The sequence below is a fragment of the Dama dama genome, chromosome 17 (assembly GCF_033118175.1).
Source record: "Dama dama isolate Ldn47 chromosome 17, ASM3311817v1, whole genome shotgun sequence".
Taxonomy (NCBI): domain Eukaryota; kingdom Metazoa; phylum Chordata; class Mammalia; order Artiodactyla; family Cervidae; genus Dama; species Dama dama.
Window position 1 is genome coordinate 11306581 of NC_083697.1, and position 72089 is coordinate 11378669.

A 72089-nucleotide genomic window follows, 5' to 3' on the forward strand; every position below is an offset into this window, starting at 1 on the left:
ATTTACACGTCTTCCCCATCCATGGCTGATTCATATCAATGTATGACAAAACCCACTGAAATGTTGTGAAGTAATTAGCCTCCAACTAATAAAAAAATTAAAAATAAATAAATAAATAAATAAATAAAATTAAAAAAAAAAAAAGAAGGGTTTTCATAGCCATTGCGAAGGCCTCTGCCTGTTCCTTTGTCCTTCTCTGCCTTTCTTTCTTTTCCTCATATTCCCTTCCATAATAGACTGTCTGAGCCAGTTGTAACAGATTATCTAAAGACTGATTTGGTCCATACGCCCGTTTTGATAATTTACGGTGAATATCTGGAACCTACTGAGTGAGAAATCTATCTTTTAAGATCACTTTTCCCTCTTCACTTTCGGGATCAATCTCAGTGTATCTGCAAAGGGCTTCTCTCAGTCTATCTAGGAATTTACCAGGAGCTTCCATCTCCTCCTGTTCCATGTTTGCCAATTTGCCATAGTTTAAAGGCTTAGAACGCGCCTGCCTGAGTCCTTTAAGAATACATCTGACAAAATGACTCTGATCCCATCTTCCTTGTTCTCTACAGAACCGGTCTAATTGTAAAACAGTATTATACTTAAGAGACCCTCCAAGTGGCCACCATTCGCCGTCCTCCAGTGGGTACCGCGGCCATGCAGTATCACATAGGAAGACCAGGTGTGTCTTCTTTAAGCCCTGGGGATCAAATCTATCCCACTTTTAAGGATATAGTTCAAAGGAGTGAGGCTGGAATTGTTAGCTCCCATCTGTAAGAGAGAAAAAAAGCCACCAGTGCCACTTTTTCTACCGAAGGCATCCCTCCCTGCTCTAGATGGGGGTGTAGACAGACCTTACACCAAAAGCTTTTCCTTCCTGGTCGGACTTAGTCTGTCCCTTACTGACGCAGGCGTCACACTCGTCCCTCCCGGTTCTACCACTGAGATGGGGTGGGGATGCACCAGGGGTAGACCTGACGGCATCCCTGACTGACGTCCAGCTCTTCACCTCGCTTGCCTCTGATGCCACCCGGGGTGCAACTAGAGTAAACTTCTGGAATGCCTCCCAAGCCAAGACCGCTGGGGGAAACATTAGTCACCTGAGTGCCTGTGCAGGACTCGGAGTATATTCCTGACCACAATAAGACCAATACAAACATGAAACTGAGATGTTCCTTCCAAGCGTCACCACACCGGTATGAGCCTCCTCTTATCCACTAAGAGCCAGCGTTACCAAAGGAAAAAAAAAAAAACCATTGTAGTTCCAATCTGAGTAACCTTTAACCTCAGAGATGCTCTTGGAGTTAGAGCTCCATCTAGCTTCCTAGCTTTCCACGCCTAGCGAGGCTAGGCGCTTCCTGACTACCAATCCAAGTTTGGGACCTAGGCCACGGTACACATTAGCAACATAGATTACAAGTCCCTTGAAAGTCTATGATCTGATAGATTAGGTTGTACTTCTAATTCCCAAAGAGTTATGAAATGGTCAAATAGCCCAAAACGTTTGACCGAGAAAGGAGAGTTCGGTCCACACGCTTTGCCCGTTTCTGGTCGGTTGCTGAAGGAGATGTTGGGTGCCTCTTGGCATTGTCAGGTCGGTATAAACCCCCAACTGGTTTCTGCCATAAGCTGTATGAGGTCACTGCAGAACCGCAGAGCAGGGCTCCTCACTTGCTTCACGCAGGGCATTTCATTCATTCACACAACCACACCATAGAGTTAGTAAAGTACAGCGGAAAATGTGTTCACGAGGAGAACAAAGAACTAGAGCTCCAAGCATCCTTATTTTGTCCTGTAGAATCCCGGACAAGCCCCCAGGATGAAAGGTTGTTGCTGAATCACGCAAAGACACCAGGGTTCTTGGCCTCCAGAGGAGAATTCAATCCAGGTCCAGAGACGAGGCTGGATCGCTCAGAGCTTTTGTGTAATAAAGTTTTATTAAAGTATAAAGGAGATAGAGAAATCTTCTGACCTAGACATCAGAAGTGGGTAGAAAGAGTACCCCCTTGCTAGTCTTAGCACTGGAATTATATACTCTCAAATTAGTTATTACAGTGAATCAAAAGAATGTCTAGAGGTTTTAAAGACCTCACCAGACCTACTCCCATAATTTACATTTTGAGATAACAGAATTAGCCAGAAGGTTTTGTTTAGAGACTATCCTCAAGCAGGATACATTATTGTTATATAATCCTAAGGAATGTAGAGGGGGGAGAAAAAGTTTGTCCTTTCTTCCTCCTTGAGAATTCCAACCCCTCTCTCTATGGGGACCCCTAAACTTCTTATCAACCTGCCTAGGAATTGACTGTTTCAATAGTCAACAAAAAGAGTCTGAAATGCATACTTGGGTGCAGTCTCAAAAACGACAGAATGATCTCTGTTTTCAAGGCAAACCATTCAATATCACAGTAATCCAAGTCTATGCCCCAACCAGTAATGCTGAAGAAGCTGAAGTTGAATGGTTCTATGAGGACCTACAAGACCTTCTAGAACTAACACCAAAAAAATCCTTTTTTTGGTGATGAAAATCCTTTTCATCACAGGGGACTGGAATGCAAAAGTAGGAAGTCAAGAGATACCCAGAGTAACAGGCAAATTTAGTCTTGGAGTGCAAAATGAAGCAGGTCAAAGGCTATTAGAGTTTTGCCAAGAGAATGCACTGGTCATAGCAAACACCCTCTTCCAACAACACAAGAGAAGACTCTACACATGGACATCACCAGATGGTCAATACAGAAATCATATTCTTTGCAGCCAAACATGGCTGAAACTCTATACAGTCAGCAAAAACAAGACTGGAAGCTGACTGTGGCTCAGAAAATGAACTCCTTATTGCAAAATTCAGACTTAAATTGAATACGGGAAAACCACTAGACCATTCAGGTAGGACCTAAATCAAATTCCTTATGATTATACAGTGGAAGTGACAGACAGATTCAAGGGATTAGATCTGATAGACAGAGTGCCTGAAGAACTATGGATGAGGGTTTGTGACATTGTACAGGAGGCAGTGATCAAGACCATCCACAAGAAAAAGAAATGCAAAAAAGGCAAAATGATTGCCTGAGGAAGCCTTACAAATAGCTGAGAAAAGAAGATAAGCAAAAGGCAAAGGAGAAAAGGAAAGATATACCCATGTGAATGTAGAATTCCAAAGAATAGCAAGAAGAGATAAGAAAGCCTTCCTCAGTGATTGAAGTGAAGTGAAGTTGCTCAGTAGTGTCCAACTCTTTGTGGCCCCATGGACTGTAGCCTATCAGGCTCCTCCATCCATGGGATTTTCCAGGCAAGAATACTGGAGTGGGCTGCCATTTCCTTCTCCCAGGGATCTTTCTGACCCAGAGATTGAACAGCAGTCTCCTGTATTGCAGACAGATGCTTTACTGTCTGAGCCAAAGGAAAACAATAGAGTGAGAAAGACTAGAGATCACTTCAAGAAAACTAGAGACACCAAGGGAATATTTCATGCACATATGGGCACAATAAAGGGCATAAATGGTATGGACCTAACAGAAGCAGAAGATATTAAGAAGAGATGGCAAGAATACACAGAAGAACTATACAAGAAAGATCTTCATGACCTAGATAACCCTGATGGTGTGATCACTCATCTAGAGCCAGACATCCTGGAATGAGAAGTCAAGTGGACTTTAGGAAGCATCACTATGAACAAAACTAGTGGAGGTGATGGAATTCCAGCTGAGCTATTTCAAATCTTAAAAGATGATGCTGTGAAAGTGCTGCACTCAATATGGCAGCAAATTTGGGAAACTCAGCAGTGGCCACAGAACTGGAAAATGTCAGTTTTCATTCCAATTCCAAAGAAAGGTGATGCCAAAGGATGTTCAAACTATTATACGGCTGCTCTCATCTCACAGGCCAGCAAAGTAATGCTCAAAATTCTCCAAGACAGGCTTCAACAGTACATGAACTGTGAACTTCCAAATGTTCAAGTTGGATTTAGAAAAGGCAGAGGAATCAGAGCTCAAATTGCCAACATCTGTTGGATCCTCAAAAAAGCAAGAGAGTTCCAGAAAAATATCTACTTCTACTTTATTGACTATGCCAAAGCCTTTGACTGTGTAGATAACAATAAACTGTGGAAAATTCTTAAAGAGATGGGAATACCAGACTACCTTACCTGCCTCTTGAGAAATCTGTATGAAGGTCAAGAAGCAACAGTTAGAACTGGATATGGAACAACAGACTGGTTCCGAATAGGGAAAGGAGTATGTCAAGGCTCTATATTGTCAGCCTGCTTACTTAACTTACATGTGGAGTACATCATGTGAAATGCCAGGCTGGATGAATCACAAGCTGGAATCAAGCTTGCCGGGAGAAATATCAATAACCTCATATATGCAGATGACACTACCATTATGGCAGAAAATGAAGAAGAAATAAAGAATCTCTTGATAAAAGTGAAACAGGAGAGTGAAAAGTTGGCTTAAAACTCAACTTTCAAAAAACTAAGATCATGGCATCTGGTCCCATCACTTCATGGCAAATAGACGGGGAAACAATGAAAACAGTGACAGACTTTTTGGGGGGGGCGGCTCCAAAATCACTGCAGATGGTGACTGCAGCCTTGAAATCAAAAGACACTTGCTCCTTGGAAGAAAAGCTATGACCAACCTAGACAGCATATTAAAAAGCAGAGACATTACTTTGCCAACAAAGGTCAGTCTAATCAAAGCTATGGTTTTTCCAGTACTCATGTATGGATGTGAGAGTTGATTAAAGAAAGAAAGCTGAGCACTGAAGAATTGATGCTTTTAAACTGTGGTGTTGGAGAAGACTCTTGTAAGTCCTTTGGATGGCAAGGAGATCCAAGAAGCCCATCCTAAAGGAAATCAGTCCTTAATATTCATTGGAAGGACTGATGCTGAAGCTGAAGCTGAAGCTCCAATACTTTGGCCACCTGATGTGAAGAACTGACTCATTGGAAAAGACCCTGTGGATGGGAAAGATTAAAGGCAGGAGGAGAAGAGTATGACAGAGGATGAGATGGTTGGATGGCATCACCGACTCAAAGGACTTGAGTTTGAGCAAGTTCTGGGCATTGGTGATGGACAGGGAAGCCCGGCATGCTACAGTCCATGGGGTCACAAAGAGTCAGACACAACTGAGTGACTGAACTGAACTGACTGAGAATCTAACAATAAAATTTTTGATTTGTATTTTGTATGTCTTTATTTTTCCTTCTGTATTTTATTTTACAAAGATCAGTCAATGTAGGTCGGGGGGGGGGGAAGCTGATTCTTACCACGGAAAATCTGAGAAGCACTGATGTGTAGATAATGTTATCATCTGAAAATAGTGAGGGTTTTGTTCTTTCCTTTCTTACTTAGTAGGTTTGGGTTGTTACAAAAAAATAGACTGGTGTCTAATAAACAATAGACCTTTATTCCTCACAGTTCTGGAGGCTGGAAGTCTGAGATCAGGGTGCTAGCAAGTCAGCTTGCTTCTTTGGCCTGATTGAGTTTGAAAGCTGTGATGACCCTAAAGCCTTGGAAATAGGATATCCTGGTGACTCAGATGGTAAAGAATCTGCCTGCAATGCAGGAGACCCAGATTCAGTCCCTTCATTGGGAAGATCTCCTGGAGAAGGGAATGGCTATCCACTCCAGTATTCTTAACTGGAGAATTCCATGGACAAAGGAGCCTGTGTCCATGGGGTCACAAAGAACTGGACATGACTGAGGGGCTTTCAGTTTCAATAATGACATATAGTGCCAGATATTTACTTTACTTGGTATATGTAAATGCAAGACTTTGGAAAATCAGCTGGCTATTCTGTGTGTGTCTTTAATTTTATTGGAGTATAGGCTTCCCTGGTTGCTCAGATGGGAAAGCATCTGCCTACAATGCAGGGAGACCCAGGTTCGATCCCTGGGTCGGGAAGATCCCCTGGAGAAGGAAATGGCAACCCACTCCAGTATTCTTGCCTGGAAAATCCCATGGACTGAGGATCCTTGTAGGCTACAGCCCATGGGGTTGCAAAGAGTTGGACATGACTGAGCGACTTCACTTTCACTTTCATAGTTGGTTTATTTTGTATTTGTTTCAGTTATACAGCAAAGTGATACAGTTATACATATATTCATTCTTTTTTAGACTCTTTTTTCATCTAGGTTATCATGAGTTCCTGCACTATACAGTAGCTGTTGTGTTTTAAAAGGAATAAAGAATGCAAAACTGTGAGGTGGACTGGATATTTCTGACAGCACTTAAAATGGGCTAAGAGTTTTAAATTCTTTGCTAATGAGATAGTCAGAGGACCAGGGTACAATTATTGACATAAAAAAAAATCTTTATCTTTTGTAGTTCTAGGACTGGTATAGCCAGAAAAGAGACATGAGTCTGACTTTGAGTGTTGATAAATTACAGGCTTGTCAGGACTCTAATGTAAGAGTTCGAACACTGCTATGGGAAGGGAGGGGACATAGCAACTGGAATGGGGACATTTAGTTGGAATCAGGCAGCTTAAGTGTCTGGAGATTTTAAATTCCACGAGCTTTTGTTGCCAAGTGGTTCTCTCAACAGAGCATTTCACGTTGTGGCAGCTTGCTGTATCAGAGCAAGCGAGCAAGAAGGCAACAGGAACTGTCAGCGTGTGAGAGCATTAGCCAGTTGTGTAAGTCACAGTCTTTTGTATCCTTATCATGAAAGTGGCATCCCCTCACTACTGCTATATTCTCCTCTTTATAAGTAAGTCACTAGGTTCAGCCAACTTTTATGGGGGAGGGGCAGTCACAGGATGTGACTGTCAACAGGTAGGGATCCCTGAGAGTCATGTCAGAAGTTGCCTACTGCACAAGTGTCTATACAAAATGTATACAGAATTTCATACAAAATTATATGCAAAATCCAAAGGGAAACTATATATTATTAAGGTTTGTTAATTTACTTGATGAGATTATGAAAGTAAGCACAAAATTAAGGATAGTCATTACTTTTGAGGAGGAAGGAAGGGTGATGATGCCTTTCCAAAAGATGAAAAGGGACTCCAACTTTATCTGTGACTGTATTTGTCACGTTTTATTTCTTTCTCTGTGAAGTAAGTAATGAGTAATTTAGTATGTTATTTTTAAACTTTTTGTATATATATTTCTTAATAAAAATTTAAGGAGAGAGAAAATTCTCTTTCTTTGCCCCACATGATCATATTGTGGGGAGACATTCACTTAGGATAGAGGCCAGCATTCTATTGAAATCTAAGGTGCTCGGTCTCTCCTGATAATTTTCCCTCTCACATCCCTATCTCTTGGGCCTTTCTGCCATTAGTTTAGGAGAATGTAGTTGCAATAAAACTAGCAAAATTCAGTTTATAAAATTGTTGAGACTTTTCTCCCTTCTGAATTGGGCTTGATAAATTTGTCCAGAAACTTTCTTAGTGTATGGGTACCATATCATCAAGGGAGCCTCCTAAGATCTTTGTTGTTCATTGTCGTTCAGGTGCTAAATCATGTCTGACTCTTTGAGACCCCATGGACTACAGCAATCCAGGCTTCCTTGCCCTTCGCTATCTTTTGAAGTTTGCTCAAACTCATGTCCACCGAGTTGGTGATGCCATTCAACCATCTCATCCTCTTGTTTCCCCCTTTTCCTCCTGCTCTCAATCTTTCCCAACATCAGTCTTTTCCAATGTGTCAGCTCTTCATATCAGGTGGCCAAAGTATTGGAGCTTCAGTGTCAGTCCTTCCAATGAATATTCAGGACTGATCTCCTTTAGGATGGACTGGTTTGATCTCCTTGCAGTCCAAGGGACTCTCAAGAGTCTTCTCCAGTACCACAGTTTGAAAACATCAATTTAAAAAAAAGAACAAAAAAAGAAAACATCAATTCTTCCATGCTCAGCTTTCTTCACAGTCCAACTCTCACATCCATACATGACTACTGGAAGAACCATAGCTTTGACTATATGGACCTTTGTCAGCAAAGTGATGTCCCTGCTTTTTAATATGCAGTCTAGGTTTGTCATACCTTTTCTTCCAAGGAGCAATCATCTTTTAATTTCATGGCCGCAGTCACCATCCTCAGTGATTTTGGAGCCCAAGAAAATAAAATCTGCCACTGTTTCCATTTTTTCCATCTATTTGTCAGGAAGTGATAGAACCTGATGCCATGATCTTAGTTTTTTGAATATTGAGTTTTAAGCGAGCCTTTTTTGCTTTCTACTTTCACCTTCAACAAGAGACTCTTAAGTTCCTCTTCACTTTTTGCCATTAGGGTGGTATGATCTGCATATCTGAGGTTGTTGATATTTCTCCTTGCAATCTTGATTGCAGCTTGTGATTCAACCAGCCTGGTGTTTCACATGATGTACTCTGCATATAAGTTAAATACGCAGGGTAACAATATGCAGCCTTGATTAATCCTTTCCCAATTTTGAACCAGTTCATTGTTCCAAGGAAATGGCAACCCACTCCAGTATTCTTGCCTGGAGAATCCCATGGATGGAGGAGCCTGGTGGGTTACAGTCCACCGGGTCGCAAAGAGTCGGACACAACTGAGCAACTTCGCTATCACTATCACTATTGTTCCATGTCAGGTTCTAACTGTTACTTCTTGACCTACATGTAGGTTTCTCACATTGGCCTGCTAATAAGTTTATGCCCTAATGTGTATTTCTTTAGAAAATTAAGACAAGGTACAGGTGCCTTCTGGAAGTCATAAAACTATTATTATATCAGCTATCCACATGCTGAAAAACAAAGAACGTAGTTTTTGGGTCAAACAGGTATAAGCTTGAAATTTTGTTAAATCACTATTTGCTATGTGATCTTGCATGTTATGCCTAATCTCTCAAAACTTGTTTTCTTTTATGTGAAGTGAGGAGAAAAGTAACAGTTTTATAGGTGTGATGTGAAGGTTAAATCATGCGTAGAGTGCATGTGTTCTCAGTTCCTCAGTCGTGTCCGACTCTGCAACCCCATGGACTGTAGCCCACCAGGCTCCCCCGTCCCTGGAATTGTTTAGCAAGAGAACTGGTGTGGGTTGCCGTTTTCTATGCCAGGGGATCTTTCTGACCCAGGCATCAAAGCTGCACCTCTTGTGTCTCCTGCATTGTCAGGAGGATTCTTTCCCACTGTACAGAAGTGGGAAGCCCCTGTGTAAAATGGCAAAGCCCCTTCTTTACCACTGTGAAGAAGGGTACCTAGTACATCATAGATATCTGATAATTGTTGATCATATTTTATACTATTTGATTCTCCAGTTTTTTTAAGATCAACATGAAATGTAAAAATTATTCTAAAGTTTAACTTATGACTCTATAAAGAAATAATTTCCACAGATTTTAGAGGTGCTTGCTAGGAAAGTTGTTTACATCCAGGGAATCAGTGTTTTATGGATTTTTTTTCTTGTAGGAAACATTTTAAGCAATTTAAACTGCTTTTAATTCTCTAATTCAGAAGAAAATTTGTTAATTCTCCTACAGCATCTATCTTAAAGGAAAGAATTTTCTAATTGAATCTTGGTACTCTTTCAAAATGTATGAGGTTGTAGTGGTAGGGGTAGGCCAACAGATAGAAAGTGACAGGATAAAAATTAAAAGAGAACATCTGTCCCTTTTTCATAGTGGCTTATATATTTATTCCATTCATATCTGATGTTCTGACCTGGAGGCTTCTTTGTAAAATTTACAGCTCATTATGAGTATCATACATTCTCAGTATGTGTATCTTTGTTTATACTGCATGGTGTAATAAAATAAGATTTAAGAAGGCTTCTCAAAGATACATTGTGCTACAGGAAAAAAAAAAAAAAAGAGGGAAATTGGGGTGCAAGCTTAAAGGAAGAGGAGGCCATAAGTAAGGTTAGTTTCAAAGGCACATTCTAAGTTACTGAGATGGGTTCAACAGGCAGGGTACATGAACAGTTCTTGGTTCTTGCCTTTTATTGTCTTACAGTTATTCTTTTTAAAGAGATAAATGTGATCTATCTAATTTATGACATCCATAAAATAGTAGTAATAATCACTGTAGCCCAAGAAAAGTACAACTCTTCTAAATACGGACAGCCATCGAGTAATTCCCTAATAGATCAGGAAGTCGTCTTTGTAGTGACCCACCTAGTAAAAATACCTTCTTAGTCTGGCATTTGTCCCAGCCTTTTGAAAGATCTATATTGTTTTCTGGAGTTTTAAATACCAACTTTTTTGTCAGCTTTAATGTAGAATTTTTTTTTTTTAATGTGTATTTTAACATCCTTGAAGTTGGAAAGTACTGCTCAATCTGTGGGATTTTAGGTTCAAAGTAGTATGCTATTTCATTTGGACTGTTTTGACTCAGATATCCAGGAGGTATTTTGTTATGTACAAACCTGATCTTTCACTATGTGCAAAGACTCAGTGTTTAAAAATGTTTAATTAAGACAAATCATCTGATGTACATTCTTCACAGGCATGTCATGTTAAATTTAAGTGTCAAAAAGTTCCCTAGACTATAATTTCTATTTTGTCTCTGAGTTTCTGAATGCATATTATATATTTACCTGTGCTCCTTGCTTGCTTAGGGTAATATTAAATTTAGTTGACATTTCTAAGGCCACAGAGAAGAGAATTGTCTGGGACCATACTGCATAGGAGCCCTGTTTGGAATTTATAAGAAACATGCAGGTAGTCAAGAGCAGTTATAAAAGAGAAACAAAATTTCAGTTATTGTACCAGTGTGTTTTATGTCCTCCTCTAGAGATAAATTGACAGTAATTTTTCTATGAATGGTACTGCCCTAATATATTATTTATTTGAAGAAATTTATTAGTAAGTTTTCTAAAAGATTTATCTGAAACAGTGGAGCCAACAAGCTAAATTTATTAATAGGAGGAGGGTCAGAACATTCTGATCTTATTAAATTTCTACTGCTACTTTCAAAGATCCCTTTTGATTGAAAAAGAGTGCAGGCTAGGAGAAGAGTACTCTGAACATGGTTTGAAATTTTATTGGACAGAGATGACTTTTTCTCTGTGTTACCAATGTCATTTATTAAAAGCAAAATAAATACACTTTACATTCTTGCAGCACTGAACAACTACAAAAGAAAATGAATTAATATAATGCATGAATATAATGCAAAATGAATTGCATTATATGTTAAACTATTGCTTGAGGGATTGCAAAAAGGAGGGTTTTTGTTGTTGTTGTTACTGATGTTTTCTTTGGTTAGTTCTTTTTGCAATTAGATTTAGCAGCCATGTAATATATTAACACATGTGTATAGCCACAAATGGGCTTCCCTGGTGATTCAGACAGTAAAGAATCCACCTGCAAGGTGGGAGACCTGGGTTCGATCCCTGGGTTGAGAAGATCCCTTGGAGAAGGGAACAGCTACCCACTCCAGTATTCTGGCCTGGAAAATTCCATGGACAGAGGGGCCTGGTGGGCTACAGTCCATGGGGTCTCAAAGAGTCGGACATGACTTAGTGACTTTCACTTATAACCACATATATATCCATATATATATTCACACATACAGAATGAGTTTTCATTTAAAAGTACATTTTTTAGATTATTCAACTATTTAAAGGTTGAAAATATACAAAATAATAAACTTCATGATCGTTTAATAGTAATGGACAATAACCAGGTTGACATTTTTCTAGAAAAGAGCTGGAAACAACAAATGAAAAGGCTTAACAGGAAGAAATTCTAAAGCAAGAGTCTATATTGTTGTAGAGTATAGCTAAGTACCAGTCTCTATTTCTATAGTTTGTTGTAACCAAAATCTGGCTCTGAATTAAGACAATCTAGCTTGAATCCTTGTTTCACTAGCTATTACCTGTGTGTTTTCTGAGAAAGTTTTTTTAATGTTTCTACACCTCCATTTCTTCATAAATAAGGTAGGAATGTTAAAAATAGTTCCTTTTTGAAATTTTTATGATAATCAAATGAGTTTATACATATAAAGTATTTAATTAGAATAGTGAATATAAGTACTAAATAATGTGTAAGCTATTGCTGCTGCTTTGAGATATCAATTGTTGACATATGTTTATGTTAAGATATAAGAAATCAGCCTTTATAAACATGTAGGAATACAGAAAGATAATCACGTTATGTTGGGTTTTACAAGAAACAAAATGTGCAGTATTTAAGTTAAAGGAAGGTAAAGGTCATCTAGTTTACCCCCTTATTTTTTTTACAGATAAAGAAACAGTTAGAATTGGACATGGAACAACAGACTGGTTCCAAATAGGAAAAGGAGTATGTCAAGTCTGTATATTGTCACTTTGCTTATTTAACTTATATGCAGAGTACATCATGAGAAACACTGGGCTAGAGGAAGCACAAGCCAGAATCAAGATTGCCGGGAGAAATATCAATAACCTCAGATATGCAGATGACACCACCCTTATGGCAGAAAGTGAAGAACTAAAGAGCCTCTTGATGAAAGTGAAAGAGGAGAGTGAAAAAGTTGGCGTAAAGCTCAACATTCAGAAAACTAAGATCATGGCATGCGGTCCCATCACTTCATGGCAAATAGATGGGGAAACAGTGGAAATAGTGGCTGATGTTATTTTTCTGGGCTCCAAAATCACGGCAGATGGTGATTGCAGCCATGAAATTAAAAGATGCTTACTCCTTGGAAGGAAAGTTATGACCAACCTAGACAGCATATTAAAAAGCAGAGACATTACTTTGCCAACAAAGGTCCGTCTAGTCAAGGCTATGGTTTTTCCAGTGGTCATGTATGGATGTGAGAGTTGGACTATAAGGAAAGCTGAGCGCTGAAGAATTGATGTTTTTGAACTGTGGTGTTGGAGAAGTTTCTTGAGAGTCCCTTGGACTGCAAGGAGATCCAACCAGTCCATCCTGAAGGAGATCAGACCTGGGTGTTCATTGGAAGGACTTGTGCTGAAGCTGAAACTCCAGTACTTAGGCCACCTGATGCAAAGAGCTGACTCATTTGAAAAGACCCTAATGCTGGGAAAGATTGAGGGCGGGAGAAGAAGGGAATGACAGAGGATGAGATGACTGGATGGCATCACTGACTCTATGGACATGGGTTTGGGTGGGCTCCCGGAGTTGGTGATGGACAAGAAGGCCTGGTGTGCTGCGGTTCATGGGGTCACAAAGAGTCGGACATGACTGAGCGACTGAACTGAACTGAACTGAAAGAAACAGATGCTTGTGGAATAAAGAGTTTCATCTAATATCATACACTAGACTAGTGGGTTGCCATTTCCTTCTCCAGGGGATCTTCCTAACCTAGGGGTTGAACCTGGGTCTATCTGCATTGCAGGCATATTCTTTTCCATCTGAGTCACCAGGAAGTCTCACAGGAAATTCTAGAACCAAATTTGATACTCTTTCCAAGGTGCTAGGTGGCATAACATAGGTGTCACTGTGGCATATTTCAAACGAAGACTGAATGGGTGAGGTCACCACTCAAAATCTGGAATGAAAACCAAAGTTGAACTTATTTCTAGCTTAAGTAAGGAAGAACTAGACTGAGTAGTCAAAGGCTTATTAAGCAAAGTGAAGTGCTGATTTTATATAGGGTTTAGGGGAAGAATTTGTTTAAATGTATATTGGTTTCCAGGGAAGAAGTGGGTTAAATCAGTCTGAGAGACATGGTTGGGTTGCTTCCACAAGACAATGTGTTGGTAGTGTACTGACCTTAGCCTTAGAAGCATGTTTTCTAGGGTAAGTCGTCTGCTAACTGGCTGACTTTTGGTGTCACTGGTCGGTTGACTTTCAGAGATGTGTTCACTGAAGCAAGTTGTCACTGATCTATTAGGTTAAACTAGCAGAGCTGGTTATTACCATGGCTGTAAAACAATCAATCTTTGCCTAGGAGTGTGAGACTGCTTTTTGTTTTTAAAGCAATTTTCTAGCAGAAAATTGTTCAGGATGATAAATAATTATGTAATTGATTTAAAGTTGTTTCATATCATAAAGCATCATGTATTTTTTAAAAAGCCGAGATAAATATACAAAAAAGAGGGACACTTAGAGTAAGGAAGATATGGTGTTTCCTCACAAGAGCCAGAGCTTAGCAAAGCCCACTTTTCTTCCCCTTCTGTGGGTCCATTAAACAGAAGGGAGCAAATGGAAACTCTTCTTCCCAGTTTGAAAGCTTAGAAACCTTAATTGCTCCATGTAAGAGCATTTTCAGCATTCTCATTGAGTGCACACTCCTCTCCTGGCCTCTCTTAGGTATCCTACCTCCACTTTGAGGGCTCCATCACTGTTGCTAAATCCTTTTCTTCATTATGCAATCCTGAGCCACAATATCTGTTTGATGAATCAAGCCATGTTCCATAATCATGGGAACACACAAATATATCTGTCTACTCCTGCGGTTTTCCTCCTGTCCTGACCCTCCTAACGTATTTAATAAGATGTCAAACCAAATGTCATCACCATTAAAAATACACATAAGCAAGGGAAAGGGACTTCTGGTCCTCTTTCTTCCACAACTATATCATCTGAAGGGTAAGGCCAACAAATGTGTGACTTCTTGTATCAAGAAATAGACTTAGTGATTCATGATCCTTCAGTTCCGTTCAGTTCAGCTGCTCAGTCATGTCCAACTCTTTGCGACCCCATGGACTGCAGCACACCAGGCCTCCCGGTCCATCACCAACTCCCAGAGTTTACTCAGACTCATGCCCATTGAGTCTGTGATACCCAATGATCTCATCCTCTATCATTCCCTTCTCCTCTTGCCTTCAGTCTTTCCCACCATCAGGGTCTTTTCAAATGAGTCAGCTCTTCACATCAGGTGGTCAAAGTATTGGAGTTTCATCTTCAATATCCTTCCAAGTCATTCAAAGTCCTTCAGTGTCCTCCCAGTGAATATTCAGGACTGATTTCCTTTAGAATGGACTGGTTGGATATGCTTGCAGTCCAAGGGACTCTCAAGAGTCTTCTTCAACACCACAGTTCAAAAGCATCAGTTCTTCAGAGATCAGCTTTCTTTTTAGTCCAACTCTTACGTCCATACATCACTACTGGAAACACTATTGCCTTGACTAGATGGACCTTTGTTGGCAAAGTACTGTCTCTGCTTTTTAATATGCTATCTAGGTTGGTCATAACTTTCCTTCCAAGGAGTAAGCATCTTTTAATTTCATGGCTGCAGTCACTATCTGCCATGATTTTGGAGCCCCACAAAATAAAGTCAGCCACTGTTTCCACTGTTTCCCCATCTATTTGCCATGAAGTGATGGGACCAGATGCCATGATCTTAGTTTTCTGAATGCTGAGCTTTATGTCAACTTTTCACTCTCCTCTTTCACTTTCATCAAGAGACTCTTTAGTTGTTCTTCACTTTCTGCCATAAGGGTGGTGTCATCTGCATATCTGAGGTTATTGATATTTCTCCCAGCAATCTTGATTCCAGCTTGTGCTTCATCCAGCTCAGCATTTCTCATGATGTACTCTACATATAAGTTAAATAAGCAGGGTGACAATATACAGCCTTGATGTACTCCTTTTCCTGTTTGGAACCAGTCTGTTGTTCTATGTCCAGTTCTAACTGTTGCTTCCTGATCTGCATATAGGTTTCTCAAGAGGCAGGTCTAGTGGTCTGGTATTCCCATCTCTTTCAGAATTTTCCACAGTTTATTGTGATCCACACAGTCAAAGTCTTTGGCATAGTCAATAAGGCAGAAAGAGGTGTTTTTCTGGAGCTCTCTTGCTCCTTGGTCAATGCATTTAATCTGTTGCATATTTTAACTACAACCACACTATGTCATCATTTTAACAAGGTCCTTAGGTTGGACTTATGATGGCTCTCACTGGAGGAAGGAAAGAAAAAGTGTTTCAGTGGCCTGCCTGTCTCATCTGGGATACTACAAATAAATGTTTATTGCTGGGGCTTTGATCTGGCTACTCTGTATGGGGATTTATAATGAAGTTCAGAAGATTTAGCCTATAGTTTAGAGGCTTTAAGTAGTTAAAGTATTTCGCTTTTCTGGGAGCCAGGGACTCTCTTCCCTTCTTTGAGGCACAAGCCGAGGGGCAAGACAGGGACAAAACATATCAGTGACTGCAGACACATATTAGATGACTAGGCATCACAGAGTCACCATCTCAACCTTTGTTTTTAAAAATAGACTGAGTGGAGACAAATATTTGGGTGACTGAGGATGAGCTTGAGAGAAACCATTTGTTGAAGGTCAGGGTTGGAAGTGAGAACACATAGGTTTCTGGGTACAAGCACTGGAGGAATGTAACCCAGGGATGGAGAACACAGAAGGTGTGAAGGCTTATTCTGATGCTTTCCTACTTTACTTTTGTATCCCTCAGCATCTGTCATAGAGTAGATTCTTAGGAAATGCAGTTGGGATTAAGGAGTTAATTGTGACAAGATTAAAGATTGGCTCCTTTGTTAGAGCATTGCACCCCAGGCTTTTAAGGAAGACTAGGAAGATTTTGACTTGTCTACTCTTTATCAGGCCTATCTGGACATCCTGATCTTTCAGCTCCGAAAGATGCTGGCTGTGTCTGACCCCGCTGTTGTGGAGATGTGATGGAATGAAAGCAGAGCACCCTGGAGTACAGAAACCCCAGAATCATATCCTGGCGGCTTCTGGAGTGCTGTATTAATAGAAAGGCTGCCCCAAATGTTAACAAAGATGGACCCATTTCTGAAGACACCGTCAGCACAGGGTACATAGAGTATTACCTCATCTGTCTAGATATTTAGGTTATATATGTTGTATAGTGATAGGTAGCTCATTTGTTTGTCAAGGATAAAGGAGAAAATGAAACATCAATCTATTGTAACAAATATTTTATTAGTATTTAAAATGCTTAGGGTTTCTTTGCAGACAGAAGTTTAAAATCCTTATATTTTGCTTCCACTAGGGATTAACAATCATCAGAGATTTGGAAGGAAAGTAGACGTATGTAGCTGTCATTTTGAATTCCAAGCACCTAAAAAGTGTCTACCTTGAGAGAGCCAGCACTTTCTTCTAACAGTGTTTTCTGCGGTAGTACAGTTGACCCATTAACAACACGGATTTGAACTGTGTGGATCCACTTACATGCAGGTTAGAAAAGTATATATGGGTTTCCCGCGTGGCTGAGTGGTGAAAGAATGCTCCTGCCAAGGCAGGGGTTGCAGGAGACACCAGTTCCATCCCTGGGTCGGGAAGGTCCCCTGGAGAAGGAAACGGCAACCCACTCCAGTGTTCTTGCCTGGAGAGGTCCATGGGCAGAGGAGCCTGGTGGGCTACAGTCCTTGGGGTTGCAGAGTCAGAAGGACCAAGCACACCTGTGTGCCATAGTATGACAAAGCTGGCAGTTGGGTGAACTGTGGCTGTGGAACCGCTGACCCAGAGGGCAACTGTACAGATGTGCAGTTATCTGGGATACTTTGTTTTACTGTTTTGCTTATATTGCACTTCAAAATATTGTGTTTTGTTGTTGCTGTTGTTTTACAATTTGAAGCTTTATGGCAACCCTGTATTGTCAGATGAGGGTTGGCGTATTAAGCAATAAAACATTTTAAAATTAGGGTATTGACATTGAATTTTAAATATTGATTTATCTGTTTTTGGCTGCACAGTGCCTTTGTTGCTGTCCTCAGGCTTGCACTAGCTGCAGCGAGTGGGGGCTACTCTCTAGTTGCAGTGTGCGGGCTTCTCTTGTTGCACAGAACAGGCTCTAGGGTGCTCAGGCTCAGTAGTTGTAACATGTGAGCTTAGTTGCCCTGTGGCATATGGGATCTTCCTGTATCAGGGAACCCATTTCTCCTGCATTGGCAGGTGGATGCTTAACCACTGGACCCCCAGGGAAGCCCTTACATTGTTTTTTAAGACATAGTGCTACTGGATACTTAATAGACTGAAGTGTAAACATAACTTTTACATGTACTGGGAAACCAAAAAAGTGTGTGCAACTCTCATTATGAATGATTGATAGAATATAAATTAGTGTGGCTACTACATAAACAGTATGGAGTTTCTTCGACAAAAAAATAGAGCTGCCATATGAACCAGAAGTTCTACTTTGAGGTATTAACCTGAAGAAATGAAAACAGTAACTCAAAAAGATATATTCACCCATATGTTCATTACAGCATTATTTATAATAGCCAAGATATGGGAACAATGTATGTATTCATCAATGCATAAATGGATAAAGAAATCATGTGTATATATATATGTACACAATGGAATATTATTCAGCCATAAAAATGAATGAAATCTTATAATTTCCAGCAACATGGATCGACCTTGAAGGCGCTATGCTAAGCAAACTAAGTTAAAGACAAATACTGTATTATCTTTTTTATATATGAAATAAAAAGCAGACAAAAAAAGGACAAGTCATAGATGCAGTTAACAGATTGGTGTTTTCCAGACATAGAAGAGGAAGGGTAGAAGAAATGGGTGGAGTATAAATTTATTTATTTATTTATTTATTTTGGAGTATAAATTTATTTAAAAAAATGTTTTTTAAAAGAATAAGACATTCTCCTAGACAACTACAATAAAATTACTGCCCTTAAATTGCTAACGGTAGTTAGTAATTAGTAATTTCATCATATCATCTAGTATTCAGTTCATATTCCAAAAAAAAAAAAAAAAGAAGAAAATCTTGTGTGGTCAGCTTTCTATGCAATTATAGACAGAGTAGGCAGAGTAATTGCCTTGTCTGTGTCTCTTTAATTTCCTAATATGTAAGTTGAGAGGGTTAGCTGGAATGTGTGGTACTTTCTGGCTTTATGATTCCATGATGTTACTTGAGGTTGCTGCTGCTGCTGCTGCTAAGTCGCTTCAGTCGTTCGTGTCCGACTCTGTGCGACCCCAGAGAGGGCAGCCCACCAAGGCTCCCCCGTCCCTGGGATTCTCCAGGCAAGAACACTGGAGTGGGCTGCCATTTCCTTCTCCAATGCATGAAAGTGAAAAGTGAAAGTGAAGTCACTCAGTCGGTCCGACTCTTAGTGACCCCATGGACTGCAGCCCACCAGGCTCCTCCGTCCATGGGATTTTCTAGTCAAGAGGACTGGAGTGCGGTGCCATTGCGTTCTCCGTTAGGAGTGTTTAAAAATAAAACAGTATAACAAAAGAAACAAATCAAACTGTCTTGACTTATGGTTCCTGAGCTCCTCCGGCTCCTGAGGCCTTTCTGTGCCCCGCCCCCGCCCCGAGTGGCGGCGCGTCTAACAGGAGTGGTCTGCAGGGCAGTTTTGGTTCCATTGAAGGTACTCGTGGTTCTCGGTGACTCCTGGGATGATGCTGCAGTAGTCCCCTGACTGCCTCCTAGCATGCTCTTCTCTTGCCTTCCGCAGAACCACTTTCTCCTTTCTGGATTTTCTCCTCCCTCACTAGATGATTCTTCTGTTTTTGTTGTTCTTCTGATTCTTCTTTTTCTACTCAACTTTGGAAACTTAGAGGATCCCAAAGTCCTGGTTCTCTTCTTCACTAACTACACTCTATTCTTAAATGTGTCTTTTATTTCTATGGCTTTAAATGCTATTTATATTTTGATGGCTTTCAAAACAATAACCGTTGCTGATTCATCCACTTAAATCCAAATACGTGGTTAACAGACATTTCCAAACTCAACACAGCCAAAACAGAACTTGTAGTTTTCCACCTCAAAACCCAGCCTCCCTTAGCATTCCTCAGTTTAGCAAGTGGCACTACAGTTGTTGCAGCTGAGCATTTAAGACCTATCCATAATTCCCCTGTGTTCCTCAACTTGAGATATCCTCTGTTTCAGCTACATACTGCTACATAAAAAACTACAGCAAACACAGGGGCTTAAAAAACAGTGGTTTATTATTTTTCGCAATTCTGTGGGTTGCGAGGTTATCTTGCTGGGTTCATCTGCACTCATGTGGCTGATTCAGCTGACAAGCTGGCTGGATTGCAAGGATCAAGAAGGTTTTATTCACTTGTCTGGCAGTTGATGCTGTTAGTTGGAGTGTTTGACTCTTTTCCACATGACTCTTCATCCAATAATAAGCTAAATACATTTTCCTGTAAAAAAGTGTCTCGTAGCAACATTTCAAGAGAGCAAAACCTTAAGCTGCAATATTTCTTAAGGCCTATCTTTAAGATTTTGATGAAGTCACTTCTTCCCCAATTTACAGGTCAATCAAGTTATAAAGCAACCAGATTCAAGAGGATGGATAGATTTAATCTCTGGGTGGGAAAAGAAATTCACCTTGCTTAGTGGAAATAAAAACAAAAATAACATTAAAAAAAAAGATGGGGGCCTAAAAAGTTTAAAGCCTTTTGCTCATCAAAGGAAACTGTAAACAAGATGAAAAGATAACCCTCAGAATGGGAGAAAATAATTGCAAATGAATTAACTGACAAAGGGTTAAACTCCAAAGTATATAAGCAGCTCATACAGCTCAATATCAGAAAAACAAACAACCCAATCAAGAAATGGGGAGAAGATCTAAGCAGACATTTCTCCAAAAAAGTCATGGAGATGGCCAACAAACACATAGAAAGATGCTCGATATCAGTAATTATTAGAGAAATGCGAATCAAAATTACAATGAGGTACCGCATACCTGTCAGAATGGCATCATCAAAAAATCTGCAAACAATGAATGCTGGACAGGATGTAAAGAAAAGGGAACCCTCCTGTGCTGTTGGTGGGGATGTAAGCTGACGCAGCCGTTATGGAGAACAGTAGGGAGAGCCCTTCAAGAATCCTAGGAATAAACCTACCATGGGCCCAGCAACCCACTATTGGGCATGCACTCTGGGAAAACTACAACTCTAAAAGACACATGTACCCCAGTGTTCACTGAAGCAATAGTTACAATAGGCAGGACATGGAAGCAACCGAGGTGTCCACAGACAGATGAATGGTTAAAGAAGTTGTGGTACATTTATTACATTTATTATGGAATATTGCTCAGCCACAAAAAGGAATGAATTTGAGTTAGTTGTAGTGAGGTAGATGAACCTAGAACCTCTTATACAGAGTGAAGTAAGGCAGAGAAAAACAAGTATTGTATATTAATGCATGTACATGGAATATAGAAAAATGGTACTGATGAAGCTAGCAGAAAACAGACTTGTGGATCAGGTCGGGGAAGATGAGGGTCGGATGAATTGAGAAAGTAGCATTGACCTATATACACTATAATGTGTAAAATAGTTAGTGGAAGGTTGCTAAATAACACAGGGAGCCCAGCCTGGTGCTCTGTGATGACCTACAGGGGTGGGATTGGGGGAGGAGAGGGAGGCCCAGGAAAGAAGGGATATATATATACACACACACACACATATATATAAAATCATGACTGATTCACATTGTTGTATGGCAGAAACCAACACAAAATTGTAAAGCAATTTTCTACCAATTAAAAAAAAATAAAAGGACTAGCAAAAATTAAAACAAAAGAAATTTACCTTGCAAGCGATCATATATATTGGGATGAAAGAAATTTGTGTCAGTTAATTTTTATCACCCATCTATATAATCCTATGAGTTCTAATTTCAAAATATATCCTAAATATAACTGTAGTTGATATTACTGTGTGGGTCCACTTATATAATACCTAAATTTGTTTTCAATAGTTAATGCTACAGGAATATATAAGCAGTTTGAATACTATGTAAATGCAATCCAGTGCTAAAAAACTGGATTGAATCAACAGATACAGAACCACAGATACAGAGGAACCATGTACAAGGAGGATAATTCTAAAAATTATATGTAAATTTTTGACTGTGCAGAGGGTTTCAGCACCTCTAACTTCCACTTTGTTCAAGGGTCAGCTGCCCTGCTCCTGACCCCCTGTGCGCAACCTGTCCATGATGGTAATATCTGGCCTGCCTCAATAGCTCTCGACAGCTCACCCTGCTTCACTCCTATAAGCTACCCTCTTGCTAGTACAAGGAGCATAAAATTCCAGTTAATCAAAAAGAATAAGCTCTAAAGATCTGCTGTATAGCTTTGTGTACACCCCTGCATCCCTTCACATATACACACACATAGCAGCCAGAATGATGTTTTAAAATGCAAAGAAAATTATTAGCTCCTTCTGTGAAACACTTTAATAGCTTTTCACTGTTACTAGAATAAGATCTAAAGTTTGAAGACAACTCAGGAGGTACTTCACAATTCAGCCCCCACTTAACACTCTGAATTATTTCCTATCACTGTCCTTGATCACAATGCTCCTGAAAAATTCAGTTGATATTCAGTGGAAAGGGCACATTGCCTTTTTCTTCTCCCTGTTTTTATAATTTTTAAATATGTTGAAAATTTTTTTTTAATCTTTGTTTTGCCTTGAATGTCTGCACCCAAACAATCGCTTGTCTGACTCATTCAGATCTCACCCAGCTCAAACAGCTCTGCAGACAGGCCCTTCTTTAACCTTCATAATCTAGCAATTATGTTCTCTAGCCGCCATGCTTTTTTAAAAATTGTATTTTATTGTGATTAGAACACTTAGCATGAGCTCTATCCTCTTAACAAAGTTTTAATGTGTGTTATTTTTGACTATAAGTACAATGCTATACAGCACATCTTTAGAACTTATTCATCTTGATAACTGAAATTTTCTGCTCCTTGATTAGTAACTCCCATTTCCCTCTCTGCCTTACCCTCTGGAAGTCACTAGTCTACTCTTTGATTATATAAACTTAACAATTTAGGTTCCTTATATAAGAAGAATTATGCAGTATTTGTTTATATATTATTGGTTTATTTCACTTAGTATAGTGTCCTCAGGTTCATCTGTGTTTGCACACATAAAGCAGTTTCCTTCTGATTTCCCTTCAGAATTAAGGCAAATCATATTCCATTGTAATGCATGTGTCATACTTTATATAGCCATCTGTTGATGGACATTTAGGTTGCTTCCACATCCTGGCTATTGTGCTGCAATGATCATGAAATGTTAATATAGCTATGAGAGTCTTCCTGATTTTAATTATTTTTTAAAATTTTTATTGAAGTACAGTTGATTTACAATGTTGTGTTAGTTTCAGGAGTACACCAAAGTGAGTTTGTTATTCAAATATAAATACAAATATCCACTTTTTTTTTTTAGATTATTTTCATTATGATGTATTGAGTATGGTTCCCAGTGCTATGGATACATTAGTTACCTATTTTATATACGATAGCGTATGTACGTAAACCTCAATCCCTTGATCTTCCTCTCTCCCTCCCTCCCTCCACCCACTTTCCCACTTGGTAACCATAAGTTTGTTTTCTACATCTGTGACTCTATTTCTGTTGCAAATAAGTTAATTTGTTGTTGTTGTTCAGTTACTAAGTTATGTCCAATTCTTTGTGACCCCATGGACTACAGAACCCCAGGCTTCCCTGTCCTTCACTATCTCCCAGAGTATGCTCAGACTCATGTCCTTTAAGTTGATAATGCCATCAACCATCTCGTCTTCTGTCACCCCCTTCTCCTCCTGCCCACAATGTTTTCCAGCATCAGGGTCTTTTCCAGTGGGTTGGCTCTTTGCATCAGGTGGCCAAAGTATTGGAGCTTCAGCTTCACCATCAGTCCTTCCAATGAATATTAGGGTTGATTTTCTTTAGGATTGATTGGTTTGATCTATTTTGCTGTCCCAAGGACTCTCAAGAATCTTCTCCAGTACCACAATTTGAAAGCATCAATTCTTTGGCACTCAGCCTTCTTTATGGTCCGACTCTCACATCCGTACACAACAACTGGAAAAACCATAGCTTTGACTTTATGGACCTTTGTCAGCAAAGTGATGTCTCTGCTTTTAATATGCTAAGTTCCTCATAGCTTTTTTTCCAAGGAGCAAGTGTATTTTAATTTCATGGTTGCAGTCACCATCCACAGTGATTCTGAAGCCCCCCAAAATAAAGTCTGTTACTGTTTCCATTTTCCCCCCATCTATTTGTCATGAAGTGATGGGACCAGATGCCATGATCTTGTTTTTTTTTAATATTGATTTTTAAGCCAGATTTTTCACTCTTCTCTTTCACTCTTATCAAGAGGCTTTTTAGTTCCTCTTTGCTTTCTGCCATTAGGGTGGTGTCATCTGCATGTATGAGGTTATTGATATTTCTCCTGGCAGTCTTGATTCCAGCTTGTGATTCATCCAGCCTGGCATTTTTCATGATGTGCTCTGCATATAAGTTAAATAAGCAGGGTGACAATATACAGCCTTGACATGCTCCTTTCCCAATTTGAAATCAGTCTATTGTTCCATGTCTGGTTCTGTTGCTTCTTCCTCTTCATACAGGTTTCTCAGGAGGCAGAAAAGGTGGTCTTGTATTCTTATCTCTTTAAGAATTTTCCACAGTTTGTTGTGAGCCACACAGTCAAATACTTTAGTGTAGTCAATGAAACAGAAGTAGATGTTTTCTGGAATTCCCTTAGTTTTTCTATAGTCCAGTGGATGTTGGCAATTTGATCTCTCATTCCTCTGCCTTTTCTAAACCCAGCTTGTACATCTGAGGTTCTTGGTTCATGTACTGTTGAAGCATAGCTTGATGGGAGAATTACCTTGTTAACATGTGAAATGAGTACAATTGTGCAGTAGTTTGAGCATTTGTTGGTCCTTTAATGGACCGGAACCAGGTGGTCCAGAGTTGACAATGAGAGAGTGAAAGAAGGAAAGAGGCTAACATTCCCTGGGTTACGCAGCCGGCTTCAGCGCTCCAGGGAATCAGCCAGAAATAGAGAGATAGAGGGAGAGATAAAAAAAAAAGAAAGAAAGAGAGAAAGAAAGACACGGAGACCAAAGCACTGATGGAGCAAAGGTGTTTTAATCAACATGGCGTGTGCATGTATACTGTCTTACAAGGTAATTATTCTCAGCAGATAAAGATTAGAATTCCAGATTTACAAAACACAACGTGATCCCTATCAAAGAGAGAGTTGCAAACAATCACCTTTTACCATATGGTTCATAAGAAGGAAGAGGGCACTTATCACCGTAATGAGAAATGCCTGGTTTCCTCAGCCCCGGGAAAGGCTTGCCTCTCCTCTTAATTCCTGAGTATTCAGGAATTAATAAGGGCCAGAGGGTTCCTGACCAGAGAAGGCAATGGCACTGCACTCCAGTACTCTTGCCTGGAAAATCCCATGGACGGAGGAGCCTGGTAGGCTGCAGTCCATGGGGTCGCAAAGAGTCGGACATGACTGAGCGACTTCACTTTCACTTTTCACTTTCATGCATTGGAGAAGGAAATGGCAACCCACTCCAGTGTTCTTGCCTGGAAAATCTCAGGGATGGGGTCGCACAGAGTCAGACACGACTGAAGAGATTAGCAGCAGCAGAGGGTTCCTGACAGATCCAAAAGAGCACACGGGAAGCCTCTTGTTAAATGCTTCCTGACAAGCATTCTTTGGCGTTGCCCTTCTTTGGGATTGGAATGAAAACTGACCTTTTCCAGTCCTGTGGCCACTGCCGAGTTTTACAAATTTGCTGGCATATTGAGTACAGCACTTTAACAGAATCATCTTTTAGGATTTGTAATAGCTCAACTGGAATTCCATCACCTCCAAGAGCTTTGTTCATAGTAATGCTTCCTATTGCCCATTTGACTTCACACTTCAGGATATCTAGCTCTAGATGAGTCATCACACCATCATGGTTATCCAGGTCATTCAGATTTTTTTTTTTTTTAAAAAAAAACAGTTCTGTGTGTTCTTGACACCTCTTTTTTATCTCTTCTGCTTGTTAGGTCCATATCATTTCTGTCCTTTATTGTGCCTATCTTTGCATGAAATTTGCACTTGGTATCTCTAATCCTCTTGAAGAGATCTCTAGTCTTTCCCATTCTATTGTTTTCCTCTCTTTCTTTACATTGTTCACTTAGGAAGCCTTTCTTATCCTCATTGCTATTCTTGGGAACTCTTCATTCAGATGGGTATGTCTTTACTTTTCTCCTTTACGTTTCACTTCCCTTCTTTTCTCAGCTGTTTGTAAGGCCTCCTTAGATGAGCACTTTGCCTTGTTGCATTTCTTTTTCTTGAGGATGTTTTTGATCACCAACTCCTGTACAGTGTTATGAACCTCCATTCATAGTCCTTCAGGCACTCTGTGTATAAGATCTAATCCCTTGAATCTATTTGTTCATTTGTATCATATCATTTAAAAAATTCTTTTGACTAAATACCCAGATATAGGACTGTTGGATCAAATGATAGTTCTGTTTTTAGTTCTTTTAGGCACCTCCATAGCATTTTCCATGGTGACTACACCATTTTGCATTCTCAATAGGAGTGTGCTAATGTCCTAATTTATCCACCTTCTTCCCAGACTTTTTTTTTTTTTTTTTTTTGGTAATAGCCATCTGAATAGGTGTGAAGTGACATTTCATTGTGTGTTTGACTTTTATTTCCCTGATTATTAGTGATGTTGTTGCTCAGTCATGGCAGACTCTTTGTGGCCCTGTGGCCTGCAGCACAGGTCTTCCTGTCCTTCACAACCTCCCAGAGCTTGCTCAAACTCATGTCCACTGAATCGGTGATGCCATCCAACCATCTCATCCTCTGTCATCCTCTTCTCCTGCCTTCTATCTTTCCCAGCATCAGGGTCTTTTCAAATGAGTCAGCTTTTCACATCAGATGGCCAAAATATTGGAACTTCAGCTTCAGCATTGGTCCTTCCAATGAATATGCAGGGTTGATCTCCTTTAGGATGGACTGGTTGGATCTTGCAGTTCAAGGGACTCTGAAGAGTCTTCTCCAACACCCTAGTCCAAAAGCATCAATTTTCACTGTTTGTGAAGCTTTCTTTGAAGAAATGCTTACTCAAGTCCTTAGCCCATTTTAAAACTGGTTATTGAATTTTTTCTTTTTTTAGTTTTATAGGAGTTAGTATAATTTTGACGACCTGGGAGGGATTAGGGGCAGGAGGAGATGGGGATGACAGAGGATGACGTGGCTTGATGGCATCACTGACTCGACGGACATGAGTTTGAGTAAACTCTGGGAGTTGGTGATGGACAGGGAGGCCTGGCGTGCTGCGGTTCATGGAGTCGCAAGAGTCAGACACAACTGAGTGACTGAACTGACTGATCTATTTTTGGATATATGGTTTGCAAATATTTTCTCCTATTCCATATGTTACCATTTAGTTGTTTGCTTTGCTGTAGAGAAGCCTTTTAGTTTAATGTAGTTCAACTTTCTTATTTTTGTTTTTGTTGCCTGATCTTTCAGTGCCATATCCCAGAAATTACTGTTTAGACTAGTGTCATGAAGCTTTTCCTCTGTTTTCTTCTAGAATTTTTTTTTGGCTTTGGATCTCGTATTTAAGGCTTTGTTACATTTTAAGTTGATTTTTGCATATGATACAAAGGCCCAGTTTCACTGTTTTGTACATGGCTATCCACTTTATGCAACAGAGTTTGTTGAAGAGACTATCCTTTCTCCACTGTATTGTATCAGAACCCTTGTCAAAGGTCTGTTGACTATATTTGTGTGTGTTTATTTCTGAGCTCTCTATTCTGTTCCATTGGCCTATATGTCTGTCTTATGCAAGTGCCATAATGTTCTGATTACTGAAGCTGTGTAATATATTTAAAATCAGGAGGTGTGATGTCTCCAGCTTTTCTCTTCTTTCTCAAGATTGCTTGAGCTATTAGTGTTCTTTTGTGGCTCCATATAAATTTTCAAATTTTAAAAAATTTCTGTAAAAGATGCCATTGGGATTTTGATATAGATCATTTTGGGTAGTGTGAACATTTAAAAAATATAGTCTTTCAACACATGACCACAGAATATTGTTCCATTTATTTGTGTTTTCCTTAACTTCTTTCATTAATATTTTCTACTTTTCAGCATACAATTCTTCCCCCTCCTCAGTCAAGTTTATTCCTAAGAGTTTTATTGTTTTTAGTATCATTGTAAGGGAGATTATTTTCCTAATTTATTTTCCAGATAGTTTGTTTTTAGTATAGAGCAAACCAACTGATTTTTGCATATTGATTATGTGTCCTACAATATTACTGAATTTATTTTTTAGTTCTAAGAGTTTTTGATGTAGTCTTCAGGGTTTCCTACATATAAGATTATTTCAACTGCAAACACAAAAGATTTTACTTTCCCTTTCTGATTTGAGTGCCTTTTATTGCTTTTCCTTGCCTACTTGAGCTGGTTTGGACTTCTAGTACTATGTTGAGTAGAAGTGCTGAGAGAAGGCATTCTAGCCTGGTTTCTAATCTTAGAGAAAAAGTTTCCAGTTTTCACTGCTGAATATGTTACCTATGAAGATTTTCACATATATACTCTATTTTGTTCAGGCACTTTCCATCTATTTCTAGCTTATTGAGAGTTTTTATTTTTAAAGGGTGTCGAATTTTGTCAAATGCTTTTTCTGCATCTATTGAGATAACTGTGTGATTTTAATCTTCTATTCTCTTAATGTAACATGTCACATTAATTAATTTTCATATGTTGAACCATCCTTTCATCCCAGAGATAAATTCCATTTGGTCATGATACATGATCCTTCTAACGTACTGTTGAACTCAGTTTGTTAGTATTTTGTTAAGGATTTTTGCATCTGTGTTCATCCATAAAATATACAAAATAAAAAGTACATCCCATTTTTGCATCCCAATCATGCACAAATGAGATTCCCCCCACCCCCCCGGTGGTGTCTTTGTCTAGCTCTGGTGTTGGCACAATGTGGGCCTCAAAATGATTTTGGAAGTACTCTGTTCTCTTCAGTCTTTAAGAAGAAGTTGAAAAATGATCGACATTAACTAATCTTTAAATATTTGATCAAAATTACAGCAAAACCCTCTGATTTTGTGTTTTTATTTGGTTGGAAGTTTGTGATGACTAATGCAATATCTAAATTAGTAATACATCTGTTCAGATTTTCTGTTTCTTCATAAATTAGTGTGATCAGATTACATGTTTCTAGTAATTTGTCTATTTATTCACAGTTATGTAGTTTGTTAACATGTAATTTGCTGCACTCTGTAAGTTTTAGAGTATTGTGTTGTTCCTTTAGTCTTGAGATATTTTCTATTTCTCTTGTTGATTTCTTCTCTGACTTTATGATTATTTAAGAGTATGTTGTTTAATTTTCACATATTTGTGGATTTTCCAGTTTTCCTTCTGGAAAGTTATTGATTTCTAGTTTCAGCTGTTGCAGTCAAAAAAGGTACTTGATGTGATTTCAGTCTTCTTAAGTTTGTTGAGATGGTTTTGGACCTAAACTGTGATCTATCCCACAGAAAGGTCTATACACACTTAAGAATGTGTATTCCGTTACTGTTTGGTGCAATGTTCTGTGTATATCTCTCGGTCCATTGGTAGATAGTATTGGCCAAGTCCTCTGTTTCCTTATGATCTTCTATCTATATAGTCTATCTACAGTTAACAGAAGGCTCCTATTATCTTTGTATTGATGTCTATTTCCCCCCTTAGTTCTGCCACTGCTTGCTTTATATATTTAGGTGCTCTGATGTTGGGTGCATATATAATTGTGTCAAAGCTTCCTGGGATTGACCCTTTTATCATTATGTAATGTTCTCCTTTATTTATTGTGGCACTTTTTGAGAGTTTGACCTTAAGTTAACATTTATTTTGTCTGATATAAGTGTAGCCCCAACTGCTGTCTTTTAGTTCCTGTTTGCATGGAATATCTATTTTTTTTTAATCCCTTTGCTTTCAGCATGTCTGTGTTCTTAAATCTAAAGTGAGTTTCTTGTTGATGACATATAGCTGGGTCTTCAAAAAAATTTTTTTTAAGTTTAGAAAATATTTTAACTTTTTTTTATGGTGGGGTCTTTTTTTTTTTTAAATCATTCACCGCTTTATACCTTTTGATTAGAGGTTTTAATTCATTTACATTCAAAGTAACTATTGATAGAAAGGATTTACTATTACCATTTTGTTGTTTTCTGTTAGTTTTATAGTTATTTTTCTGTCTTTTTCTCTCCTGCCTTCCTTTATATTTTGTCAAGTTTTTGTATTGATATGCTTTGCTTCATTTTTACTCTTTTGTTTAACTTCCATAGGTATTTTTCTTTCTAGTTATCTTGGGACATACACAACATATTTCAGGGTTATTGTATTTTATTTTAAGCTGACAAGTTTAATTCCATTTTAAAAATTATGCTTTAACTCCTGCTTCCCACTTTGTTACTATTATCATGATTTATGTCTTTTCATAGCTATATATCTTTACTATATTTTATAGTTATTTTTAACACTTATCATCTAAATTTTTTTTTTGTCATCTAAATTTTATACTAGAGTTAAAAGTGGCTTACCCACTACCACTGCAGTAGTATAAAGCGAGTGAAGTCGCTCAGTCGTGTCCGACTCTTTGTGACCCCATGGCCTGTAGCCTACCAGGCTTCTCCTTCCATGGAATTTTCCAGGCAAGAGTGCTGGAGTGGGTTGCCATTTCCTTCTCCAAGCAGTAGTATAGTGCTTTGTATTTGTCTGTATATTTTACTTTTACCAGTGAATTTTGTACTGTCTTATGCTATCATATTTCAGTTTAATGTCTCTTCATTTCAACTTAAAGAACTCTCTTTAATATTTCTTGTATAGTAGGCCTAGTGGTGATTAACTTTCTCAGCTATTGTTTGTCTAGAAAAATCCTTGTCCCTTTTTCATTTTTGAAGAACAGTTTTGCTGGCTATAGCATTCTTAGTTAACATTTTTTTTTTTTTCTTTCAGCACCTTGAATATATCATTCCACTCTCTTCTAACCTGAAAAGTTTCTGCTGAAATATTCAATAATAGTCTTGTGAGGATGCAGTTTCTTTGCTTATACTAAGTTTCTTTTCTCTCATTGTTTTCAAAATTCTCTTTTTGACTGACTTCTGACAATTTGAATATAATGCATTTCAGCCTGGATTTCTTTGGTGTCTTATTTGCGTCTTTTGGGATTATTGAATTTGGATATCTATTTGCTTTCCCAGATTTAGAACGTTTCCAGCTATTATTCCTTTGAATAAATTTCTGGTTCTTTCTCTCTCTCCTTTTGGAAATCCCATATGTGTGTATTGGTATGCATAATGATGTCCTATAAGTCCCTTATGTTTTACTTTTTTTTAATCTTTTTTTTTCTTTTTGTTCCTCTGATTGAAGATTTCCAATTATCCATCTTTGAGTCCACAGACTCTTTCTTTTCCTTAATGTAATCTGATGTTGAATTGTTCTAGTGAATTTTTCAGTTTGGTTATTGTAATCTTCAGCTCCATGATTTCTGTTTGTTACTTTTTATATTTTCTATCTCTGTGGAAATTCTCCCTTTGTTCATGTATTGTTCTTCTGACCTCAGTTAGCAACTTTATGACAGTAATTCTGAATTCTCTCTCCATTAAACCAATAGCTCCATTTCATTAGGTTCAGTTTCTGGAGATTTTTATCTTTGTCAGATTCTTTATTTATTTTAGTTTCTGTTTTGGTGTGTCTGAGAGACAGAAGCCATCCCTCAAAGGAGGCACCTCAATAAAGTTGGAGTACTGGATGCATGAGCCAACCTTTTCCCTCCTCTGGGAGAAGCTGGGACTTAGGAGATCTCTTCCTGGTCATACGACACTGAACCAGAGACAACAACTCTGACTAGAGAGTTTCCTGAATCTCCTTACTGGCTTCAGCCTGATCTCATATTTTCCCTGTGTGCAGGAATATTCTGACTTCTCACAAAGGAAATTTACCCATGAACTGTTGCTGAGTCAGTGTGTTTGTGGAAGGAAGGAAGAGCCAGGGCTTCCTATTCTGCCATCTTGCTGACATTGCTTCTTTGCCAGCCACTCTTTATCACCATGCTTTATTTTCTTCATGGCCCGTTTCACCATCTGAAAATAATCTGCTTATACATGAATATACTTGGTTGTTTCTGTTACTCTTCACTAAAAAAAATTTAAGCTCCATAAGAGCAGAGACATAAGTTGTTGACCCTTATGTCCCAAATTTCTTACACTATGCCTGGCCCATAGTAAAACTTCAATAAATACTTAACCAGTGAATTAATTAGTTGGTGTTAGATTACAATTGCATCTTTGCATTGTAAAATCAAGATAATTTTTATGCCCTCAATAGAGACAGCACAGACTCATATATGGAATAATGGTGAAGACATGTTCTGGCCATTCATTTTCAAACATATTCAAATCCATTTAGCTTCTCTGTACCTTGTGATTTGTGTTGTATAATATTAAGTTTGAAGTCCTCCTTTCTCTGTTTCAAAAGAATGATGTTAGGGTGAAATAAAACCATTTTTGTAAATCTCTTAAACAAAGCTTACTATAAACCAGACACTATTGTAAGTACTTATCATCTGCTTCAGGAACGATTAGTTAGAAAAATTTTTCTATAGTCTGATAGATTGTCCTAAGGAGCATAGGTTACAGTAATTTACTTACCCTGGGTGAAATAAATTCAGTTAATAGGCATAAATGTCCTATATATCAATATCTGATGTCAAATGTCTAATATTCCTTCCAAATTTCTCTGTATCAGAGAAATTTAGGGAAGATAACTCCTTTACCATATAGTTGGGGGAAATTTCAGTGAAAAATAGAATATTGCGTTTAGGTATTACTTAAAATTTATTTTATTTTTAAAATGCCCTTTTCATCTTTAAAAAAAAACAAGCACAGTTTTTTACTCCTTACTGAACTAGGAATATATTACCTAAATTATACTAGTTGATCTATATGCCACTGTACTAAATATTTTTTGTTATTTTTATGCTCTGAAAGGTAGGTGCTTTTTTATTAATTTATATTTTATTGAAGGATAATTGCTTTACAGAATTTCATTTTTTTCTGTCAAGGCTCAACATGAATCAGCCATAGGTACACATATATTCCCTCGCTTTTGTACCTCCTCTCCCATTTCCTGCCCCACCCCACTCCTCTAGATTGATACAGAGCCCCTGTTTGCTTCATGAGCCACACAGAAAATTCCCATCAGCTATCTATTTTACATATGGTAATATAAGTTTCCATGTTACTCTTTCCATACATCTCACCCTTTCCTCCACTCTCCCCAGGTCCATAAGTCTATTCTCTATGTCTGTTTCTCCATTGCTGCCCTGTAAATAAATTCTTCAGTACCATTTCTATAGATTCTGTATACGTGCATTAGAATACAATATTTCTCTTTCTCTTTCTGACTCACTTCACTTAGTATAATATGTTCTAGATTCATCCACCTCATCAGAACTGACTCAAATGCATTCCTTTTTATGGCTGAGTAATATTCCATTGTGTATATGTACCATGGCTTCTTTATCCATTCATATGTCAATTGACATCTAGGTTCCTTCCATGTTCTAGCTATTTTAAATAGTGCTGCAATAAACAAAGGGATACATGTATCTTTTTCAATTTTGGTTTCCTCAGGGTATATGCCTAGGAGTGGGATTGCTGGGTCATATGGTGGTGTATTTCTAGATTTCAAAGGAATCTCCATACCGTCTTCCAAAAGTGGCTGTGTCAATTTACACTCCTACCAAAAGTTCAAGAGGGTTACTTTTTCTCCACATCCTCTCCAGCATTTATTGCTTGTAGACTTTTTGATGATGGCCATTCTTTGCTTACTTCTTGGAAGGAAATTTATGACCAACCTAGATAGCATATTAAAAAGCAGAGACATTACTTTGCCAAGAAAGGTCCATCTGGTCAAGGCTATGGTTTTCCAGTGGTCACGTATGGATGTGAGAGTTGGACTATAAAGAAAGCTGAGTGCCAAAGAATTAATGCTTTTGAACTGTGGTGTTGGAGAAGACTCCTGAGAGTCCCTTGGACTGTAAGGAGATCCAACCAGTCCATCCTAAAGGAGATCAGTCCTGGGTGTTCATTGGAAGGACTGATGCTGAAGCTGAAACTCCAATACTTTGGCCACCCGATGCAAAGACTTGACTCATTTAAAAAGAACTGATGCTGGGAAAGATTGAGGGCAGGAGGAGAAGGGGATGACAGAGGATGAGATGGTTGGATGGCCATCACCGACTCAATGGACATGAGTTTGAGTGAACTCCAGGAGTTGGTGATGGACAGGGAGGCCTGGCGTACTGTGGTCCATGGGCTCATGAAGAGTCAGACACAACTGAGTGACTGAACTGAACTGATTCTGATCAGTGTGAGGTGATATCTCATTGTAGTTTTGATTGTGTTTCTCTAATAATGAGTGATATTGAGCATCTTTTCATATGTTTGTTAGCCATCTGCATGTCTTCTTTGAGAGAAATGTCTGTTTAGGTCTTTTCCCCACTCTTTGGTTGGGTTGTTTGTTTTTCTGGCACTGAGTTGTGTGAGCTGCTTGTATATTTTGGAAATTAATCCTTTGTCAATTGTTTCATTTGCTATTATTTTCTCCCATTCTGTGGGTTGTCTTGACAAGTAGATGCTTTTTATTAAACTCATGCTATGTAAGAGACAACTGAGGTTTTGATTGGTAAACTACTTGCCCAGGGTCACACAGTACATAACAGAGTTAGGGTTTAAATCCAAGTTGGTCTGACTTACTGTAGGGGTTAATAATCAGTCCCTGTTTCTCTGGCTAAGCCATGGGAAAAACACCATGGGAAAAGAATAAAAGCAAAATATAGCAAAACAGTATAATCTAAACAAAAGTACATCAGTTTGATTATTGGTGTCATCATGCCCTGCTAAGCTAAGTAAAAACATAGTGTGGACCTTGGAAGACCAGGTCAGCACAAGTCCAGAACTCTGTGTGTGCACACACCGAGATGTTTTTCCAAGGAATATGTGGGTCTATGACCTCCAGCTGGGTGATACCCCTTGCACAAGAAAATAACAAAGTTCAAAGTAATCAATAAAATGGGAGATGTGACTGGGGACACAGGAGGCTGATTTTATCATAGCACAACAGATGCTTTCTGCATGCCACAACACTAAATAAAAGTGATGCAGCTCTGAGGAACAGGGCTTTTGATCCAAGAGATCTTGAGTACCCCGGCCCCATCTTTAAAACTTCAATTCTGTCTCTAGTTTCTTTTTCCCAAACTGTGCATCAACCACTTTTGACCCCTACCTGCTATGCTGGCCCCAGCAACTTACCAGATCTTAGGATACAAGGCATGCTGGCAGGATTTTAGCAGAAAATATGAAAATATGAAGCCTGTGGATAACATAAAGAAAGTAGCAGGTACTGTGGCCAAACTAGAGGGCAAAAGTCACTGTCAAAATGTATTCCGATTTACATCATACAGCAATAACAACAAGAAAAAATCCGGAATAGAAAACAACACAATAGAAAACAGGCCACCTTCCAAAAACCTTACAGACTGGAAACTCTGGGAGGTCACCACTGTATTCAGCAGACACATCATAGGTGTTCTGCAGATGTTTGTTGAATAAATGACTTCAGAGCCTGCCCTGTTAACACTGTTGCTTATTCAATTTAGGGATAAGTTCAACATTCTCTTGCTTCTGTCTATGAGAAATACTTTTGCTACTTATTTGTGAAGTAAATTGCCTATCATGTGTCTTTCTGTGAATTCTAGCTATTTGTTAAAGAACAAGAATAATCCTGAACACTAATTATAGGTTCCAAAAAAGACAGCACTCAGCTGTCTTATAATTGAATAGCAGTTACAGAAACAAGATACCGTTCAGGTAGAAATGAAAACCTGTATTTGCTGTCAGTGGAGCTGATACTGACCAGGGTTCTTGGTCTTCTCAATCAATAGGAATTGACTAGAGGCCAGACAAGAAATTCAGGCAAAGCTTGAATTTGCCTGAATTCAAGTCTCTCCTGGGACTGCTGCAGGAGGGAGTGAAACCAAATAACAGGTTCCCTTGCCTGCTCCTTGAAAGGGGTCAGGCTCACTCTTTGTATGGGGTGAGGGTAGGGGCCTGCCCAGGGGCCCGACTGGAGAGGCGGCTTAGGTGGTCTGCTCACCTCTCTGTGATGTTGAGTCCTGGGGGCATGTGAAGTACCTGACCTGCTTTTGCACCCAGTTCTTGGCTCCTGCCTCTTCAGAAAAGGCAGTTCATTTATGCTTTTCTCTTTTTGTTTCTTTTGGTCCAGAATTTGCCCCAACTGTGCCTGAATTCAGCTATTTTTTGTCCCATATAGTTTCTTTGTATGTTGTAGCTTGAGCAGAGGCACAGGTATCAGGGTACTGCAGCAAAGGGTCTCAGGTCCCAGGACTGCCTCACAGCATTTTGGCTTCTTTTATTTTTATCCATTCTCAAAGAGCAACATCACTAATATAAAGGTGATATGTTGATTTACACAAAGAAATCAAAGCTTGATTATTGAGGGTAAACAATTTAAATGAAATGATTTATGCCACTTGCCAAAAAGAAACAATGTAATATTCTTTAGCAAAAACTATTATCGGTCTTTATTATAGTGGGATTGAACACTCTTGACAACTTACTATTATGTGCTTCATTCTTCGAAGCAGTGTTCATATAGATTTTCCAATAAATTTCGCTGCTGTAGCAATGAGTTATATACTAAGCATCTATAATGTAACTGTCATCTATGCAGGTCAACATGGGAAATTTAAACCATACAGTTAATGGGCTAATGTAATTCCTGTTTGATTTTATATTCATTATTGGAGTCAGAAAAAAAAACACAAATTTTATCATTTTTTAAAATAATTTCAAATTCAAATCAATAACTCAAAATGACAAAATTTTTTGCAAAAAGGAAAGATAGATTGTTGAGAGCTATATTATTGTTTAAGCTGACTTTAAGGCAGTACTTAGGTGACTTCTACCAGAATACTTTAAATATGAATTAGTATATTCATCAGTTTTGAATAACTCACTCTTCACCCTGAAATGTATTCTAAGTGATATTACAAGAGGAGGATAATGTCAAGGTTGACTATTCTTTACTAAGCCTGAAGAGTTTTACTCAGGCATTGAGTGCTAGGAATATCAGCTAGAAAACATAAGTTGGAAACAGATTTGCATAAACATTTAAAAGTATATGTGATTTAAATAATCTTTAATATTGTATAATTATGTATTTCAATATCTTTTCATAGCACTCAGAATTTTACATCTCAAATTTTAAAATATATGACTTCTAATTCAAAATATTTAAAGTTATAATTGCAATTTAGAGTTTTAATATCTGATTGTGTTTCAGGGTGGCAGTTTAGGCTCATAATTAACCCAACCCCTTTCCCCAAATCTCTGAATTCCGATTCAAAGGATACCAAAAAGGAACGAGGGGCTTCAGATTAAGATGGCAGATGGAACACATGCATTTAATGTTGATTTCATTGTTTTGAAAACCTCCTTATATCTACTAAAGTTAATTTTCAAGAGGCTTAACATGATAAGAAAGGAAGTAACAGGAATGGAGAAAAATACAATAAATTGTGGGATGTTAAAAGGCAGATATACAAATAATAGGTGATTCAGCAGACCCAGGAAACTGAAGACCACCTGAGAGCCAGTCCAAGAATCCTCTGCAGAATCCTCAAGAGGCACAGGAAGGTACCAGGTAGCTGTGAAATCAGAGATAAGGTTTGGAGTCTGAAATAAGGAGGCCTGAGTGAAAGCTGTTTAAGAGGCTTGGCATGTGCATAGTTTCATCTCCTCTTCTGGACTTTAAGTGGAGACTTTCACTCTGGCAATTCATGTGTTTCAGCTCTGGAAGAATTCTTCTCCGATTATTTTCATAATGATTTCACTCATTGTTTTTCTATTTTCTCTTTCTGGAACTTCTAGATTCCTGCACTCACTACATGACAACTGTTAGTGGTCAGTGAGCAGCTAACACTTTCATTTTGGGCTTCCCTGGTGGCTCAGATGGTGAAGAATCTGCCTGCATTGAAGGAGACCCGGGTTTGATCCTTGGGTTGAGGAGATCCCCTGGAAAAGGGAATGGCAACCCATTTCAGTATTTTTGCCTGGAGGATTCCATGGACAGAGGAGCCTGGTGAGATATAGTCCATGGGGTTGCAGAGTTGGACATGACTGAGGGACTAACTCTTTCACTACACGCTGCTAGGCAACTGCTTTTGACCCACACTGGCAGAAGTCTGGAGTTTTACTCTTGAGAGAGAGAGTAAAAATGAGGCCTTCTAAGTGGAGAGAAAGGAAGGATTAATCAACCTTAGGCATAACCAAAGCTGAATAATGAGATACTGCTCTACTCCTGGAAAGTTAGGAGCCAGATTCTTACCATCTGGTAGGGGGACTAGAAGGCTCTTCTCATGGGAATTTGACCATCTCAAAAAGAAAAGATTTCATAATATTAACATTGTAGCTTTTTGTTCCCAAAGGGCCATTACCCCTGACCCACAGCAAAGTACTTTGCAGTAACACTCCAAGTCTGCAAACCGCATGCATGTGCTGGGCAACCCTAAGGGGGGATCTTAGTCTCCTACTCTTCACTGAACACCCATCGTCAAGGAACACTAGATACCTGGGAAAGGCTTGTAACGTGAAAGATTAAAACCCAAACAGCAACCAACAAAAGAAGCAGCTTGAAACAATTCAACAAGAAGAAAAGAATAAACTAACATTACAGGAGTACCTCATGTTACTGTGCTTCACTTTATTGTACTTAACAAGATACTGTGTTTTTTAAAAATTGAAAAGTTGTGGCATCAAGCAAGTCTTTTAGCATGTTGCTTCTAAATAGGATTTTCTAAACTTCATATTTATGTGTCACATTTTGGTAATTCTTGCAATATTTAGAACTTAATTATTGCTACATGTGTCATAGTGACCTGATCAGTGATCTTTGGTGTTATGAACATGACTTACTGAAGGCTTAGATGATGGTTAGGATTTTTTAGCAATAAAAAAGCAACTGAGGTATGTACATTTTTAATACATAATGCTGTTGCACACTTACTAGAGTACAGTATAGTATAAACATAACTTTTATATGTACTAGGAAATCAAAACATTAGTTTGACTGGCTTTATTGTGACACTCACTTTATTGCAGTCACCTGAAGCAAAAATGGCACTATCTCCAAGGTATGCCACAGTCAGATTTAAAAAAAAAAAGATATTTCATGTGTAAAACCAGAAAAAAATGAAATAAGAGAGAATTCAGAGAACAAAAAGAGTTTGTGGAGACTAAAAACAGTAGAAATGAATAAAAGGTTAAAAGATTATGGTTAGGATATCTTTAAAAAATGAGGTAAAAAAAAAAAAGACCAACAGGTGGATTAAATTAGGCATACAAGAAAATTAGAAACCTATATAGAAAGTCTAAAATATGAGTTATAGAGGTTCTAGAAAGAGAATAGACAAACAATGAAGAAAATCATTAAAACATAATTCTAGAATTACTTCAACTGGAACACATGAATTACTTCGGTGACAGGCTCTATTGAAAGTCCAGAATAGTAGATGAAAGAACTATACCCATACCAAGCCTTATGGTTGTGACATATGAGAATACTGGGGACAAAATATCTATAAATGGAAAAAAAAACCCAAACAAGTCACATACAAAAGACCAGCAGTCAAAATGATGTGGTTATCTCAACAGAAACACTGGAAGCATACAAGCAAACTTCTAAAATTATATTATCCCTAACACAAAATTATACAACCAAGCAAACTACTATAAAAATATAAGGATAAAATAAAGACATTTTCATAAATGCAAGTTCTCAAGAAATGTTTCTTTCACATATCCTTTATTAAGTGCTAGAGGAGGATGTACTCTCTAAATAAGAAAGTAAACCAAGAAGGGATATCTAGTGTTAAATAACAAAAATTCAACCGAGTAAATCTGAGGACCAAATTGGTTTCATTCAGTGATTCATGTATTGGGGAGCATCACGTCCAGCAAACAGAAATGAGATGCAAAGAGCTATGAAAAGGAAAGGCTTTTATGGGCAGAGAGGGGTGGCATGAAGAAGTCATTAATGGAAAAAAGATTTATTTCAGTCAATATCACCTTCCTTGGCAGAAAAAAATGGCACATTTGGTGGATTTCATCACTGGTAAAGTCCAGACTGATCAGTTAAAATTATACTCCTGGGGAAGATTGAACTGCAGTTCAGTTCAGTTCAGTTGCTCAATGGTGTCAGACTCTTTGCGACCCGATGAACTTCAGCAAACCAGGCTTCCCCGTCCATCACCACCTCCTGGAGTTTACTCAAACTCATGTCCATCAAGTCGGTGATGCCATCCACCATCTCATCCTCTGTCGTCCCCTTCTCCTCCTGCCCCGAGTCTTTCCCAGCATCAGGGTCTTTTCCAATGAGTCAGCTCTTTGCATCAGTTGGCCAAAATATTGGAGTTTCAGCTTCAGCATCAGTCCTTCCAAAGAATATTCAGCACTGATTTCTTTTAGGATTGACTGGTTCGATCTCCTTATGGTCCAAGGTGCTGAGAAGGCTAGGTATGAAACTGCAATTATCTAGGTATGAAATCTTGTTTTGGTGATGTGGGTAGTGCAAGTGATTCCATTTTTGGCCTGTTTCTTTTTTCTCTTGATCCTTGCTACAAGGCTGAGTTTTATAGTAGTATTTTTCTTCCATTTTTACTAAGGTATAATTGAGATATATAGCACTCTAACTATATAGCATAACGATTTGATTTATGTAATGAAATGATTACCATGATAACTTTAGTGAACTTTCCTCAGTTCATATAGATATAAATAAATAGAGAAAGAAGGTTTGATTTGTGATAAGAACTCAAGATTTACTCTCTTAAATTTCATATATAACATACAGCAGTATTAATTATATTTATCATGTTGTACATTAAATCCCTAATACTGATTTATCTTCAGATTAGGAATTTGTACTTTTTGGCTACTTTGTCCAATTCTTCCCACTCTACTCCACCTCTAACTGTAAACCAGGTCCACCCCCTTTATTTTTAGGTGAATCTATTTCTTTCTTTTTGAAGCTTAATTTACCTGTAACACTGTGCTGGTTCCTGGTACACAGCACAGTGATTTGATATTTCCTTACATTTCAAAGTGATCATAAGTTTAGTTGTCATCTGTGACCATACAAAGATATTATGTAATTATTGACTCTATTCCCCAGACTACCCCTTTCACACTTGTGACTCAATTTATTTTTAACTAAAATTTTGTACCTCTTTATCTCTATCACCTATCTTTCTCTTCCTCCAACTCCCTTTCCCTTTGGCACCTTATCTCTGTATCAATGATCTGTTTTTGTCTAGTTATCTTTATTCATTTTGGGTTGTTTTTTGGATTCCACATAAATGAAATCATACAGCATTTGTCTTTCTCTAACTTATTTCACTTAGCATAATACTCTCTAGGCCCATCTATGCTATTGCAAGCGGTGATATTTCCTTCTTTTTTATGGCAGAGTAATATTCCATTTACATATGTGTCTATATGTAGATATGTGAGTATTTATATATGTATAAAACACTTATTACATCATTTTAATCCATTCATTGCTTGATGGGCACTTAAATTGCTTTTATAACTGCTATGATAAACAATGCTGCAAAACATAGGGATGCATACTTTTTTTTAATTAATATTTTTATTTTTTCAGATAGACACCTAGGAGTTGAATTGTTAGATCATATGGAAATTCTATTTTTAGTTTTTTGAGGCATCTCCAGACTGGTTTCCATAGTCACTGCATCAATTAACATTTCCAGCAGCAGTGCATGAAGATTCCCTTTTCTCCAAATCCTCACTAATACTTGTTTTCTATTGTCTTTTTGATGATAGCCATTCTGACAGGTGCCAGGGATATCTCACTGTGGCTTTGATTTGTATTTTCCTGATGCTTAGTTTAGTGATGTTGAGAATCTTTCATGTGCCTGTTGGGCAATCTGTATGGTCTTCTTCAGAAAAATGTCTATTCGGTATCTCTACCCATTTTAAATTGGGTTATTTGTTTTTTGATGTTGAGTTCTTTGTATATTTTAGATATTAACTCCTTGTTGAATACATCATTTTCAATTACCCTCTTCCACTCAGGAGGTTGTCTTTTGTTTTGTTGATAGCTTCCTTAGATATGAAAAAATTTTATAGTTTGATGTAGTACAATTTGCTTATTTTGATTTTGTTTCTCTTCCCTGAGGAGACAGACAAACAAATATTCAGTTCAGTTGAGTCACTCAGTTGTGTCCAACTCTTTGCGACCCCATCAATCGCAGCACGCCAGGCCTCCCTGTCCATCACCAGCTCCTGAAGTTTACTCAAACCCATGTCCATCGAGTTGGTGATGCCATCCAGTCATCTCATCCTCTGTTGTCCCCTTCTCCTCCTGCCCCCAATCCCTCCCAGCATCAGGGTCTTTTCCAATGAGTCAACTCTTCGCATGAGGTAACCAGAGTAGTGGAGTTTCAACTTCAGCATCAGTCCTTCCAATGAACACCCAGGACTGATTTCCTTTAGGATGGACTGGTTGGATCTCCTTGAAGTCCAAGGGACTCTCAAGAGTCTTCTCCAACACCACAGTTCAAAAGCATCAATTCTTCGGCACTCAGCTTTCTTCACAGTCCAACTCTCACATCCATACATGACCACTAGAAAAACCATAGCCTTGACTAGATGGACCTTTGTTGGCAAAGTAATGTCTCTGCTTTTTAATATGCTATCTACGTTAGCCATAACTTTCCTTCCAAGGAGTAAGCGTCTTTTAATTTCATGGCTGCAATCACCATCTGCAGTGATTTTGGAGCCCAAAATAATAAAGTCTGACACTGTTTCCACTGTCTCCCCATCTATTTCCCATGAAATGATGAGACCAGATGCCATGATCTTAGTTTTCTGAATGTTGAGTTTTAAGCCAACTTTTTCACTCTCCTCTTTCACTTTCATCAAGAGGCTTTTTAGTTCCTCTTCACTCTCTGCCATAAGGGTGGTGTCATCTGCATATCTGTTATTGATATTTCTCCCAGCAATCTTGATTCCAGCTTGTGCTTCATCTAGCCCATCATTTCTCATGAGGTACTCTGCATGGAAGTTAAATAAGCAGGGTGGTAATATACAGCCTTGACATACTCCTTTTTCTATTTGGAACCCGTCTGTGGTTCCATGTCCAGTTCTAACTGTTGCTTCCTGACCTGCATACAGGTTTCTCAAGAGGTGAGTCAGGTGGTCTGGTATTCCCATCTCTTTCAGAATTTTCCACAGTTTATTGTGATCGACACAGTCAAAGGCGTTTGCATAGTCAATAAAGCAGAAATAGATGTTTTTCTGGAGCTCTCTTGCTTTTTTGATGATCCAGCCAATGTTGGCAATTTGATCTCTGTTTCCTCTGCCTTTTCTGAAACCAGCTTGAACATCTGGAAGTTCATGGTTCACATATTGTTGAAGCCTGGCTTGGAGAATTTTGAGCATTCCTTTACTAGCATGTGAGATGAGTGCAGTTGTGTGATTGTTTGAGCATTCTTTGGGATTGCCTTTCTGAGGGATTGGAATGAAAACGGACATTTTCCAGTCCTGTGGCCACTGCTGAGTTTTCCAAATTTGCTGCCATATTGAGTGCAGCACTTTCACAGAATCATCTTTCAGGATTTGAAATAGCTCAACTGGAATTCCATCACCTCCACTAGCTTTGTTCATAGTGATGCTTCCTAAGGCCCTCTTGACTTCACATTCTAGGATGTCTGGCTCTAGGTGAGTGATCACACCATTGTGATTATCTGGGTCATGAAGATCTTTTTTATACAGTTCTGTGTATTCTAGCCACCTCTTCTTAATATCTTCTGCTTCTGTCAGGTCCATACCATTTCAGTCCTTTATCGAATCCGTCTTTGCATGAAATGTTCCCTTGGTATGTCTAATTTTCTTGAAGAGATCTCTAGTCTTTCCCTTTCTGATGTTTTCCTCTATTTCTTTGCATTGATCGCTGAGGAAAGCTTTCTTATCTCTCCTTGCTATTCTTTGGGACTCTGCATTCAAATGGGAATATCTTTCCTTTTCTCCTTTGCTTTTTGCTTCTCTTCTTTTCACAGCTATGTATAAGGCCTCCTCAGACAACCATTTTGCCTTTTTGCATTTCTTTTCCATGGGGACTGATATCAAAGAGCATACTGTTTATGTTTTCTATTAGGAGTTAACACTGTCAAGCCTTGATGTAAGTTTTTAATCCAATTTGAGTTTATTTTTGTATCTGGTATGATGAAATAGTTCAGTTTGATTCTTTGTATGTAACTGTCCCGTTTTCCCAATATCATTTATTTAAGAGACTGTCTTTTCCCATTGTATCCTTTCTTTTTTGTTATAGACTAATTAGCCATGTAAGTGTGAGTTTATTTCTGTACTCTATATTCTGTTCCACTGGTCTATGAGTGTTTTTATACCAGTACTGTACTGTTTCAGTAAATGTAGCTTTTTAATATAGATTGAAATCACAAAGCATGATTTCTCCAGTTTTTTCTTTCTGAAGATTGTTTTGCCTATTTATGTTTCCATACAAATTTTAGAATTATTTGGTTCTGAGGAAAATGCCATTCATCTTTTTACTGTGGTTGTATTGAAGCTGTAAACTACCTTTAGTAGTGTGGTCATTTAACAGTATTAATTCTTCCAATGCCAGAGTGCCACATCTGTCCATCTGTTTGTGTCATCCTTAGTTTTTCTTCAAAATATGGTTTTCTGAGTACAGGTTTTGTATCTTTTTCATACAGTTGTAAGTGGGATTGCTTTCTGATACTCCATTGTTAGTGTGTAGAAACACCAGATTTCTGTATGTATTATTTTCTTATCCTGCAGGAAATGCTTTCAGTTTTTCACCACTGAGTATGATGTTAGCTGTAAGCTTTGGGCTTGTCATATATGGCCTTTATTTGTCTGTTTAGTTTTACTTGAAGTATAGTTGATATAATGTTATAATATATAGTTGACATAATGTTTCACATGTACAGCAAAGTGATTCAGTTTTATACATACATACATACATATATATATATATCTTTTCAGATTCTGTTCCATTATATGTTAGTAAAAGACATTGTATATAGTCCCCTGTGTTATACATGATATCCTTGTTGTTTATCTCTTTTATATATGGTGTGTGTGTGTGTGTGTGCGTGTGTGCTCAGCTGTGTCTGACTCTTTGTGACCCCGTGGACTGCAGCCTGCAAGCCTCTTTGTCCATGGGATTTTCCTGGCAAGAATACTCCAGTAGGTCACCATTTCCTCCTCCAGGGTGTCTTCCTAACCCAGGGATTGAACATACATCTCTTGCACTGCAGCAGTTCTTTACCACTAAGCCACTGGGCAAGCCCCTATTTTATATATAGTAGTGTGTATCTGTTAATCCCATATCCCAAGTTTACCCCTCCCCTCTTTCCACTTTTGGTAATTAACTCTTTGTGACCATGGACTATGGCCTACCAGACTCCTCCGTCCATGAAATTTTCTAGGCATGAATACTGGAGTGGGTTGCCATTTCCTATTCCAGGGGGTCTTCCTGACCTAGAGATCAAGCTCATATCTTTGCATCTCCTGAACTGGCAGGTGGATTCTTTACCACTAGTGGCACCTGGAAAGCCCTTATGTATCTGTTAATGCCACAGGCTTCCCCGGTGGTTCAGATGATAAAGAGTCCACCTGCAATGTGAGAGACCTGGGTTTGATCCCTGGGCTGGGGAAAGTATAAGTTTATCCCTCTCCCTCTTTCCACTGTGGTAAATATAGGTTTATTTTCTATGTCTGAGAAATAAAACTATTTCTGTTTTGTAAATAAATCCATTTATATTGGGATTTCTTTAGATTCTGAGTATAAGTGATACAATATTTTTCTCTGTCTGACTTTATTCACTTAGTATGATAATCTCTAGGACCAGCCATGTTGGTTTAAATGGCATCACTTCATCCTTTTTTATATCTGAGTAATATTCCATTGTATATAGACACCACATTTTCTTTATCCATTCATCTGTCAATGGATACTTAGATAGCCTTTCATATCTTGGCTGTTGTAAATAGTGCTGCTATGGACATTAGAATGCATGTTTCCTTTTGAATTATGGTTTTCTCTATATATATGCCCAGGAGTGAGATTGGAGGATCACATGGCAACTCTGTTTTTATCTTTAAGGAATCTTCGTATTGTTTTCCATATCAGCTCTATCAATTTGCATTCCCACCAGCAGTGTAGAATGTTCCCTTCTCTCCACAGCCTCTCCATCATTGATTGTTTGTAAGCTTTTTGATGATGGTCATTTTGACCAGCTTGAGGTAATACTTCATTGTGGTTTTTGTTTTCATTTTTATGATATTTAGCAATCTTGAGCATCTTTCTGTTGGCCATCTGTATGTCTTCTTGTAGAAATATCTATTTAGATCTTCTCCCCAATTTGATTGGATTTTTTTTTTTTTTTGGTAATATTGAGCTGTATGAGCTGTTTGTATATTTCAGAAATCTGTCAGTAGTATATTCACAAATATTTCTCTTATTCAATAGTTTGCCTTTTCATTTTGTTTATGGTTTTCTTTGCTGTGCAAAAGCTTTTAAGTTTAATTAGGTCACATTTGCTTATTTTTATTTTTGTTTCCATTACTGTAAGGGATGGATTCAAAAACATATTGCTGTGATTTAAATCAAAGAGTGTCTAGCTGATACTTTCCTCTAGGAGTTTTATAGTATCTGTTCTTACATTTAGATCTTTAATACAGTTTGAGTTCATTTTGGCATATGGTACTACAGTGTTCTAGTTTCACTCTTTTACATGGAGTTGTCCAGTTTTCCCAACACCACTTATTGAAGAGATTGCGTTTTCTTCATTGTATAGTTGTATATTCTTTGTCATAAATTAATTGACCATAAATGCATGGGTTTATTTCTTGGCTTTCTATCTTCCTCCATTGATCTCTATTTCTGTTTTTGAGCCAGTATCCTACTATTTTGATCACTGTAGCATTTTAGTATAGTTGGAAGTCAGGAAATGTTATTCTTTCAGATCTGTTTTTCTTCCTCAAGATTTTATTTGCTGCTTGAGATCTTCTGTGTTTTCAAACAAATTTTTAAATTTTTGTTTCAGTTCTGTGAAAAAATGCCATTGGTAATTTGATAGGAATTGCATTGATCTATACATTGCCTTTCTTAGTATGGTCATTTTAAAACTATTGATTCATTTAATCTAAGAATGTGATACATCTTTCCATCCACTTACATCATCTTCCATTTCTTCTATCAGAATCTTAGTCTTCAGAGTACAGGTCTTTTGCATCCTTAGGTAGGTTTATTCCTAGGTATTTTATTCTTTTTGCTGTGATGGCAAATATCTATTTATGGTATTTCATTTTAGGCTATATGAATGAAGCATGTATCTGTATATTAATTTTGTATCCTGCAACTTTACTGCATTGATGAGCTCTAGTAGTTTTCTGGTAGTGTCTTTAGAATTTTCTATGTACAGTATCATGCCAATTGCAAATGGCAGTTTTAATTCTTCCTTTCCAATTTGGATTCCTCTTATTTCCTTTACTTCTCTGATTGCTGTGACTAGGACTTCCAAAACTATGTTGAACAAAAGTAGTGAGAGTAGGCCATTTGTCTGTTGTTGATCTTAGAGGGAATATTTTCAGCATTTCACCATTGATTATGTTGTTAGCTGTAGGTTTGTTACATATAGCCTATATATTGAGATATGTTCTGTCTATGCTCACTTTCTGGAGAGTTTTCTTTTTTTATCATAAATGGGTGCTGAATTTTATCAAAACATTTTTTTGCATCTATTGAGATGTTCATATAGTTATTGTTCTTTAATTTGTCAATGTAATTATCACATTGAAGATACTGACAAATCTTTGAATCCCTGGGATAAATCCCACTTGATCATTGCATATGATTCTTTTAATGTATGGCTGGAATCAGTTTGCTACTATTTTGCTGAAGATTTACTTTTTAATCTATATTCATCAGTGATAGAGGCTTATGATGTTCTTTTTTTGTGATATTTTTGTCTGGTTTTGGTATCAGGAAGATGGCAGTGTCATAGAATAAGTTTTGAAGTGTTCCTTCCTCTGAATATTTTTGGAATACTTTGAGAAGGATAGGCATGAACACTTCTCTAAATTTTTGGTAGACTTCACCTCTGTGAAGGGGTCCTGGGCTTCTGGCTGTTGGGATTTTTAAAATTCCTGATTGAATTTCATTACTGATATTCTGTTCATGTTTTCTATTTCTTCCTGATTCAGTCCAGGGTGACTGTACTGTCTAAGAATTTGTCCATTTTTTATAGGTTGCCCATTTTATTGGAATATTATTGCCCATAGTAATCTATTTATCCTTTGTATGTCTGTGATGTAGGCTGTAGTTTTTCCTTTTCATTTTTGATTTTATTGAGTCCTCTCTCCTCCTCCCCCCCCCCACCCCACCCCGCCAATTTCTTCTTTTGTGACTATTAATATTTGTCTTATTTATTGACTGATTCTGTATTGGGTATATTGTTGCAACATTTTGCAACCTCATGGACTGCAGCATGCCAGGCTTCTCTGTCCTTCACTATCCCCCAGAGTTTGCTTAAACTCATGTCCATTGAATTGGTGATGCCATCCAACCATCTCATCCTCTGTCATCCCCTTCTCCTCCTGCCTTTAATCTCTCCTGGCATCGGGGTCTTTTCCAATGAGTCAGCTCTTCACATTAGGTGACCGAAATATTGGAGCTTCAGCTTCAGCATCAGTCCTTCCAATGAATATTCAGGGTTGATTTCCTTTAATATTGACTGATTTGATCACCTGCTGCCTAAGGGATTGTCAAGAGTCTTCTCCAGCACCATAATTAGGAAGCATCAATTCTTGGTGCTCAGCCTTCCTTATGGTCCAATTCTCATATCTGTATATGACTACTGGAAAACCATAGCTTGGACTAGACAGACCTTTGTTAGCAAAGTGATGTCTCTGCTTTTTAATATGCTGTCTAGATTTGTCAAACCTTTCCTTCCCAGGAGTAAGTGTCTTTTAATTTCATGGCTACAGTCTCCATCCCCAGTGATTTTGGGACCCAAGAAAATGAAATATGTCACTGTTTCCACTTTTTCCCCATCTATTTGCCATAAAGTGATGGGACTGGATACCATGATCTTCATTTTTTGAATGTTGTTTTTAGCCAGCTTTTTAATTCTCCTCTTTCACCCTCATCAAGAGACTCTTTGGTTCCTCTTCACTTTCTGTCATTAGAGTGGTATTATCTGCATTTCTGAGGTTGTTGATATTTCTCCCAGCAATCTTGATTGATTCATATGTATTTGCAATTGTTAATACAATTGAATGGGTTAATCCTTGGTCATTATATAGTGTCCTTCCCTGACTATGTTAACACTTTTTATTTTAAATTTGATTTTGCCTGATATAAGTGTTGCTACTCCAACTTTCTGTTGATTTCCATTTGCATGGAATAACTTTTCCATCCTCTCACTTTCAGTATGTATGTGTCTCTAGGTCTGAAGTGGGTCTTTTATAGATAGCACAAATATGGGTCTTATTTTATATGCATTCAGCCAATCTTTTTCTTTTGTTGGAATTTTTTCCACTTACATTTAAGGTAATTACAGTATGTATTTCTTATTTCCATTTTCTTAATTGTTCTGGATTTGTTTTAGCAGGTCTTCCCACACCCCACCCCACTTCTCTTGTTCTCTTATGATTTAATGACTATGTTTAGTGTTATGTTTGGACTCTTTTTTCTTATTTGCATATATATCTATTATAGATTTTTGGTTTGAAGTTATCTTGATGTTTTTGCATAGTAGTCTTTTGCATATACATACATGTGATTGTTTTATACTGAGCCCCTATCCCCCAGGCATTGCTAGGCACTTGGCATACATCAGCAAGCAAAGCAGACAAAGATATGTGTGCCTCTGTTCAGGCTTATGTACTATTGTTGGGGAGAGGAAAACAATAAACATAAAGCAAGTAACTATATAATGCATTACAATGCATCTGGTACTCTGGAAAAATAAAACTGCATGGTTATATAAGAGGATTGAATGTAAGGAGTAGGAGGTAGCATCAGGTTTAATATTATGCAGGGTCATCTAGGCTGGCTTCATGGAGAAGGCAAAAATTTGAGTAATGAATTGAAGGAGGTGAAGATGTGGCCAAATAGATGTTTGACGCAAGTGATATTAAATGACATAATAGCTAGAGCAAGGCCTTAAGACGAAAGCTTGCCAAGAGTCTTGGTTTGCCCAAGGACCTGCAGAAAGGACAGTATAAAATGAGTTATTAAGTATTTTGAGGATGTCAGGAAAACAAAGAAGAAGGAAACTTTGTGAACCATTGTAAAGACTTTGGCTTTTACGCTATGCAAAATGGGAAGCCATTGGAAGATTCTGGGCAGAGAAATAACATGATTTGACTTAAACTTTAAAAGGACCACACATTATACCACTTACATGCTTACCATGTATTGTTTGTTTTCTTTTCTCCTTCAAGAAAACATAAGCTTCCTGTTCAGTTCAGTTCAGTTCAGTCACTCAGTCTTGTCCGACTCTTTGCGACCCCATGAACCGCAGCATGCCAGGCCTCCCTGTCCATCACCAACTCCTGGAGTTTACTCAAACTCATGTCAAACTCAAACTCAGTGATGCCATCCAGCCATATCATCCTCTGTCATCCCCTTCTCCTCCTGCCCCCAATCCCTCCCAGTATTAGGGTCTTTTCCAGTGAGTCAACTCTTCGCTTGAGGTGGCCAAAGTACTGGAGTTTCAGCTTCAGCATCAGTCCTTCCAATGAACACCCAGGACTGATCTCCTTTAGGATGGACTGGTTGGATCTCCTTGCAGTTCAAGGGACCCTCAAGAGTCTTCTCCAACATCACAGTTCAAAACATCAATTTTTCGGTGCTCAGCTTTCTTCACAGTCCAACTCTCACATCCATACATGACCACTGGAAAAACCATAGCCTTGACCAGATGGACCTTTGTTGGCAAAGTAATGTCTCCGCTTTTTAATGTGCTATCTAGGTCATAACTTTCCTTCCAAGGAGTAAGTGTCTTTTAATTTCATGGCTGCAGTCACCATCTGCAGTGATTTTGGAGCCCAAAAAATAAAGTCTGACACTGTTTCCACTGTCTTCCCATCTATTTCCCATAAGCTTCATGAGGGGCACATATATCTTTGACAGCTTTATTCACTTCTATGCCAATCTAATACATAGTGTGGGTTCAGTATATAGTTGATTAATAAAGGAATAAACATGTCATTGTCTTGGATCATTCTGCTCCAATATAGATTGCTGAAAATAACCTATAGTGAACAAGGGTAAAACCAAGAACACCAGTTGAGCGGCTGCTGCCATAATCCAGATAAGAAGCAACGGGTCTTGGATAGAGGAAATGGAGGTGGTAAGAGTGGTTGGATTTTGGTACACTTTAAAGGTATAGCCAAGGGGTTCTCCTGATGAGTTGGATGTAGCGTATTCTAGAAAGGAGTTAAGGATGAGTCCAAAATTTGATGGGAGAACCTGGAAAGAAGAGATTATCATCAATTGAACTGGAGAAGGCTGCACTTGGAGAAGAGTTGGGGGAGTGAAGAGGTGAAATTAAAAATTTATCTGGGACATTTGAGTATCAGATATCCATTAGAAACCTAAGTGGAAATGCCAGGAAGAGTATGAGTCAGAGGTTTGTGAGAGAGGTCTGACTTCTCTCAAAGAATTTATTGAGGGCTGTCATCATTAATATCCCCACTTCCATTGTATCATCTTTCTAAACTGAAGACGAAAGGTTAGATGATCATAAACCCACTTTTAATCTATATTGGACATGTCCTGACCAGTGATGATGTCATTTTTATTACTCCCTCTTGTCTTACTGCCTGGATTAGTTGGCAAGATTCATCTCATCTAACAGAACTATTCTGTCCTGAACTTCTCCTGGGGTCTGGGTAGGTGTTGAGAGCCGGGAAGAAGAAACATAGAGCAGTCTACTCCTTTTGACCATCTGATGCTAGATGTCTGATCTCTAGCTCACATTATAGTTCTGATAGGTAACTACAGAAATCAGTAACTGCCAGGACTCACTCATGTCTTGTCCATGGCATTCCTCAGAAAAGTCTGCTATATTCTCTGTAAAGCTGAAAAAAATTAAATTAAGTTATAATTGTAATACAACATTTTATTAGTTTCAAGTGTACAACATAATGAATTGTTATTGGTGACCACTGTGAAATTATCACCACAATAGGTCTAATTAACAGCCATCACCATACTTAATGTGTGAGGAGAACATATCTATTCTCATAGTAGCTTTCAAATATGCAAAATTTCCGTAAAACTAGAGACTATTCAGTTCATGTGTTTCCTGGGAGCTTTTATCTGATGGTGGTGATATTGCTCTTTCCCCACAGCTGTGTTTATGTTTTCTATTCATTAAAAAGAAAGAAAGAAAGAAACCTGAACAACACATTGCTTGGGGATTCTTATGTTGCAAGCAAAACCATAAGTAAAAAATAAGAAAATATTAAGATAAAATCATATCAGTTGTTTCTTGGGGATGAGAAGGATATAAATTTAAGAAGCACATAGGAAGCTTCAAAGGTATTCAGTTCAGTTCAGTTCAGTTCAGTCGCTCAGTCGTGTCTGACTCTTTGCGACCCCATGAATCGCAGCACGCCAGGCCTCCCTGTCCATCACCAACTCCCATAATTTACTCAAACTCATGTCCATCGACTCAGTGATGCCATCCAGCCATCTCATCCTCTGTCCTCCCCTTCTCCTCCTGCCCCCAATCCCTCTCAGCATCAGGGTCTTTTCCAATGAGTCAACTCTTCGCATGAGGTGGCCAAAGTATTGGAGTTTCAACTTCAGCATCAGTCCTTCCAATGAAAACCTAGGACTTATCTCCTTCAGGATGGACTGGTTGGATCTCCTTGCAGCCCAAGGGACTCTCAAGAGCCTTCTCCAACACCACAGTTCAAAAGCATCAATTTTTCGGTGCTCAGCTTTCTTCACAGTCCAACTCTAACATTCATACATGACCACTGGAAAAACCATAGCCTTGACCAGACAGACTTTCTTGGCAAAGTAATGTCTCCACTTTTTAATATGTTGTCTACGTTGGTCATAAATTTCCTTCCAAGGAGTAAGCACCTTTTAATTTCATGGCTGTAGTCACCATCTGCAGTGATTCTGGAGCCCCCAAAAAATGAAGTCTGACACTGTTTCCACTGTCTCCCCCATCTATTTCCCATGAGGTGATGGGACCAGATGCCATGATCTTAGTTTTCTGAATGTTAAGCTTTAAGCCAACTTTTTCACTCTCCTCTTTCACTTGCATCAAGAGGCTTTTTAGTTCCTCTTCACTCTCTGCCATAAGGGTGGTGTCATCTGCATATCTGAGGTCATTGATATTTCTCCCAGCAATCTTGATTCCAGCTTGTGCTTCTTCCAGCCCAGCATTTCTCATGATGTACTCTGCATATAAGTTAAATAAGCAGGGTGACAATATACAGCCTTGACATACTCCTTTTCCTATTTGAAACCAGTCTGTTGTCCCATGTCCAGTTCTAACTGTTGCTGCCTGACCTGCATACAGATTTCTCAAGAGGCAGGTCAGGTGGTCTGGTATTCCCATCTCTTTCAGAATTTTCCACAGTTTATTGTGATCGACACAGTCAAAGGCGTTTGCATAGTCAATAAAGCAGAAATAGATGTTTTTCTGGAGCTCTCTTGCTTTTTTGATGATCCAGAGGATATTGGCAATTTGATCTCTGTTTCCTCTGCCTTTTCTGAAACCAGCTTGAACATCTGGAAGTTCATGGTTCACGTATTGCTGAAGCCTGGCTTGGAGAATTTTGATCATTACTTTACTGAAGTGTGAAATGAGTGCAGTTGTGCAGTAGTCTGAGCATTCTTTGGCATTGCCTTTCTTAGGGAATGAAAACTGACCTTTTCCAGTCCTGTGGCCACTGCTGAGTTTTCCAAATTTGCTGCCATATTGAGTGCAGCACTTTCACAGCATCATCTTTCAGGATTTGAAATAGCTCAACTGGAATTCCATCACATCCACTAGCTTTGTTCATAGTGATGCTTTCTAAGGCCCACTTGACTTCACATTACAGAATGTCTGGCTCTAGGTGAGTGATCACACCATTGTGATTATCTGGGTCATGAAGATATTTTTTGTACAATTCTTCTGTGTATTCTTGCCACCTCTTCTTAATATCTTCTGCTTTTGTTAAGTCCATATCATTTTTGTCCTTTATTGAGCCCATTTTTGCATGAAATGTTCCCTTGGTATCTCTAATTTTCTTGAAGAGATCCTTAGTCTTTCCCATTCTGTTGTTTCCCTCTATTTCTTTGTATTGATCGCTGAGGAAGGCTTTCTTATCTCTCCTTGCTATTCTTTGGAACTCTGCATTCAAATGGGAATATCTTTCCTTTTCAATCTTTTGCTTTTTGCTTCTCTTCTTTTCACAGCTATGTGTAAGGCCTCCTCAGACAACCATTTTGCCTTTTTGCATTTCTTTTCCATGGGGATGGTCTTGATCCCTGTCTCCTGTAAAATGTCAAGAACCTCCATCCATAGTTCATCAGGCTCTCTGTCTATCAGATCTAGTCCCTTAAATCTATTTCTCACTTCCACTGTATATTCATAATGTATTTGATTTAGGTCATACCTGAATGGTCTAGTGTTTATCCCTACCTTCTTCAGTTTAAGTCTGAATTTGGCAATAAGGAGTTCTGGATCTGAGCCACAGTCAGCTCCTGGTCTTGTTTTTGCTGACTGCATAGAGCTTCTCCATCTTTGGCTGCAAAGAATATAATCAATATGATTTTGGTGTTATTTCAAAGGTATTAGGAATCTTCTATTTCTATACTTGGGTAATTTTCATGGATTTTAATTTTATCATTATTCTTTATACATAGTTTCTACTCTTATCTATGCATGATATATTTTCCAATAAAAACTAAATTTAAAAATGACAAAAAAATGTAAAAGGGAGAAGATTGCTAACAAAATGAAGGGTAGAGACAGCTTTTTTTTTTTCTGTTAATTTGCACAGTGAAGGAAGTAGCAGGTATAGAAATCAGTCTTCTCAAAGAAGTTCTGTGGGCTTCCCTGGTGGGTCAATGGTAAAGAATCCACCTGCCAAGCAGGAGATTCAGATTTGATCCCTGGGTCAGGAAGATTCCTTGGGGAAGGAAATGACAACCCATTCCAGTATTCTTGTCTGGGAAATCTTATGGACACAGGAGCCTCCTGGGCTTCAGTCCATGGGGTTGGGAAAGAATCAGACACAATTTAGCAACTCCATCACCTCCACTACCACCACCACCACCACGGAGTTCTAGTAAAGGCTACTAAATTGTTATCAATAGTTAAAAAATGCAGGAGTAAGAAAGTGTTGTATTGGTATATTCGTCTCCATCGGTTCTTGTCTTGTTCTAACAAAAACTTGGACACTGAACCGCTTGTAGCTCAAATGGGTCCTCAAACTAGTTACAGGTCAGTTACAGTTCAAAGGGGAAGCAGGCAGCAGACTTCCAAGGCACAAGGGTGGGCTGACCGGAGAGCAGCCCCAGTTCCTCTCAGCTCATCTTTTTATACTTGCTGCCTCCTTCCCCTGGAGCCTTATCGGTTATGCCCTATGCAAAATAGGGTATTTGCCTGATTGGCTACCCCCAGGACCAATCAGGAAAGGAGTTGTGTATTGCTGGCTTGTTGTTGTTCAGTCACTAAGTCCTGTCAGACTCTCTGAGACCCCCTGAAATGAAGCACGTCAGCCTTCCCTGCCCTTCACTATCTCCCAGAGTTTGCTCAAATTCATGTCCATCAAGTCAGTGATGTTATCCAACAATCTCATCCTCTCCCACCCCCTTCTCTTCTCGTGCTTAATCTTTCCCAGCATGAGGGTCTTTTCCAATGAATCAGCTCTTTGCATCAGGTGGCCAAAATATTGGCGCTTCAGTTTCAGCATCAGTCTTTCCAATGAATATTCAGGATTATGTCCTCAAGGATTGACTTATTTGAGCTTGCAATCCAAGGGACTCTCAGGAGTCTTCTCCAGCACCATAGTTCAAAGACATCAATTCTTCAGTGCTCAGCTTTTTTTATAGTCCAACTCTCACATGTCTACATGACTACTGGAAAAACCATAGCATTGACTATATGAGCCTTTGCTGGCAAAGTGATGTCTCTACTTTTTAATACGCTGTCTAGGCTTTTTGTAATTTTTTTTCCATGGAGCAAGTGTCTTTTAATTTTGTGACTGCACTCAGCTTCCACAGTCATTTTGGAGCCCAAGAAAATAAAATCTGTCACTGTTTCCACTTTATCCCCAATTATTTGCCATGAAGTGATGGGACTGGATGTTATGATCTTCGTTTTTTGAATGTTGAGTTTCGAGCCAACTTTTTCACTCTATTCTTTCACCCTCATCAAGAGACTTTTTAGTTCCTCTTGGCTTTAAGCCCTTAGAGTGGTATCATGTGTGTATCTGAGGTTGTTGATATTTCTCCTGGCAATCTTGATTCCAGGTTGTGATTCACCCATCCTGGTATTCCCTGGTGGCTCAGAGGTTAAAGCATCTGCCTGCAATGCGGGAGACCTGGTTTCAATACCTAGGTTGGGAAGATCCCCTGGAGAAGGAAACGGCAACCCCCTCCAGTATTCTTGCCTGGAGAATCCCATGGATGGAGGAGCCTGGTGGGCTACAGTCCACAGGGTCGCAAAGAGTCTGACACGACTGAGAGACTTCACTTTCACTTTCACTCTGCAAAGAAGTTAAATAAGCAGGGTGACAATATACAGCTTTGACTACTCCTTTCCTGGTTTATTCCCTATGCAAATAGGGGATGGTACCAACCTTCACCTGATTGGTTATGCCCAGGACCAGAGGTTCTTACTCAGATCCTCCACTTCCCCTTTTTTCTGCCTTTTTTCTTCTTTTTCTCCATCTGTGTGATTTTGCCATCTTGGACTCCTTTCCCCCCACCCTATTTAACTACCTGACAAAAGGATGAGTGAGGGATGGGGGGGGGGGGGGGGGAGGAAATGGGATGGTAAATTGACAAAGTCCATTCTTGCTTCTTCCTGGAGTACACAAAATGACTGGGAGAGGGGCAAGAATGCAAATTCTAAAGAAATTGAAAAAGCTTTATCTGCTGGTGTCTAGGGCTCTTGGAATAGACTTTTGTATCCCAGAGTAGTAACATTCTCTTTATTCTGGCATTTGGGGATGTGTGGAAAGTGTATCAGTCAAATACTGTTGCATAAAAACTTATTCCAAAACTTTGTGGCATAAAATGGCAAATATTTGTTTAACTCATGATTATGTGAGTTGCCAGTTTGACATAGGCTCAGCTGAGTGTTTTTTCTGGTCTTGTCTGGGCTCTTTCATACATCTATAGCTAGTTGCAGGGTCAACTGAGGGGTGAATGAACAATACTCTAGCATATGATAGCACATCTTTGTTCCTTTTCCTCTCTTGTGCTCAGTTGGGCTATCCCAGATGTTTAGTAAGTGTTAGTCACCCAATTGTGTCCAACTGTTTGCATCCTCATGGATTGTAGCCTGCCAGGCTCCTCTGTCCATGGAACTCTCCAGGCAAGAATGCTGGAGTGGGTAGCCATTCCCTTCTTCAGGGAATCTTCCCAACCCAGGGATCAAACCTGGGTTTCCCTCATTGTAGGCAAATTCTTTACTGCCTGAGCTACCAGGGAGAGCCCAATCCAAGATGTTTACTTTGCTTCCAAGAGAATGAACAAAATCTTGGTGGGGAATGTTACAAAGTTACATGTCACCATGTTACAAAGGCTGTAGATACAGGAAGAGAAATTATTGCACTAACTTTGGTGAAAAATCTACCATAATATCTCTATCTTTCTGATTATTCCTTGCCTATCAATCATAAAGAGAAGCCTTTCAATCCATATATCCCACCTATTTGCTCAGAGTCAAAGTCACATTCCTGTTCAAAAGAGAACCAGTACAAACAATGGAAATCTACGGTGCAGAGGAAATCTACACCGTTTACCTAATTAGCATAGTTCTCTAGTTCTTATTTACGACTATGAATATGCTACCAAGAAATACCAAATGTTGGAGAAAAATAAAGCAATCCAAATGAGAAAGACCAAGACGAAAAATCAAATGCCTGATACCAGCACCAAAAGAGGAACATCAAGAGACAAAATAAATAATTTAAATTAGTATTTCCAGAGAGATATTTGTTGGCTAAGTTTAAAAAATTAAGTAACATATGCATGGTAAAAATTCAACTTATATGGTAGTTCCCCTGCTATGCCCAGGTCCAAGTTCTCCTTCCCAGAGTCAATTAGTATTACCTGTGTTTTATTTATCCTTCCAGAATTATAACCCAAGGGTATTTGACAGGTAAAATAATAGCCCACTCTGAGTTAAGATCAATCAGAGAACAATATATTTTTTAAAATTATAAAAATCAGTAACTCAAATGAAGATATAATAGACAGATATCAGTAGATAGAGATAGATGTAGGTAGAGTAGAGATTTGAACAAAATTTGAAGTCTTCTTTAGTATGTAGAAAAAGACTAAAAGATGGAAAATATGAAAAAAATGCAGAGACACAGAGATGTTCAATCCAGGAATTTTAATATTTTAAACAAACCATACAAATTGGGTTAGAAATGATGAGAGAAATAATAGAAAAATTCATATAAATAAAAAAGTTCACCCTTTCCTACTGACATAGTTCACCAAAGGATGACTAGGGTAAATAAGAACACTATTATTTCTAGACACATCTGTATACATTTCAAAACATTATGGAAACAATATTTTGAATATTTCTGGGATACAGAGAGCAACAAAGATTTTGACTTTTTGCATAAAATTTTATATCAGAAAAGTATAAAATAATAAACTAATGTTTTCAAAGCACTGAGGAAAAATAATTTTAAATCTATAATTTTATACTGAGCTCTAAAGATCTAACCTGAGAGCATTTTATTAAATCGTGGTTTGGGAGAACAGAGTTCTAAGAGAAATCCTCAATCCCTACTGGATAAGAAAGACGAGGTTGGAGTTTGGTGCTACTGAAGTACCTAGGGCTTGAGGAGCAAAACCCCAAAGAGGATAGAGCCACGGGGAAGAGACCCTCAGAATATCTGTGCAGTCTCCTCTCAGCGCATTCTTCAGTTCCTAAATTGTGCAAGTGAAGGACGAGACTCCAAGAAACAAGGAGAAAGCAGTGACTGAGAGACCAGAGCCCTCGGAGCTTCTATTTCAGCAGCCGTGCAGTCTGAGGAGAGACGCTCACAGTGGCCTTTGTAAAAACCTCAGCCCTTATTTTGATCCACAGAAGGCCACCCACTAGGAGTTAAGGCATGTATTAGTTTCCTAGGGTTGTCATAACAAACTACCACAAACTGAGTGACTTGAAAGGATAAAGATAAAAATATACATTTCAAAACATGATGGAAACAGTATTTCATCCTTTCATGGTTCTGGAGGCCAAAGGCCTGAAATCAAGCAGGGTCATGCTCTCTCTGCAGGCTCTGGTAGGAGGATACTTCTTTGCTTCTTCTAGCTTCTAGGTGTCCTTGACACTCCTTGGCTCTGCCTCTCATCACAAGGTATTCTTCCTGTTTGTCTCTGTTTCCTTATGGACTTATAAGCACAGAGCTCACCCTGACCCAGGATTCATTCATCTAAATTAGTCGTATCTGCAAAGACCCTATTTCTATATAAGGCCACAAGACACAAATGGGAAGGGGGCGTTATTGAACCCAGTGTAGACAAGTTTAAATATACCAGCCCTAAGAAAACAATAAACCAGCCCTCAACAGGGCTAGGGAGATCTGTTTATAATCCCTTTGTCTGACAACAGAAAACTTGTTTTATTAAAAATAGCATTAATTGGATTATATCTGACATCCATTCAAAAATTATGATGAATATGTAAAGAGAAATAGAACCAAAATTTTATAACCTAGGAATCAAACAACATGAGTGACACAGATATGATAGTAACCACATCGGGATTTCAAAATAACCAAGATTCTGATGTTTAAGAAAACAGAGGGAGGAAATGGAGAATTTCAACAGAGAGCTAGAATCTATAAAGAAGAGTAAACAGAAATACTAGAACTAAAGCTTCAGTAAGTGAAATGAATAATTCAACACATTTACTAACAGCAACCAACTCCAGTATTCTTGCCTGGAGAATCCCATGGACAGAGGGGCCTAGTGGGCTACAGTCCATGGGGTCACAGAGTCAGACACCACTGAGCGACTAAGCACGCACACACACTTAACAGATTACACCTAGCAGGAAAAAACGTTCTGTGAGCTTGAAGAGAGGCTGATAGAAGGAATCCAGATTGAAGCACGGGAGGTGAAAAAAGGATAGACACTTCAGAAAAGAGCCCAAGAGACGTGTGGAAAACAGTGTGATGGTCAAAATCATAAGCAGAGGATTTTAAACAGAGGAGGGAGGTAAGGAAAGGAGCAATATTTGAGAGAAAATGACTTAGAACTTTTCAAATAAATGAAATATCAAACCATAGACGTGTTATAAATACAAATGCCTACTGATGGTGTAAAACAATAGTGATAATATCTTACAGAGTTTAACACATCTGTAGAAGTAAGGTATATATAACAATAGCACAAAAAGCATGGGGGAATTGGTAAATAAGTTAAGCTGTTTCAAGGTTCTTACACTTTAGGAAGCAATAAAATAATTTACTGATTTAAGGCGGAGTATAATAAAATGAGGATGTATACTGTAATTAATTAATTAATTAAGGTAACAGCAGAAAGAATACTTAAAAGACCGTGCAACCTATACGCTAACATAAATTCAAGTGACCTAATTCTTCATTTTTCACTGTATGAAACAAATTGATATTGTTTAAAGTTGGCATCTCAATAAACAGAAATGTCAGTAACATTTTTAGAGTGACTGAGAATCTGCCAGAAAAACTAAAAACAGAAATAATTTAATTAAAGTGGTTACCTCTGGAAATGGGGACTAGTATTTAGGGGTTAACAAAAAACTTTTGCTTTTTGTTTTATGGTCTTTACCATTTGCATTTTTACTATGTGCATGTAATATTTTGACAATACATTTTGAACAACATTTTTGTTGATAAAATTGAATATTTTATCCAGTATGTTTAAGAATATTTTTAACTTGAATAAATGAGAAGTTAGACACAATTCGTTATCTCCATTGATTTGGTGAATTTCTGCTACTTCTTCAAGAGGGGTACAAATATTGCTGTGAAGAAATTCTCTGAGTTATTAAGGTACTTTGTACATGCCATATGTAAGTGGCTTTTGTGTCTTTCCTGCTCCGTCTGCAAGCAGAGATTATTTCTTCATCTTGTTTCCTCCGTACCTAGCAAAACTCTTATATCTTTAGGTGATTAATTACTGAATGTTAAAAAGACATGAGGTCTTTCTATCCCCATATACAAGACCTCATTCCAGGGAAAGAAATTCTATTTACCAAAGGCTCATTTAGCCCAAGCACTCTGGGTGCCCTGTTCAGTCTTGCTGTTGTCAGTTTTCGGTCTCCTGTCTGATACATGTCTGCATTGCATTCATCAGTGCGTATGCTCCTTGTTGTTTAGTTATGTCCAACTCTTTGCGACCCAATGGACCCACCAGCCTCCTCTGTCCATGAGATTTCAGGCAAGAATTCTAGAGTAGATCGCCATTTCCTTCTCCGGGGATCTTCCCCACCCAGGTAGTGTACCCATGTCTCCTGCATTGGCAGCTGGATTCTTTACCACTGAGCCATCAGGGAAGCCCTTGTGTATGGTCCTTACTGGTTGCCTTTCTCATTCTTTTTTTCACAGTAGAATTTTCTTTTTTAACTACTTGTTTTGTCACTAGCCGGTTCCTCAAGTTCAAATATCTAGAAAGCTGATGGAAAGTCAATAACATATCATGTGCACCTAAGTTCTATTGTTGAACTATGACTGTTTCTTTCTTGATAACTAACTTTTTGTAAGGAAAATTCCAATCGTGCAGAGGAGAGAACAGTTTAGTAAACTGATATCTCCATCATATGGCTTTAACAGTTATCAATAAATGGACAACCTTGTTTTAGCTATATCCCCTCAACAACCCTTTCAAATTATTTTGAAGAAAATTTAAGACAAGATATCATTTCATCTACAATGTTTATGTTTTTTTCTTAATACTATCAAATAGCCAGTCAGTGTTCACATTTATTCAGTTGTCATAAATATGTGTGTGTAGTATATATATAGTAGGTATGAATTTTGATCCAATTCAGTCCATATATAGTGACTTCTTGATAAATATTTTGAGTCTTTTAATATGTATGTTTTCCTACATCTCCTTTTCTTTTTTCACAATGTTTTGTTGCTGTTGAAGAAACTTTTCTTTGTTATGAGAAACATCTCTTAGTCTGGAGTTTGTTGACTGCATCTGCCTAGTACAGGTTAAATATACTCTTTTGTCTCCTGTAAATGGATCAGATTCAGATTCTAGTTCTTTTAGCAACATTGACTTTTAAGTGGTGTTCTGTATGTCCTTCAAGAAGTATATAGTGTTTTATCATTCGTTTTGCAATGTTTTCCTCCATTAATGATCATATTTATTAGAAGCTCAAAACATTGATACTCAGATTTCATTATCTAATCTTTATCTAATGGAAGAGAAGCTTATTAACTTTTTAGTTACTCTGATATATGGATTGTACATGATAGACAAGATAAATGCTTACTTTTTTCCCTTATACACTTGTTTTCAAAGTAACATGATTTTCTAGCATATGTTTAAAATTTTATATTAATTCCAGAAAATACCTGATATGTTTCAATGAATTACAGTTTTTATTTTTATGTGTGCTTAAATTGTTCATCTTAATCCAGTGGAAATTTTTTCAGATTGGCTTCTGCTTGATAGGAGCCTGCTAGTTTCAGCAATTTTCTCCATGTTTCAGGCTCATCTTGCACCTTCTCTACTTAAACTTGGAATCAGTCATTTACCACAATCTATGTGTTGAGGGAAGACAGACACTTTTATTTAGTGAACTTACATCTGAATGACCATGATCTGGTAGAAAGAAGACAGAGATTTTAGAATTAGATAGACTAATTCAAATTAAGACTCTGGCCCTTATACCTAGATTAATTTAGCCAAATGACTGAACAGCAAAAAAAAACAATTGTAGGGTGAGCACATAATTTATTGTCCTATGCCACTTTTACACTCCAGAATTAGACTGTGATATTTGATACCATTAAATCCAGTGACACTAGTGTCAGAAAATAAAGTTCTTTTCAGTGTAATTCCTCCAAAGTCCCTCTGTTGACAAATGCTATGCACTGTCATGAGGAGCAGAAGCTGTCAAGATCCTGACCATACTCCTTGGACCATAGAATTCCAGTGTGTTCTAGACAACTTCCATCTGCCAATGTCTACATCTCTGTGCAATCTTGTTTTAGCTGTACCTCCAATCACAACCTTTCCAAATTATTTTGGAATAGACTGAAAATGCTAGGAAACTAAAATACTTACCTCAGCAGCTCTGTCAGTGACTGATAGGAATTGGTGTATGAATAGCTCAGCCACCTTGCCTCTCTGACGGGCTAGCTCTATAATGTGTTTTTCACTATTTCTATGGAAATAGAAATCTCATGGAAGAAATACACATTCAGTCACCCATTACAGTAGCTGGCTTATTGGCTGCCTTCTTTTCTCTATGTCATTTCTTCACTTCCCTGCCATTTTTCTGTGTGCCTCTCAAAATCACTAGATTTTTGTCTCAGGGTCTGCTTCTGGGGGAAATAAAGACACTAAGATATATGTTTTTTTTTTTTTTTTAATTCAGGTTCTTTTTTTCAGATACAATTGACGTACAACATTATACTGATTTTAGGTATACTGCATAATGATTTATGTATATATTATGAAATAATTACCACAGTAAATTTAGTTAACATGCATCACCATGTACATAACATCTATCACCATATTTAGTTTCTTGTGATGAGAACTTTTAAGCAAATTTCGAATAGCAACTTTCAAAAATACAGTATTATTAACCAGAGTCACCATGCTGTACCTTACATCCCCAGGAATTATTTACTTTATAAGTGAAAGTCTGTACCTTTTGACTACTTTCACTATTTCACACCCACCATCTGCCTGCCATCTTCCTGCCTCTCACAACCACCAATATCTTCTTTGTATCTATAAAGCTCTTTCTTTAAAGATTCCACATATAAGTGAGACCATATGGTATTTGTCTTTCTTTTTCTGACATTTCATTTAGCATAATGTTCTCAAGGACCACCCATGCTGTCTCAAATGGCAGGGTTTCCATTTTTAGGGATGAATGATATTCCTTTGTAGATATACCACAATATCTTCTTCCATCTATCTACCCATCAAGGAACACTGAGGTTGCTTTCATATCTTGGCTATTGTGAAGAATGCTGCAGTGAACATGGACTTGCAGATACCTATTTGAAATAGTGATTTGTTTGTTTTGAGTAAATACTCATAAGTGGAGTTGCTAGATAACATAGTACTTCTATTTTTAATTTTTTGAGGAAATGCCATACTATTTTCCATGGTGCTTGCACCATTTTACAATCCCACCAGTATCAGGGGTCACATTACCCTCTATACCCTTGTCAGCACTCATCACTTCTTGTCTTTTTGATGTTAGTCATTCTAACAGGAGTGGGATAATATCTCAGTGTTAAAACAACACTTGATTTGTATTTTTCTGATTACTGATATTGACTTGTATTTTTCTGATTACTGATATTGATCACCCTTTTTTAATCATTTTAAAAATTGAAGTATACTTAATTTACATTATTGTGCTTCAGGTGTAAAGCAAAGTGATTCAGTTATGTGTATATATATATATATATACACACACACACACACGTATAGTTTCTCAGATTCTTTTACTTATAGCTCATTACATGATATTGAATATAGTTCTCTGTGCTATATAGTAGGCTCTTGGTCTATTTTACATGTAATAGTGCATATATATTAATCACAAGCTCCTAATCTATATCTGCCAATTTACCATCAACTTTGGGAACCATAAGTTTGTTTTCTATACCTGTGAGTTTATTCTGTTTTGTAAATAAGTTCATTTGCATCATTTTTTAAGAATCTGCATGTCATTAACATAGTGCTATCATTAACATAATGATATCATATGATAATTGTCTTTGTCCAACTTAGTATGGTAATCTCTGGGTCTATCCATGTCATTGAAATAACATTATTTCATTCTTTTTTATAGCTGAGTAATATGCCTTGTGTATATATACCACGTCTTCTTTATCCATTCCTCTGTCGATGGACATTTAGGTTGCTTACACATCTTGGCTATTTTTTTTTTTTATTGGAGTATAGCTGATTTACAATGTGTAAGTATCTAGTGTAGAGCACAGTGGGTCATTTATACATATACGTATGTCCACTCATTTCCCATGTAAGCCATCAAAGAATATTGAGTAAGTTTCCTGTGTTATATAGTTTGCTCTTAATAGTTATCTATTTTACATATAATTGTGTGTATGGCAATCTCAACCTCGCAGTTTATCCCTGCCCATACCCCTTTCCCCTTGGTAGGCATGAATTTGTTCTCTACGTCTGTAACTATGTTTATATTTTGTAGGTAAGCTCAATTGTACCCTTTCTTAGATTCCACATCCCCGGTGGCTCAGACAGTAAAGCGTCTGCCTGCAATGTGGGAGACCTGAGTTCGATCCCTGGGTTGGGAAGATCCTCTGGAGAAGGAAATAGCAACCCACTCCAGTACTCTTGCCTGGAAAATCCCACGGAGTGAGGAGCCTGGTAAGCTACAATCCATGGGGTTGCAAAGAGTCAGATATGGCTGATAACTTCACTTTCTTTCTTCTTTAGATTCCACATATAATCTATATCACATGATATTTGTCTTTCGGTCTGACTTCACTCAGAATGACAATCTCTAGATTCATCCATGTTTCTGCAAATGGCATTATTTTGTTCTTTTTTATGGCTAAGTAATATTTCATTGTACATATGCACCACATCTTTATCCATTTCTCTGTTGATGGGCATTTAGATTGCTTCTGCATCTTGGCTATTATAAATAGTGCTACAATGAATATTTGGGTACACGTATCTTTTCAAATTATTATTTTCTCTGGATATATACCCAGGAGTGGGATTTCAGGGTCATATGACAGGTCTATTTTTAGTTTTTTTTAAGGAATGTTCATACTGTTCTCCATAGTGGCTCTACCAATGTACATTCCCACCAACAATGTAGGAAGATTCTTTTTCTCTCCACACCCTCTCCAGCATTTATTGTCTGTAGACTTTTTGATGATTGCCATTTTGACTGGTATGAGGTGCTACCTCATTGCAGTTTTCATCTGCACTTCTCTGATAATTAGTTGAGTATGGTTTATGTGCCTTTTGGCCATCTGTATGTTTTCTTTGGAAAAATGTCTGTTAAGATCTTCACACCTACTTTTTAATTGCATTGTTTGCATTTTTGATATTGAAATGCATGTGCTGTTTATGTATTTTGGAGGTTAATCCTTTGTCAATTATTTCATTTACAGGTATTTTCTCACATTTGGAGGAGTATCTTTTCTTTTTGTTTATGGTTTTCTTTGCTGTGCAAAATGTTTAAGTTTAATTTGATCCCCCTTTTATAGTTTTATTTTTATTTTCATTACTCTAGAAAATGAATCGAAAAAGATCTTGTGGCAATTTATGTTGAAGAGTGTTCTACTTATGTTTTCCTCTAAGAATTTTGTAGGATTTTTATAAGAGTTTTGTAGTCTTGCATATAGGTCTTTAATCCATTTTGAGTTTTTATTTTTGTTTATGATATTAGAAAATGTTCTAATTTCATTTTTACATGTAGCTGTCTAGTTTTCTCAACACCATTTATTCTTGCCTCCTTTGTCATAGATTAGGAGACTTGGGTTTATAGCTAGGCTTACTGTTCTTTTTTATTGATCTACATTTCTGTTTCTGTGCCAGTACCACACTGTTTTGATTATTGTAGTTTTATATTATAGTCTAATGTCAGGGCATCTGATGCCTCCAGCTTTATTTTTCTTTCTCAAGATTTCATCAGCAATTCAAGGTCTTTTGTGTTTCCATAAAAATTGCAAGTGTTTTTTGTTCTAATTCTATGAAAAATACCATAGGTAATTTGATAAAGACTGTATTGAATTGTATAGATTGTCTTGGGAAGTATAGTCATTTTTCACAATGTTGATTCTTCCAATCCAAGAGTATGGTCTATCTCTTGATCTGTTTGTATTATCTGTCATCAATATCTTAGTTTTTTTACTACAGGTTTTTCCCTCTTTATGTAGGCTTATTCCTAGGTATTCTATTCTTTTGATATGATGGTAAACAGGATTGTTTCCTTAATCTCTCTTTTTGAGGTTTTGTTTTCAGTGTATAGGAATGCAAGATTTTTGTCCTTGATTTTGTATTCTGTCACTTTACCAGATTGATTGATGAGCTCTAGTAGCCATTGGAGAAGACCCTGATGCTGGGAGGGGTTGGGGGCAGGAGGAGAAGGGGACGACAGAGGATGAGATTGTTGGATGGCATCACTGACTCTATGGACATGGGTTTGAGTAAACTCCTGGAGCTGGTGATGGACAGGGAGACCTGGTATGCTGTGATTCATGGGGTTGCAAAGAGTCGGAAACGACTGAGTGACTGAACTGAACTGAACTGAGTAGCCATGGTATTAAAAGATGCTTACTCCTTGGAAGGAAAGTTATGACCAACCTAGATAGCATATTAAAAAGCAGAGACATTACTTTCCCAACAAAGGTCCATTTAGTCAATGGTTTTTTCCAGTGGTCATGTGTGGTTGTGAGAGTTGGACTGTGAAGAAAGCTGAGCACTGAAGAATTGATGCTTTTGAAATGTGGTGTTGGAGAAGACTCTTGAGAGTCCCTTGGACTGCAAGGAGATCCAACCAGTCCATCCTAGAGGAGATCAGTCCTGGGTGTTCATTGGAAGGACTGATGCTGAAGATGAAGCTCCAGTAGTTTGGCCACCTCATGTGGAGAGCTGACTCATTGGAAAAGACGCTGATGCTGAAGATGAGATGGCTGGATGGCATCACCGACTTGGTGGACATGAGTTTGAATAGACTCCGGGAGTTGGTGATGGACAGGGAGGCCTGGCGTACTGTGATTCATGGGGTCTCAAAGAATCGGACATGGCTGAGCAACTGAACTGAATTGAGTAGTTTTCTGGTAGCATCTTTAGGGTTTTCTATGTATAGTGTCATGCCATCTGCAAACACCTTTACTTCTTATCTTCCAATTTGGATTCTTTTTATTTTTTTCTTCTCTGAATGCCTTGACTAGAATTTCCAAAGCTATATTGAAAAAAAGCAGTGAGAGTGAACCTCCTTGTCTTTTTCCTGATCTTAGAGGAAAGGCTTTCACTTGTTCACCATCGACAATGATGTGGAATTTTTGTATATGGCCTTTGTTTTGTTGAGGTAGCTTTCCTCTGTGTCCAACGTCTGGAGAGTTTTGGTGTTTTTTTAATCATAAATAGGTGTTGAATTTTGTTAAAAGCTTTTTCTGCATCTATTGAAATGGTCATATGTTTTTTATTCTTTAATTTGTTGGTGTGGTGTATCTTACTGTATGATTTGCAGATATTGAAGAACTCCTGCCCCCTGGGTTAAAACCCACTTACTCATGGTGTATGATTCCTTTAATGTGTTGTTGGATTCAATTTGACAGTATTTGATGAGGATTTTTGAGTTCATGTTCATCAGTGTTATTGGCCTGTAGTTTTCTTTGTGTGTGTGTGATATCTTTGTGTGATTTTGGTATCAGGGCACTGGTGGCCTCATAGAATGAATTTGGTACTGTTCCTCTGTACTTTTTTGCAAGAATTTAAGAAGGGTAGTTGTTAACTCTTCTTTGAATGTTTGGTGGAATTCACTTGTGAAGTTCTCTGGTCTGGGACTTTTGTTTTTTGATAATTTAAAAATTTCTGATTCAATTCCAGTACTGGTAATTGATCTGTTCATATTTTCTGGGGTTTCCTTGGTGGTTCAGACAGTAAAGAATCTGCCTGCAGTTAAAGAGACCAGGGTTCAATCCCTGGGTCAGGAAGATCCCCTGGAGAAGGGAATGGCCCACTCCACGATTCTTGCCTGGAGAATTCCATGGACAGAAGAGCCTGGTGGGCTACTATCCATGGGACTGCAAAGAGATGGATACTATTTCTTTTGAAATAGTTCAGTATTGAGAGATTGTACTTTCTAAAAAATGTTGTCCATTTCTTCTGTCTATTTTATTGGCATGTAGCTTGTAGGAGTCTCTTATGATCCTTTGTATTTCTGTGGTGTTAGCTGTAACTTCTTCATTTCTGAGTTTATTGATTTGAGCCCATTTCTCTTTTTTTTTTTCTATGAATCTAGTTAAAGATGATCAATTTTGTTTATCTTTTCATAGAACCAGTTTTTAGTTTCCTTGATATTTGCTATTGTTTACTTGATCTCTTTTTTTAATTTATTTTTGCTCTGATCTTTATGAATTTTTTCCCTTCTATTACTGCGGGTTTTGTTTGTTCATCTTTCTTTAGTTGCTTTAGCTGTAATATTAGGCTGTTCATTTGATATTTTTATTGTTTCCTGAGGTATAAACTTGTGTCATTACTATCTTTCCTCTTTCGATTGCTTTTGCTTCATTCCATAAGTTTTGGATCATTGTGTTTTCATTTTCGTTTTTCATTCAGTGATTTTGTAGCATATTGTTTAGCCTTCATGTATTTGTGTTTTTTACAACTTTTTTCTTGTAGTTGATTTCTGTAAGAAATTGTTATAAGGATGCTGTCTATGTTTTCAGTTTTACTAAATTTACCACTGTTTGTTTTGTGGCCCAGTATGTGCTCAGTTCTGGAGATTGTTTTATATCCACTGGGAAAAAAAAATGTATATTTTGCTGCTTTCAGTTGAAATGCCTATATATATATACACACACACATATATTTATATTTACATTTATATATAAATTAGCTCCATTTGCTCTAATGTGTCATTTAAGGCCTGTGGGTACCTTCTGTGTGGATGATCTTTCCATTGATGTAAGTGAATTGTTGAAGTCTCCCATTATTATTGTTTTACTGTCAACATCTCCTTTTATGTCTCTTAATGATTGTCATATATATTGAGGTACTCCTATGTTAGGTGTGTGTATATTTATAATTGTTATATCTCCTTCTTTGTTTGATTCCTTGATCATTATGTATTGTTTCTTGTAATAGTCTTTATTTTGAAATGTATTTTGTCTAATATAAATATTACTACTTTGGGTTTGTTTTGATTTCCATTTGCTTGAATTACTACTTTTTATTTCCTCATTTTCATTTTGTATGTGATTGTAGATCTGAACTGAGTTGATTGTAGGCAGCATGCATGCATGCTAAATCACTTCAGTCATGTCTGACTCTGCGACCCTATGGATAATAGCTCACCAGGCTCTTCTGTCTATGTGATTCTCCAAGCAAGTATACTAGAGTGGATTGCTATGCCCTTCTCCAGGGAATCTTCCCTACTCAGGGATCAAACCTGCATCTCTTATGTCTCCTGCATTAGCAGGCAGGTTCTTTACCATCTGTGAATCCCTGTAGGAAGCATATGTATGTCCTTATTTTTGCATCCAGTCAGCCAGTCTATATCTTTTGGTTGGAGCATTTAGTCCATTTATATTTAAGATAATTTATTAATATGTACCTCCTTATTGACATTTTGTTAATTGTTTTGGATTTGTTTCTGTAGCTCTTTTCACCCCCATTTCTTCTCTTGTTCCTTTCTCTTGTGATTTGATGACTATCTTTAGTGTTATGTTTGAATTTCTTTTCTTTTCTTTTTTGTATAACTATTTTAGAGTTTTGTTTTGAAGTTACCATGAGGTTTTTTGTGGCACTCTGTGTGTGTGTGTGTTGGGGGGGTATATTGGAGTAGGAAATGGCAACATACTCCAGTATTCTTCCCTTGGAATTTCCACAGACAGAAGAGCCTGGTCGGCTACAGTCCATGGGTCGCAAAGAGTCAGACACGACTGACTGACTATGTGTGCGTGCACACACACACACACACACACACGCATACACATAGTTGTTTTCAGTTGTTCATCTCTTAATTTTCATATGCATTTTAGATATCCTTCATTTGTACTCTCTTCCCTTCAAGATCATTGTTTTTGATATGCTATTTTACATCTAATTATTTTGTGTATTGTTTAACTGCTTTTGTAGATACAGATGATTTACTACTTGTGTCTTTTAACTTATCTGCTATCTTTGTGTGTGGATGATTTTCTACTTTTATTATATGTTTACTTTTATCAGTGAGCTTTTCTATTTCATATTTTCTTGTTTCTAGTTGGGACTTTTCCACCCAGAGAAGTTCTTTTAGCATTTGCTATAAAGTTGATCTGGTAGTTCTAAATCCTTTCAGCCTTTTCTTGTCTGTATAACTTTTGATTTTTTCATCAAATCTGAATGAGAGTCTTATTAGAGTATTCTTGGTTGTAGGTTTATTTTTTACTTCCCTCTGTTTAAATATATCATAGCACTCCGTTCTGACCTGAAAAATCAACCAGTAGGCTTATGGAAATTCCCTTATTGGAGTTCCCTTGAATATATTTTTTGCTTTCTCCTTGTTGCTTTTAATATTATTTATTGATATGTAAGTTTTGTCATTTTCATTGCATCATGTCTTGCTGTTTTCTCTGTAGATTAATCTTCTATGGGTCTTTCTTTGCTTCTTTTACTTGAGTGACTTTCTTTTTCCAAGTTAGAAAGGTTTTCAGCTATGAGCTGTAAAATATGTTCTCATATTTTCTCTTTTCCGACACCCCTCTTATGAATAGACACCCCTATTATGAATATCAGTGTGTTTGATGTTGTCCCAGTGGTCTCTTAATTTGTCCTCTTTGCTTTTCATTCTTTTTTACTGTTCAGCATCAGTGATTTCCACTATTCTGCCTTCCAGAACATTGATTTATTCTTCTGTCTTATTAAGTGTGCTCTTGATTCCTTCTGGGCGTCCCAGGCGGTGACTTCTAGTGTATTTTTCATTTCAGTTCTTATATTCTTCAATTCTGTTTATTCTTTATATTAACTAATTCTTTGCTAAACTTTTTTTTTCACTCTGTGCATCCATTCCCATCCTGAGTTCTTGTATCAGCTTTACAATCATTGCTCTGAACTCTTTAACAGGTAGATTGTCTATCTCCATGTCACTTAGTTCTTTTTCTAGGGTTTTATCTTGTTCCTTCATTTGAAACATATTCCTCTGTTGTCTCTTTTTGTCT